Source organism: Thalassophryne amazonica, chromosome 22 (assembly GCF_902500255.1).
Source record: "Thalassophryne amazonica chromosome 22, fThaAma1.1, whole genome shotgun sequence".
Classification (NCBI taxonomy): Eukaryota; Metazoa; Chordata; class Actinopteri; order Batrachoidiformes; family Batrachoididae; genus Thalassophryne; species Thalassophryne amazonica.
The window spans coordinates 15,414,085-15,486,173 of NC_047124.1; the positions used below are offsets into that span (position 1 = coordinate 15,414,085).

At 40.4% G+C, this 72,089-nt stretch overlaps 1 protein-coding gene across 1 annotated transcript; it reads right to left on the bottom strand.

Annotated features, from left to right (window-relative positions):
- Positions 1–13,402: 13,402 nt before the first annotated feature.
- On the bottom strand, positions 13,403–45,567 carry ntf3 (neurotrophin 3). The gene is made up of 2 exons (XM_034163676.1): positions 45,428–45,567; positions 13,403–14,532 (listed from the first exon to the last, which is right to left on the bottom strand). Exons 1-2 carry the CDS (start codon positions 45,443–45,445, stop codon positions 13,648–13,650), a joined length of 903 nt encoding a protein of 300 aa, XP_034019567.1. The 5' UTR covers positions 45,446–45,567; the 3' UTR covers positions 13,403–13,647.
- Positions 45,568–72,089: the final 26,522 nt, after the last annotated feature.

Consider the following 72,089-nt stretch of genomic DNA (forward strand, 5'->3'; position numbering starts at 1 on the left):
AATATAACCAACAAGCACTACATTTTCTATGTAAATATTTCATGGTTTAATGGTGTTCTATGCAGAGAATGAAGCAACACTCCCTCTGTGCTCTGAGCTTTTCTGTCCCGTTTACATTCTCATATTTAATGGAAGAGATGCACAAAAATCTTTCATAGCACCTTGAAAAAGAAAATAAAGCTATATTTTAGTTAAACATAGTTAAATTTTCATTTTAAACACCCACAAAGTCTCACATTTCTGTCTTTGCAAATTACATTGCTACAAAACAGATTTAGGCCTGAAGCACCTTCACGTAGATTTCAGTGATGTATGTCATGGAGGTCCATTTCTGAGCTTGCATACACTCTATACAACACCCCTAAAAAGTCTGTTGGACAGAGACGGACAGTTTGGTTATTATAATCACCTCTGCTGCCCCCTTCTTTGGCCTTTTTATGCTTTTTAGGGTGCTTCTCAATGGGGAAGGTTTAGCAACAAATTTTAATAATTGTATTAATCACACCTGGTTCAAATCTACTCCTTTCGGCTGCTCCCGTTAGAGGTTACCACAGCATATCAATCGTTTTCATCTCTGTCCTCTGAACTTCTTCTGTCACACCAACCACCTGCTTGTCCTCCCTCGCCACGTCCATAAATCACCTCTTTGGCCTTCCTATTTTATTAAACAATCTGGTTAGAAACTCCACGACATTTCCATGCCGCCACTGGAATCCCATCTAGACCAACTGCATTTCCACTCTTCATCCTTTTCATAGCAGCCCTCACTTCATCCTTAGTTATGCCTTGTACTGTCTCCACATCACCCAGCCTTTTCTCTCTCTCTCGTTTTCTTCATTCATCAGCTCCTCAAAATATTCCCTCCAACTTCTCAACACACTCTCTCTGCTTGTCAGCACATTCCCATCTGCATCTTTTACCACCCTAACCTGCTGCACATCCTTTGCAGCTCTGTCCCTTTGTCTGGCTAATCAGTACAAGTCTTTTTCTCCTTCCTTACTATTCAACTTCTTGAGCAGCTCGCTAAATGGCTTTTCCTTAGCTTTTGCCACTTCTTTCATCTCACGCCGCTTCTCCTTGTACTCCTGTCTTTCTTCATCTCTCTGACTATCCCATTTTTTTTTTTGCCAACCTTTCTTCTTATGCTTTCCTGGATATCTCCTTGTCTTCCTTTTGCTGTCCAGATGTCACACCCAGTACCTTCCTAGCTGTTTCCCTCACCACATCTGCAGGACTTTTCCAGTTGTCCAAACTTGCTTCCCCTCCATCCAGTGCCTCTCTCACCTGCTCACTGAATTTCACACAACAGTCTTCCTCCTTCAGCTTCCACCAACTGATCCTTTGGTGAGCTCTCACTCTTCTTCTACTTTTTCACCTCTAAAGTCAACCTAAAAACTACCATCCTATGCTGTCTAGCTACACTCTCTCCGCCCAACACCTTAGTCTTTATTTTAGCTTGTATTGCCTACACAGAATGTAGTCCACCTAGGTGTAACTTCTTCCACTCATATATCACCCTGGGCTCCTCCCTTTTCTTAAAGTACGTATTCACCACAGTCATTTCAATCCTTTTTGCAAAATCAGCTATCTTCTGTCCTTCCACATTCCTTCCGTGATACCATATCGACCCATTACTTCCTCATCACCTCTGTTTCCTTCACCAGCATGCCCATTGAAGTCCGCTCCTCTCACCAGTCTTTCATGTTTGGGCACACTCTCCACCACCTCATCTAACTCACTCCAGGAATCTTCTTTCTCCTTCATCTCGCAACCTGTCTGTGGGGCATATGCACTGATGATATTCCAACACACTCTTAACATGCTCTTCCTTTTTTAAAATGACCCCAACACCATTTCTGGTTCAAATGACACATTGTATTTAATCTGCAGCAGAAATTTCAGATGGACAGATATTTTAAAATAAATACAACCAAAACTATCAATTTGATATATTTGTTCATCCAGTCATTACAAATGAGCAGCAGCTCTCTGATTAAAAAAAAAAAAAAAAAGTGCCAATGAATCCTTCCTAAATTAGTGTTGGTTTGAGCAAACATTTTGTGCAACATCTCTCCTAAATCCTTTATATTCATCTTTATATTCATTCATTCAGTTTCCTTCGAAACAACACGGTAGAATTTGAAAACAGGAGTGATAATTATTGATAATTACAGACTGGCTCCCACGTTATGGCGTCTCAGAACATGCATTTATGCCACATCAGCAGTCATCACTTTCACATTACCTTTTCACGGGGGTGTTATCAGGGTGTTATCAAAGTGTTCAGCTGAAGCTGCTTCTTACTGTTTGACACACGGAATACCCCTGTGCTCTGCAGTAACCTCTCAGGAATTTCTGTTTAAAGGCCTCTGGTCTCTTTCCGAGTCATTACACCTTTTGATATGATTTATTTGATGTTTCACTTTCTATGGCTGCATTAATGTTGTTTTCTCCATTGGTATTCTGCTCCAGGCTTCAGATATCAGCTTTGTGTATGCCAGGATAGTAGGAAAAATACTTTTTTTTTTTTTTTTTTTTTTTTTTTGTGGCTGTGGGTGCCAGAATAATTATGTTAAGAAAAAAAAAAAACAGTACGAATGTTTCAATACTTTTTTAAAGCATGTTCTTTGGTTGAAGGAGGAAACCCACATAGATATGTGAAAATATGCACACTTCAGAGAAAGGAGGTGATCCTAGGACATTTTTGTTGTGAGGAAACAGTGTTAAGCCACCATGCTGCCAATATGTAAATACCTTCACAGGAAATACTGTACATTTTACAGTATAAACCCAATGTAACAAAAAAAATACCCCTAAAAATGTATAAAATAAAAGGAGAATGGGGTATGTGTACCATTGGACCAGGGATATTCTGTTCTGTTTAGAAAAGCAGATAATAGAAGAATCATGTAAATGGTGATACAAGCGTGAAACTTGGCTTGTTCATTTTCCAAGAGTACTTTTCAAATATTTCCAATTAGCCATTTGAAAATCCAAGATGGCGGCCATTTTTTTCAAGCTGGCCAACAAAGGGCCGTAAAAAGTAGTAAAAACAAACAAACAAAAAAACATAAAATTCTGTTTAGTTTGCTTTATAGGACTGCTATTGCCATTGTGTTAATGTTGTAGAGCAGTGTTTGGGGAAACCTATAGTTCAATCAGTGCACTTCTGTTAAATAGTAAGCGTGTACAATTCACCAATACAAATCCATCCATCCGTCCGTTTTCTATACCCGCTTACTCCAATTAGGGGTCACTAGGAGCTGAATCCTATCCCAGCAGTCACAGGACGTGAGGCGGGGTACACCCTGGACAGGACATCAGTCTGTCACAGCACCATATATAGACAAATAGGGCTCGAAATAGTACGTGCATGTGCTAGTTTGTGCACATATTATTCGGGCGGTGCACATAATTTTATACTGCACTTGCACTGGTGCAAGTAACTTTATCCAAGTTTAATCAACTATAAGTACCAGTAAAATGAACCAATAAAGGAATAAATAAGGAAAAAAACAATTTCCAGTGTGTTGTCCATCTTCCCTGCGTTTTATGACTCAGACACACGGAGTGAGTTGCTGTGCTCTATTTGTTGTGTTCGCGCGCGCACATGTAAACAAAGAAAAGAAAAAAATCTGGCTGGCTGTGATTCCTCTCTCTCTCTCTCTCTCTCTGCCCTCAAACTCTGTTGTCATTGTGTTATAAACCAGTCACCATTTGTTTTATTATACATCTGTGTAGTTAATAAAATTATCTTCACGGATGATTAGTTAGCGCGCGCGCGCACGTGAAAAAAAAAACAAACTGGCGGCCTCTGTGGTTCCTTTACGGAACCGGGAGAGGTTACTTAAAGTGATTTTTTTTTTTTTTTTCTGGCCATGATCATTTGTGCGCACATTTTCCTTTAATTGAGCACACAAATTAATAAAACATGCGCACAATATCATAAAACGAGCGCACATTCTCTCCACATGCAAAACATTTTGTGATGGCACGTCCAGGGCTCTGTAGTTCCTCTCTCTCTCTCCCCCCTGAAACTCTGTCATAATTGTGTTATAAACCAGTCACCATTTGTTTTATTACACATCTGTGTAGTTAATACATAAAATAATCTTCACGGACGATTCGCTCGCGCGTGCAATAAAAAAAAACTGTCCTGCCGCTGCTGCTGCTCTCCCCTCAAACTCTGATTGAGGGGAGTCTGACACATCAGAGGAGGAGTTTTAAGGTTGATATAAGACTGACTTTTGGTTGTGCAAGTAAGTTTTTTTTTTTTTTTTTTTTTTTTTGGTGCAAGTAATTTTTTTGTTACTAGTACCAGTGCAAGTAGGTTAAAAAATGTATTTTGACCCCTGACAAACAAACACATTCGCACTTGCACACCCGATACAAATCGAAAACCAATTTTATAGATATGATTTCATCGATACACAGACCACTGAATCAATGTAAATACACTATGAGCCAGTCAATGGCAACTTTATAAATTGGTTGAATTAAGCTTGTTTTGCTGCTACTTCCACATCTTCCAACTCCCGTAAAGGCTCAAAGGTCGAGACTGGTCAAAGAAGCTCAAAATAAAATCATAGTGGTAGGCGTTTTAATTGATAAATGTACCTGTTTGAACTTTACATTCAGTTCACAGTTTGTTCATGTTGTCGTAACTGTGTGTTTTGTATATGGTGCTGCCCCCAGTAGTGAAGAAAAGGCGAGCAGTGTTCTGCAGCACAGTAGCAAAATGCCACTTTTGGCTCATTCAAATTTATCATGGAAAATGAATGTCGACAACAAACACAGAATTGCTTCAGATCACACTGAATCTCATTACTTCTAGACATTGAAACTCCACTTTGTTTGATTTTTAAATTTGAACGTGAGCTTGAAAGAGTTTACGCTTCTATGTCAGCTTTAAAAAAATGTCTGAGGTTTCGTTGAGGTTTTCGTTGAAAAACCATCAGGTCCACATGTGATAACATAACTGACATGGTAATGTTGTGTTTTCTAAAGACTCTGTCTCAGTCGGTCTGCTTCCGCTGTGTGCACACAGTGTCCCACGTGGTCCTAACTTATCTCCAACATGATTCAAAGTGCACATGTACAAATAGTAATTTCCATGCTGACTTGTAATCTTCTGAGTGGGATGGATATTTATTTTTGATTTCAAAATATCACAAAATACACTTTGGAAGGTGACTAATTTACCTTAAAGAAATGTAATATACGGTCAAAAACAAACATCTATGTAACAGTCTTTGTCAGCGAATCATAGGGCTTATTTTCACTGGCTAGTCCATTAATTAAATGAGTCCTACGTTAGAAATTTAAAGAACAAACCATTATTTGTGTTGGCAATATAACAGTCAAGGTGGTCTGGAAAAAACCAGTGAGGCTTTAATCTGTGTTTGGTATAATCTCCCATCTTTGGATTCGTAGGTGTGTTGTGGTCCTAGAACTAGTTCTGCATCTTCTGTCTGTCTCTAAGTGTTAATATCAACATTCTAGGCCCAAAAATTGGAGTGAATGGCCCCTGCAACTTGTACATTTTTGGTTCTCTTTGGTCTTGCAAAAAGACACCTAACAAAGAACCTTTTCGGCAGCTGTTACCTGTTAAGTTATCATGTCCAGTCTGTAGTCTATCCAACTACACTGGTCAAGGCACATGTAAAGTCTTATGGTGTGTTCATATTACAGCGGAAAATATACTTTCTTGTGATCTATGTGCCTTATTGATGGAGCTTGATTACCATTTTTAAACTAGCATAAACTTTACATAACACAGACATAGAAGTTAAATATTGTTACAATTGGTTCAGGCATTTTTCTTCCAGGATTAACTCGGTCATCTTATAAATCTAAACCATTGCTAATATTTTCTTTGTTTCCACAATGTCGTGATAAAATTTTACATAGATTGCTTGCATCCAGGAGACTCACCTCAGTTGTTTTGCTGCATTTGACAACTGGCAACTCATAATTTCCAATGTTCAACTACATATAATCAAAGAAAATGCTTCCAGCGCTTTGATTTCCTTAATGGTAATGAGGGAATGTCTTCTCATCTCTGTCTTCTACAACTTATTTTATTTATTTATTTTTTTGTCATGCTTGAGGGCAGTTTTTTTTTTTTTTTTATTTTTTTTTGTATCAAATGCCTTGATATAAAATTATGTAATTTCAAGATACAACTCACTTATGAGGTATATCGAACACAGCATGAAGCCTACAAAGCGAAGCACTCACATCAGATGTTTTTGTAACCAGGTGAAATACAACCGCCAGTGAGGGGGAAAAAATGGGACCATGTGGAAAAAGGTAAAAAAAATATATATATTCTTACATTTTCTTTGACAGATTGTATGAAGCAAGGAATTTCATTTTTTGCATGGTCAACTTCATTTCATTCATTAATATACATCCATTTGTGCATTTCTGCACCACATTCCAAAAAGGTTGGGATAGGAGCAATTTAGTGCTAGCACTGAGGGTTAAAAAAGGTATTAAAATTAAATAAAGATGATATTTAAAACAGGTGATTGTAATCACAATTTAGTACAAAAGCAGGATCCAAAAAAGGGTGTTTTTGAGGAATAAAAATGGGTAGATGATCTCCAGTTTGTCGACAGATGCATGACAAAATTATTGAAATTGTTTAAAAAATAATCTTCGTCAAAGCAAGATTGGAAGGGATTTGCATATTCCTACTTCTACATTCTGTAATATTGTTAAACAAGCCCAGGAATCTGGAGGCATTTTACATCAAGGAATATTTTTAGATCAACATATTCTGCCTTTTCCAGAGATGTCCATGCATTTTTCAACATTACAATGCAAAACCACATTCTGCACACATTACAAAGGCATGGCTGTGGAAGTGGGTATACTGGACTAGCCTGCCTGCAGTCCTGAACTGTCCCTAATAGAGAATGTGTGGCATAAAAATGCAAGAACTGCATACTGTTACACACTTTAAAACGTGTTTGCAAGATGAATTTGACAATATAACACCTGAAACACTTCATCGCTTGGTATCCTCAGTGCCAAATTGTCTTTTGTATGTTGTGAGAAGAAATGGGAACATTACAAAGTGGTAAATGCTGTAGCGTCCCAACTTTTTTTTTTTTTCTTTTTTGAATGTGTTGCAGGCCTGAAATGATGAAAAACCCCTTATTGCCCCTTGGCTTGCCTCTACTGGTGGTTGGCTCTCACTGCGGTATTGTATCACTTCCTGTTCCGGAGCACAGCGGTGTTTTGCTGTATTTGTTAGCTGTTTAATCTGCGCAGTTAGATTGATCTAGTTACCTAGATAATGATTTGTTTCACAGTGTAATCTTCACGTGCCTTAACTAAAGCACTCCCTCTGCTGAATCACCTCTAAATTATTTACACATTATTCACTTTTGTTTTTAGGAATCCGCTAGCTTAGCGCAGCTACTAGCTCTTAGCTGGTTTAGCATGGTGGCTTCTCCTGTCTCTCCTGCACTTTTCTGCTCTGGGTGTGAAATGTTTAGTTATTCCTCAGCCTCCTTTAGCAGTAATGGTACTTGTAATAAGTGTAGCTTATTCGTAGCTTTGGAGGCCAGGCTGGGCAAATTGGAGACTCGACTCCGCACCGTGGAAAATTCTACAGCTAGCCAGGCCCCTGTAGTCGGTGCGGACCAAGGTAGCTTAGCCGCCGTTAGTTTCCCTCTGGCAGATCCCGAGCAGCCGGGAAAGCAGGCCGACTGGGTGACTGTGAGGAGGAAGCGTAGTCCTAAACAGAAGCCCCCTGTACACCACCAACCCGTTCACATTTCTAACCATTTTTCCCCACTCGAAGACACACCCGCCGAGGATCAAACTCTGGTTACTGGCGACTCTGTTTTGAGAAATGTGAAGTTAGCGACACCAGCAACCATGGTCAATTGTCTTCCGGGGGCCAGAGCAGGCGACATTGAAGGAAATTTGAAACTGCTGGCTAAGGCTAAGCATAAATTTGGTAAGATTGTAATTCACGTCGGCAGTAATGACACCCGGTTACGCCAATCGGAGGTCACTAAAATTAACATTGAATCGGTGTGTAACTTTGCAAAAACAATGTCGGACTCTGTAGTTTTCTCTGGGCCCCTCCCCAATCGGACCGGGAGTGACATGTTTAGCCGCATGTTCTCCTTGAATTGCTGGCTGTCTGAGTGGTGTCCAAAAAATGAGATGGGCTTCATAGATAATTGGCAAAGCTTCTGGGGAAAACCTGGTCTTGTTAGGAGAGACGGCATCCATCCCACTTTGGATGGAGCAGCTCTCATTTCTAGAAATCTGGCCAATTTTCTTAAATCCTCCAAACCGTGACTATCCAGGGTTGGGACCAGGAAGCAGAGTTGTAGTAGTCTTACACACCTCTCTGCAGCTTCTCTCCCCCTGCCATCCCCTCATTACCCCATCCCCGTAGAGACGGTGCCTGCTCCCAGACCACCAATAACCAGCAAAAATCTATTTAAGCATAAAAATTCAAAAAGAAAAAATAATATAGCACCTTCAACTGCACCACAGACTAAAACAGTTAAATGTGGTCTATTAAACATTAGGTCTCTCTCTTCTAAGTCCCTGTTAGTAAATGATATAATAATTGATCAACATATTGATTTATTCTGCCTTACAGAAACCTGGTTACAGCAGGATGAATATGTTAGTTTAAATGAGTCAACACCCCCGAGTCACACTAACTGCCAGAATGCTCGTAGCACGGGCAGAGGCGGAGGATTAGCAGCAATCTTCCATTCCAGCTTATTAATTAATCAAAAACCCAGACAGAGCTTTAATTCATTTGAAAGCTTGACTCTTAGTCTTGTCCATCCAAATTGGAAGTCCCAAAAAACAGTTTTATTTGTTATTATCTATCGTCCACCTGGTCGTTACTGTGAGTTTCTCTGTGAATTTTCAGACCTTTTGTCTGACTTAGTGCTTAGCTCAGATAAGATAATTATAGTGGGCGATTTTAACATCCACACAGATGCTGAGAATGACAGCCTCAACACTGCATTTAATCTATTATTAGACTCAATTGGCTTTGCTCAAAATGTAAATGAGTCCACCCACCACTTTAATCATATCTTAGATCTTGTTCTGACTTATGGTATGGAAATCGAAGACTTAACAGTATTCCCTGAAAACTCCCTTCTGTCTGATCATTTCTTAATAACATTTACATTTACTCTGATGGACTACCCAGCAGTGGGGAATAAGTTTCATTACACTAGAAGTCTTTCAGAAAGCGCTGTAACTAGGTTTAAGGATATGATTCCTTCTTTATGTTCTCTAATGCCATATACCAACACAGTGCAGAGTAGCTACCTAAACTCTGTAAGTGAGATAGAGTATCTCATCAATAGTTTTACATCCTCATTGAAGACAACTTTGGATGCGGTAGCTCCTCTGAAAAAGAGAGCTTTAAATCAGAAGTGCCTGACTCCGTGGTATAACTCACAAACTCGCAGCTTAAAGCAGATAACCCGTAACTTGGAGAGGAAATGGCGTCTCACTAATTTAGAAGATCTTCACTTAGCCTGGAAAAAGAGTCTGTTGCTCTATAAAAAAGCCCTCCGTAAAGCTAGGACATCTTACTACTCATCACTAATTGAAGAAAATAAGAACAACCCCAGGTTTCTTTTCAGCACTGTAGCCAGGCTGACAAAGAGTCAGAGCTCTATTGAGCCGAGTATTCCTTTAACTTTAACTAGTAATGACTTCATGACTTTCTTTGCTAATAAAATTTTAACTATTAGAGAAAAAATTACTCATAACCATCCTAAAGACGTATCGTTATCTTTGGCTGCTTTCAGTGATGCCGGTATTTGGTTAGACTCTTTCTCTCCGATTGTTCTGTCTGAGTTATTTTCATTAGTTACTTCATCCAAACCATCAACATGTCTGTTAGACCCCATTCCTACCAGGCTGCTCAAGGAAGCCCTACCATTATTTAATGCTTCGATCTTAAATATGATCAATCTATCTTTATTAGTTGGCTATGTACCACAGGCTTTTAAGGTGGCAGTAATTAAACCATTACTTAAAAAGCCATCACTTGACCCAGCTATCTTAGCTAATTATAGGCCAATCGCCAACCTTCCTTTTCTCTCAAATTCTTGAAAGGGTAGTTGTAAAACAGCTAACTGATCATCTGCAGAGGAATGGTCTATTTGAAGAGTTTCAGTCAGGTTTTAGAATTCATCATAGTACAGAAACAGCATTAGTGAAGGTTACAAATGATCTTCTTATGGCCTCAGACAGTGGACTCATCTCTGTGCTTGTTCTGTTAGACCTCAGTGCTGCTTTTGATACTGTTGACCATAAAATTTTATTACAGAGATTAGAGCATGCCATAGGTATTAAAGGCACTGCGCTGCGGTGGTTTGAATCATATTTATCTAATAGATTAGTATTTGTTCATGTAAATGGGGAATCTTCTTCACAGACTAAAGTTAATTATGGAGTTCCACAAGGTTCTGTGCTAGGACCAATTTTATTCACTTTATACATGCTTCCCTTAGGCAGTATTATTAGACGGCATTGCTTAAATTTTCATTGTTACGCAGATGATACCCAGCTTTATCTATCCATGAAGCCAGAGGACACACACCAATTAGCCAAACTGCAGGATTGTCTTACAGACATAAAGACATGGATGACCTCTAATTTCCTGCTTTTAAACTCAGATAAAACTGAAGTTATTGTACTTGGCCCCACAAATCTTAGAAACATGGTGTCTAACCAGATCCTTACTCTGGATGGCATTACCCTGACCTCTAGTAATACTGTGAGAAATCTTGGAGTCATTTTTGATCAGGATATGTCATTCAAAGCGCATACTAAACAAATATGTAGGACTGCTTTTTTGCATTCACGCAATATCTCTAAAATTAGAAAGGTCTTGTCTCAGAGTGATGCTGAAAAACTAATTCATGCATTTATTTCCTCTAGGCTGGACTATTGTAATTCATTATTATCAGGTTGTCCTAAAAGTTCCCTGAAAAGCCTTCAGTTAATTCAAAATGCTGCAGCTAGAGTACTGACGGGGACTAGAAGGAGAGAGCATATCTCACCCATATTGGCCTCTCTTCATTGGCTTCCTGTTAATTCTAGAATAGAATTTAAAATTCTTCTTCTTACTTATAAGGTTTTGAATAATCAGGTCCCATCTTATCTTAGGGACCTCATAGTACCATATCACCCCAATAGAGCGCTTTGCTCTCAGACTGCAGGCTTACTTGTAGTTCCTAGGGTTTGTAAGAGTAGAATGGGAGGCAGAGCCTTCAGCTTTCAGGCTCCTCTCCTGTGGAACCAGCTCCCATTTCAGATCAGGGAGACAGACACCCTCTCTACTTTTAAGATTAGGCTTAAAACTTTCCTTTTTGCTAAAGCTTATAGTTAGGGCTGGATCAGGTGACCCTGAACCATCCCTTAGTTATGCTGCTATAGACTTAGACTGCTGGGGGGTTCCCATGATGCACTGAGCGTTTCTTTCTCTTTTTGCTCTGTATGCACCACTCTGCATTTAATCATTAGTGATTGATCTCTGCTCCCCTCCACAGCATGTCTTTTTCCTGGTTCTCTCCCTCAGCCCCAACCAGTCCCAGCAGAAGACTGCCCCTCCCTGAGCCTGGTTCTGCTGGAGGTTTCTTCCTGTTAAAAGGGAGTTTTTCCTTCCCACTGTCGCCAAGTGCTTGCTCACAGGGGGTCGTTTTGACCGTTGGGGTTTTTACGTAATTATTGTATGGCCTTGCCTTACAATATAAAGCGCCTTGGGGCAACTGTTTGTTGTGATTTGGCGCTATATAAATAAAATTGATTGATTGATTGATATACACATAAAATTAAGTTGACCATGTAAAACATGAAATTTCTTGAGTTCTGGGTCTTCCCCGGGGTCTCCTCAAGGCTGGATGTGCCTGGAAACCCCTCCCTAAGAAGGTGCCCAGGGGGCATCCTTCAGATGCCAGAACTGGATTGTACTGTTGTCTATAAATCTGTCGAATTGAAAATCAGCAAATAATGGCAACTCATCATAATTAAATGGGTTTTTTAATTTTCACACTTTTCTAACATTACTTAACCTACTTCAGTGCAACATATAGCCTACCATAAATGTAAAAATAACTTCAATATGCTCTCCTTAGGACTATGACTAGTGGACCTTAGGACTAATGAGAAGTTCTCTTGCTACCATAAGCTGCAATCAAGATGTTTTTGTAAACAGATGAATTAATCCTACAAAACTAAACATTGTCACCTGAAGCTACACTGACCTTGGATGTTTTGTAACTAGGTCAACTTAAACCTACAAAACTAAATTTTGGTAGCATTACACTAAAGGTGATGAAGCAAAACGTTGCTAGCATTAGCTGCACTCGCCTCATATGTTTTATAACCAGGTGAATGTAACCCTGCAAAGCTAAATTTTGGTAGCATTACACTAAAGGTGATGAAGCAAAACGTTGCTAGCATTAGCTGCACTCGCCTCATATGTTTTATAACCAGGTGAACGTAACCCTGCAAAGCTAAATTTTGGTAGCATTACACTAGAGGTGATGAAGCAAAATGTTGCTAGCATTAGCTACACTTGCCTCATATGTTTTATAACCAGGTGAACGTAACCCTGCAAAGCTAAATTTTGGTAGCATTACACTAAAGGTGATGAAGCAAAACATTGCTAGCATTAGCTGCACTCGCCTCATGTGTTTTATAACCAGGTGAACATAACCCTGCAAAGCTAAATTTTGGTAGCATTACACTAGAGGTGACAAAGCAAAATGTTGCTAGCATTAGCTGCACTCGCCTCATGTGTTTTATAACCAGGTGAACATAACCCTGCAAAGCTAAATTTTGGTAGCATTACACTAAAGGTGATGAAGCAAAACGTTGCTAGCATTAGCTACACTCGCCTCATGTTTTGTAACCAGCTGAGATAAATGCTAAACATGATTATTTACATACACTAGCCTAAGCTTTAGCTGCAGTCACATGAGATGTTTTTGTGTTAATCACTGAGCTTTTCCCAAAAGCTGACATTTGTATTTTCTGAAAATTTGACCTCAAAAATAACTGCTTGGCATCCTTCACACTGATCATATTAGCCAGTTCAAGAAATTACTTTTTGAGTGCACATAAGTATGTCAGACCAAAAAAATGTATTTTTCCGCAATAATATGAACACCCCTTTACAGTGAAGCACCATTGCAGCCCAACTCTTTGTTACGATCTCAAAATGAATTCATAGCTTGTTTCATTTCTTTATATAGACATGTTTTTTTCCTTTTGAAGAAGTCTTCTTTAAATAAATAACACAAATATAGTCATACACCATATATAGATAGACATATATAAACTGCATTTCATATAACTTAAATAATTTATATGTACACTCCCTCCCTCCCTCCCCATCCCTGTTCTTCCAATACAGCAGCCCTGCACCTGCTTGTGGATTTACAGAACAACAATGTGAAATACCATTTTAATGGACCCATAATATCTTCAGTAGAAATATAAATGTTTCGGTTCATTGCCATGACATGTAATCCTGGTGTGGGGAGTGCTGAGAGCAAGAGATAAAATCCTAGAGAGGCAGAATAATTCCAAACGGGATGGAAGTCCCCAGCAGGTCTTGTATGGGTTTATTTACGTCCTCCGATTTTTCCTCGATAAAGCGCAAACGCAGGAAGAGTTTATCCGTATCCACCGCCAGCCCACTGCATTTCGAAGTTCTGTCAATGCTCTGACGTACGTCTGTGATGTCTTGCACTGCGAGTTCCAGTTCTTTTCATCGATACCCCTGCAGCCGCCCCTGAAGGGCCTGGCGGTTTGACAGCGCGTCTCATAAAAGTACTGTTTAACATCCTGCGTTGCGGTAGTTTTAATTTTATCCAGAACAGTGACAGGTCGGCCCCTTATGTCCACTGCCTGGGTTTTATCCGTCACCCACCGGCTTTCGCTGTCGCACACAGAGTACTCCCCGCGATAACTCTTGTGCTCAGCGTAACGCTTTTTTCGTGTCTTATTTCCTACCGCCACATCTGGTTCACCACTCATGTAGTCATCTGCGAGGTACAGTGGTGGCGGCTGAAGTGGCGGGCGGTCGCTGAGCAGCACCCGAGGTGAGTGGTATCGTTTGTGTTGCCTGAGTAAGTCTGAGTTCAGCAGGAAGATCGGCTGCTCCAACGCGCCCTCACTGCTCTCGCCGACGTGACCTCCTGTCCCTCGTTGCTCTACATCGTGCTGCTCCTCTGAGGGGAAGTTTGCGCTAGGTGAGCCCAGAGGAGGTAGCATATCGCTGGACTCAGCATCCCTGGATTTTCCCTGTTGACCCTGGCTGACCCTCGTTTTTCCCCTTGTCAGGTCAGCTTGAAGGAGCTGGATAATAAGAGAGTTAATTGGGTCTGGACTCGGTTGTGGCTGCTGCTGCTGGTAATGACTGCTGTCCATGTTGGTTACCTGGATACCATAGAGGTACACTAGGACCATCACATACAGCAGGATGGACATCACTAGATTCACCTGTAAGATCTGCAAAGACAGGCAAGAGAAAGAAATTAGTACGGACATACTAACTTTCATGGCATTCAGGCAGTGATTGGATGTCTTTGGTACTAGGTCTCTTCGGCGGATCCTTGGGTACCACTGGAATGACTTTGTACCGGACGGGGTGGTTACTAAGAGAGACTAGGATGAAAAGTATCACTTGCATTGTGAGGGGGCATCAGGTATGACATTTTGGCCATTTGGTTCGGTGCTCTGTGCATGATCCAGCATGCAGGTGCTTGAGTGTTTAGGACCCCAGTAGCTGAAGAAAGCCAATGGGGACGCCCACGTTTCACCTGGCTGTGGCAGATAGATGTGGGAATGGACTGTGGGAATGGTCTACCTGTGTGGCTGACATCCAGGACCCAAGGCAGTTCCATGGTGTTGTGGATGTAGCAAAGCACAACATCCAGACTTGATTCAAATATTCATTTACACAATAACTAACACAACTATGAACAAACATGTTGTTGAATGTATGTGGGTCTCTTACGAATGCATTTCTGAATGTATATGTGGCATTGTGGGAATCTTGACATAATGTGGGTACATATCACAATCGATGCTTGGACAATTAACTACACAGTAAGCCATATTATCACAGATATTTGTAATAAAATGCACAGAAAGGAAGTCCGTCCTCCACAAAAGCTAGCGGCGTCTGCGACTGGAGCTCTGAGCTCAGGTCCTCAGCACACACCTGTCACTCAGCGTGACCACGCCCTTAATTACTCATAACTCTGGTCTCTGTACCAGGTTCCAAACGTGTTTATTTCTGCTCTAAAACTGGACATTTTAACATGGGTTTCCCATAGAAGGCCATGTTAAAATGTTTAGTTCATGCAAAGACCCTGCATTCTCTGCTGTTCATGCACTTTCCTGTGGCAGTGTGCACCTGATCCCTCGAGTCAATTAAACATACGCAGAACTGGGACCTACAACAACAGAACAGGCAGAAACTAATTCCTGACTAAACGGACAGATATTTGAGGCCGATCTGTCTCGGGTCTAATCTTGGATTGTCAGACCCAGGGGAGCTGTGAAGTTGTCTAGTATTAGCACAGTATTTAACTAATATAACCAACTAATATTTACATTGCATTTTGTAAAAGCCAGTTAATTTGATTTTTAACAATAGCAATCAGATACTTCTGACGCCCACCAATCTGGATACAGATAATCTCCAAAATTTAATGGAGTCTTCATGCCCTAATATCTGTCTGTGGTGGAAATGTGGTGAGAATCCATGAAGTAGTTCTGACATAATCTTTCAAAGCATATATAAAGTGAAATCTTAAGTCAGACCTGGATCATCTCCAAACTTTAATGGAGTTTTTCATGGCCTAATATGTATCTGTGGTGAAAATTTGGTGAGGATCCATGAAGTAGTTTTGACGTAATCCTTCAAAGCCTATATAAAATGAAACTAGATCCAGATCACCTCCAAAATTTAATGGAATCTTCCATGGCCTAATATGTATCTGTTTTGCAAATATCATCAAAATCCATGCAGTAGTTTTGACGTAATCCTGCTAAAAGACATACTGACAAATAAATAAACAGGTGATTTTATTGCATCCTTGGTGGATGTGAATCCTGCAAACAAATTTAGAAACGCCAACAAAACAAACGTTGATCTTTACAGTCCTAGTCAGAACTGTTTGTCAGTGTAAACAGTTAGTAACATGCTGATGCATGTACAGTAAGCTGCAAATCGACCATAATTGCATTCAAAGTGATTATAATTGTTGATTAAGTTGTCAACGGTTCAATGCGAACTTCACTTTGTTAATCCTGCATATCTGTCACTTGATAACAGCAGCAATTCCTCCCTGATTTAACCATTAGAAAAAGAACAGACCGGAAAATTACAATTAATACATTCACAGTAATTGATGGGAAGATTGCCGGTTTGAATCTGTGGACCCACACAATGCGTCTGAGTAGAGAATGTTGACGTTTAACAGTATGTCATCATGTAACTGCCACATAGTATTGACCAGTTAACAGCAGGTTAAAGGGTCACATTGCTCTGTCATACACTTATTTTATGTTTGATGGGTAATGCTTACAATTAGGCAAATCCTTCTTCCCCCTCACTCGAGGAGTAACAGGAAGACGGGACAGGAAGGAGAGGAACAGTAGTAGCCAGTAAACCAGTAGTGAGCAGTATTTCTGGTATTTATATTTTGCAACTTGTTTTTTACTTCTACTTTTGATACTCTGTGTGCTTCTTACCCTGTGTGCTGCTATGCAATGCTGCTGGAACTTTAATTTTCTTGAGTCTTCCCAAGGGATTAATAAAATTCTATCTAATCTAACAAATGGTTAACACGAAACTGGATTGCCATCGTTAACTTGAGAGCTCCTTTTTTCATGTCAAAATATCGCACATTTGAGTCCATGTTTCCCATTTTTGTGTGGTCCTTGTAACTTTGCTGTCTGTACCATTATACTTTCCAAAATGGATGAACTGCATTTATAGTATAAAATCAATCAAATCAACCTTTATTGTCATTGAGTTGTACATAAAGCTGTAGTGCAGGTAAAATGAAAGGGTGTTTCTCACAGGGATCCAAAGGAAAAAAATTTAATAAAACACACATCTATCACACCAATCCCCCCCCCCCCCCCCCCACCCCAACCCTTCATACTCATACATACACACACATATCCCTGACTGATCCACATATATCAGACTGAAAATGGAATTGTCTGAAGTATCCAAGTAGCGCCTTGTTAAAGTCTAAAGTACAGTGGTGACAAAATCCCGGGCGGCAGTTCAACAGTCTAACAGCTTGAGGGAGGAAGCTGTTGAACAATCTAGTAGTCCTGGTTTGGATGCTACAGAAGTGTGTTTTTCATCTGAATCAGAAGCTCAAAGCACTTTACAATGATGCCTCACATTCCCCCATTCACACAGACACACTCATACACCAATGTCAGGGTGCTCACTACACACCGGGAGCAACTAGGGGATTAAGGACCTTGCCCAAGGGTCCTTAGCGATATTCAAGTCAGGCTGGGATTTGAGTACCTCCTCAGAAAATATTTGGCTTTCCAAGTACCGCCATCACAGTTGGAATTGAAATAATTCAACTCAATATATTTATATAGCGCCAAATCACAACATAGTCACCCCAAGGCACTGCTTAAAATAGCAGAAAGCACTGTGGATTAATATGATTTAGAGCCGTTTAAACTAAAGTTGACCACCTGTGTGGGCCACCTGTGACTTCCAGGTCTGTGTCCGGCAGTAAAGAAGAACTAATTGCTCTTACATGCACAGTATCGTTCCAGAATCTGCAGTGCGTTTAGACAGAGGAGAAGGATGGAGAAGTTTTCAAAATAACTACATATCCTTGCAAATTACAGTGCGGATACCCCGGTCCAGGCTGATGGGTCGGGTTTGTAAAAATATTTCAAAGTGATACTTGGGTTGGGTCGGGTTTGGTTACGTCAGCACAAAGACACTGAACTTAGAGTCTTCATGAAACTGTCATAGCCCTGCCTTAGTCACCTCAGATGCTCAGAATTAACGACATACTGTTGTTAGTGTAATTTAATAACACACTTTTTTCCTTGTCATGGTGGATCACCAATGGGACTCAGTTTTGTCATGAGCAGAATGCTGAAGAGACGACAGCATTACGTTTGCATCATGTGAAGCACACCTGTTGGCCTCAGCGCACACAGTAAATTAAGTCTTTTTTTCTGACCTGGTACATCCTTTCAGACAGATTCATCATCACAGCCTGATGAAAACTGTTGTCCACATGACGCCCTTGTTTTGGAAGATGACTAGACGTCTAGCAATACTTTAATTCCTTATCATGGAAATTGCTTGTGAATAAACAAAGAAGTCCCTCTGTGTTTATAAAACGCTGCTCCAGGTGCGGTTATCAGCCTGAGCCGCAGCAAGCCACCGCTTTGCCCCACAAACAAGAAGAAAAAAAAAAATCACTTACTTTAAAAGCTGAAAGTCCTTTCTGAAATTATTTTATTAGAGTCACAGCGCTCCATTTATTCATGAACAGTGGTCACCACAGCCTTCTGTCGTCTCTTCAGCGTTCCGCTCACTACTAAAACAAATCCCACTGATGATCCAGCAAGGCAAAAAAAAAAAGTGTGAAATTATACTGGTAATGATGAGAACATCTGTAAACACCCTGAGGAAAATAAAACTGTTGGGCACGTCTGTCACAGACTGCATCAAACCGCTGTGGTTATGACAACGGAGTGTTTGACATTTTTACTTCCTGTTGCACAAATATGTGCCAAAGACCGGCTGCAACTGGAGTAGTCTCTTTACTTCTTTTATAGTATGTCATCCTTTGGCTCGGGTTCTGCCTCATGGTGACCTTTAATTCTTATATATTTACAGATTTCTTGGGCACACCCAATTTTCTGCTCAAGACTGAACAGGTTCCAACCTGGCAGCCAGTTTTAGTATTTAAATGGTTTGTTGCTATCATAACATTGCTTGCATTTTATTATGGTAAACATTAGGAGATGTGTAAATCACTCCGTATATCACCACGTCTGGGCCACCGCTGATTAATAAATCAGCAGTGAGAACAACTGCTAAACACCCTTCAGGACCTCCGTCTGTGGGTTTGCTTGTTAATTTGGAGCCCCATTAGCTGTTAGCAGTCTAACAACCACTCTTTCATTAATCAACAAAAGGTCCACTGTGTGCTAATTAGCTTAAGGTAATTTACAAATGTTTTTCTTGCGATTTGCACCATTAAAACTGTTAATTTTATTTGTGCATATCAAACGGCACCGTGTTTGTTCCCATTTGTCTATTGAATGTCAAGACACAGTTAAGTGACAGATGATATATATGCTGGCAGTGTAAACCTTAGAAATGAGTTAGTTCCATTTTCTAGATGTTGCTCATAAAGTTCATTCATACATTTTCTACACCGTCTTACTCCAATCAAGGGTGGCATTGGAGCTGGAGACTATCCCAGCAGTCATAAGGCAGGCATGAGGCGGGGTACACCCTGGACATCCTCATATTATCAGAATCGAATTTATTGCCAAGTAAGGTTGCACATACAAGGAATTTGATCTGGTGTTATTGGTACATGAACAACAGGAAAAGAAAAATACTTCTGTAAGAAGTAAAAAGAGTCAAATAGACAAAATATTCACTGTTAAATAAATAAAATGGAATGGGACAGTGCAAAAACAGGTATTTGGAGTACAGATGTACAGTAAGTACCTTTCAGTGCAGGGATGATCAATCTATACTTTATGGTAGCAGGGAAGGAGACAGAGTAAGCAGGGGTGTCTGACATTATTTGAGTCCCTCTGCGGTTGGAAAGAAGCGGCTTTGTGTCTTGAGGGTTTGGTCCTGATGGACCTCAGCCTCATGTCAAAGGGTAGGTCTTGAGGGTTTGGTCCTGATGGACCTCAGCCTCATGTCAAAGGGTAGGGTAACAAAAAGTTTATGTCCTGGGTGGGAGGGATCAGCCACAATGTTCCTTGTTTGCTTTAGGTCCCTGGAGGCATATAGGTCGTGTAGGGATGGCAGAATGCAGTCGATTTCCTTCTCTGCCACGTGGATGATACAGTCTGCTCCTGTCCTTAGTAGTGGCAGCAGCAGTGTACCAGACAGTGATGGAAGACGAGAGGATGGACTCGATGATAGCAGTGTAGAAGGTCGTCATCATCATTGTTTTTGGCAGCTATCATAGGAGCTCACATAGGAGCATCCTACTGCAAACTCTGTTTTGCACTTTTAGCCAAAAGACAGCTTTACTGGAACAGCTCAGTGGGAAGGGAAACATGTTTGGATGGGGTTTGTTTTAATTTTAAATGTCCTAACTCAAGACATGAACAGCCTTGTCCCATTTGCTAAATATACCTCAAATAGGAGTACCTCAAGGCTTAAGGTTCAGACCTCGTTAGTTCCTGTCACAGCAATGCAGGAGCTACAGAAATTGTTCAATCTATGTGTCTGAGCTTGATCTACTTTAGTAGATCAAATCAGGGAGGATTCCTGTGTTAAAGAGAGGCCAGGTATGTGTCCCTCTACTGTACAGTCTCAATTTGACAGGAGTCATTGGTCCTTCTGGACAAATCTCTTATACATAAAAATCATCATGACTCTGTAGTATAATGGGCAAATGGGGCAGCAACACTTCCAAATTAAGACAACCCTAGAAATTCTACAACACGTAGCGGCATCAAGAACACTTCCAAACATGGTGAACACAAATGAACGTTACATGCAACAGTTTAATTTGATAGCGTGTCTACTATCAGTTCAGACAGTGCATCCATCACAAATGTTTTGCAATGCTCCACAATAAAACGGAAGTACTAACAACACAGAGGTTTCTGCCCAGAGGCCTTTAGGTAATGGACCATTCAGTGCATCAAGGTGCTCTGTACTTTAGTGATACCTGGTCAGCACAGCCGGTGAGTTTATTTATTACTTTATTGATGACATTACTCTTAAGATAGCTTTATTTTATTTTTTTATTATTTTACTTGCAGTGTATTGAACAGTAGAAGTCAGTTAAAGTCCTCTGAGCAGAAGGAGCTGGTTTGTGATGACTTCAACTCCCATTAAGTCCAGTCCATCTTAAAAACTTTTAAAAAATTCTGTTGACATTTGTTATCATTTAAGATGTTTTATTGGTTTAAAACACTTCAATTTAATTCACATTATCCCTTTAATCGATACCATAGCTTTTAAAGGCCCAAATCTGTCTTTTATACACATCGTTAAACCGTGTTTTTTTTAGGCAACATGTAAAATAACACATAAAATTACCTTTATTTCAGTGGTGACGGTCATGTCTAAAGATCCACAGACTTTGAGATTAAGATACAACTTAATTTTTAACTTAATGTTCTGGTTTTATCACTGTCTGGCCCACAGCACTACCTGATTTGTTAGATGTCACAAATTCAACTTGCAGTGCAGGCTGGAGCTGTGTATTTATTTATTTGTTTGTTCATTTGTTCAACTTCATAATCATGCTGCTTCTGTGAATTAAACATACACTGCAAGAAATTTCAAGAAAGTTTTTAGTTAATTTGTTACTCTATGTTTTGACACTGCAGGCAAATATCGGATACAAATATCAGTTATCGGTCTCCAGTATTACTAATAATTAGTATCGACCCGATAAAATTGTGATATAAAATCAACTCCGCTAAACAAAGAATGAAATAAATATTTATGAAGATGTACAAACAGGAAATGACATGAATGAGGGAGACGGCATGAAAGTAAAACCCAAGACAGTTTGTCAAATAACTGTGACATTGAGACAACCTTTGAGTTTTACCTCAACTTCTTCAGCGCGGCGTATTAAATTTTAAATGCACGCATAATGAGCTTCGTGTAAAAGAGGCACCCTGCAAGTGAAACTGCACCTCGGTGCTCAGTCAAACAAATTGATGTTCCCTCCTGCTGCCGTGATCACGGCCATAACAGTTCCAGGTGTATATTACAATACTGACATTCAGGCTCTCGGAGGTTAACAAGGCGCAACGTTGTGAGTGATAACCTGCTCGGTGACAAGCGCCAGAATGAGTGTGTGTGTGTTCTGGGCTTATTTTAGAACCGGTTGACCTGACAAGAATGGAAATGAGAGGAAATGACCCCCCCAATCCACACACACTGCTCTGGCCGTCCTCATCAACGCAACTTCTTGCTTGTGGGTTTGCCTTAAAATGAGGTTGTGAGGGTTACGGTGAGAGTGTGTTCATTCAAAGTCATCTCAAGTACAGCAGTGCAAAAAATGTGCCAGCAATAAAGAAAAAAGAACAAGCGTGAGGTGGACAGATGTTAAAGCACCGCAAGAGATGAAACAGAACAAAATATATTGGTGTGCAGCCGCAGATTGTCAGGATATTACGAGACACCTGTTTCCATCTATGCACCCATTCTGCACTTTATAAATGTGGGACCACCGAAGTGTTACAAATGACAGTCCATCTGTCTATCTGCTTTCCCGTCCTTTGGCTTATGTGCTATTTTTATGACCTTGTGTCTAGTTGTCTTGATTTAAACTGAAGTTGGTCATGTTCAAATTTAGGTTTTTCTCCCCAAAAGCCGTGTTTTCTTGTATGCAAAGTTGAATCCCCATATTACTGGTTGAAGGGTATAATGCTGATATCATCAGAATATTTGAAGGTTGGCAATGGAGGTCAATGATGGAGAATGTGAGACCTTGAGCCTAGACATCTGGTCATCTGTCCTATATTGATTGATTGTGTAACAACTTGAACAAAACCCAACACTCTTCATCAACCAATCCCAGCAATGAACACTTTATAACCACCTGGTACTGGGTTACAAATCCTAGTACTCAATTAGCATTGGTAGCTTTGACTAGATGCAATTTCTCCACTACTGTTGCTTTTAGACCTCTAAGTAGACCTTTCAAAACCGGAACCTGAAGAACAAAACAAAAATCCAGGATAAAATAAAAGTACACTAAATTTAAGTAGTTCCTTAATGTATCAAAAGTTTGTTGTTGAGTACTAATCATGTACTTGATGCGCTAACAATACATATCATTAGTGCTGCATAAGAGTTAATTAAGTTATACAAAGTGTTCTAGACTGTATCTTGAGATAACTGACAAGATGTAGTTAAGTATATCATTTCCAGATACATTTTGATACACTATTAATGCATTCAAAAGATATTCTTTATTCAGTCAAAATGAATGGGTCATAAATTTTAAATACTTTTCAGTGCATCATCCTTTTATTTTGACTAAAGTATAAATTTATGTCCAATATATTATAAGCACATCAACAAGTATGTGAAAGATGTACTTAAATGTGCTCAGAGTGAATACAAAGTATATTTATGAAAGATGAATAATTAAATACATATATACTTGAATACATTTAAGTTCTGTAAATCACGCTTGTTTGTACTAGAGTGTATCTTTACGTACTTGCGCTAAAGATTATTACAATACTAAGTAAGTACCAATTATTGCCTGAAAATGGCACACTTTTAGTACAATATGTAAGTACTAGAGCACTTTGCAAAATTCTGTTGTACCCGCATTAATGATAAATGTCCACCAGGTGGAGATATTCTATTTCATGACTCTTCATCCTGTTCTGTTGCTTATAGTAGTAGATACGAAGTGTACTCAAGTGTATTTTATTGTACTTATTGTTTTTACTTGGGTCCTAGAACACGTCAGTTCTTATTCTCACTCGTATACAAATCTGGAAATGGATCAAGGCTGTAAAAATGTGAATTTGTGCTTTAATGACAGTTGAACAGAAGACATTTGGGTTCAACTCCAGAAAAATGTCTCAGGAGTTCACAGTAAAATGGAGTGCAAAACTGTCAGCACATTTAGAGTTTTTCACAGCTTGTAGCTACAAAAATTATTTTCTTGTAAATGCTCATACAAACAGCAGGCTTTGCTTTTAACTTGACGTCATGGTGCGTTTTGGTTTCTTGCGCTTCATCGCCAAAAGAGGCCACACGTGATGTTTTGGCAACTCGCAATGAAAAAATGTAATGGTGGAATTTTTAGCTACCAAAAATCTTAGACAGTGTTGGTTACCTCACGGCCTCTACTGGGGGAAAAAACTCTGAAATTTTACAATATTCGTAAAGTGCTGTATGGCATTCCAACAAAATGCGATTATTCCAAGGAGTGAGTGTGTTTACAAAAAATTTGCTATGTACCCTTCAGCACTGATCGTCACACGTAAGTGGATAGTTGCTCGAGGAAAATATATCTTTCATGTGATGTTCAGATGCTGCTGCAGTTCCAAAACAGCGACTGGTGCAGGTGAACCTTGAATGTAGCAGGCTGTTTCACCGTCCCACATGTCAGAATTCCCCATGTGACTCCTGTTTACTTAACGTGACTGCTGGCTAAATGTTTTCTTTGATTTCTGCTGCTGGTGAAAAAAACAACTGGTGTGAGAGTCGCTCTGCTGCTGCCAAAGATCTGCCAAACAGATGACTCGTGAATGGCAACACAAACCGAACATGCCCTTTAACGCCACAGGCAGCCGCACAGTCTCAGGATGCTTTAATTGCAGATGCACTGTTCGTAAAAAGGCCGCGCATACAAAGAAAATACTGCATATGTCTGATAAATACATGAAGTGTGTGACAAGAGATTTGAAGCTCAAGTTTTGCAATTTAAATGACAAAATTCAAAGTTCAGAAAGTTGTAGCCAAATATTTTGGGCCTCATTTCAAGGTTTGCATACATACAAATGTGCACAGACACCATTGCTCCTGAAAAAATAAAATGTGCATGTTGTTTCTAAATGTGCACATTTGGGGTCGCATGTTTCAAATTTCCAAAATACCACATATTGTTCATTTAACACATTTTCCTTCATGAATAAGAAATTTGGGGTGTGCCCACCCAAGTGTGCAATATTGTAGGTGTTGTGAGGTTTGCACATGCAACATGATTTATCAAAGCAAAAAGCAATTTCCAGGACTGAGAGTTCATCTGTAATTTAACACATTTGAAGCCTTGATGCAAACGATCAGACATGCATAAATCTGACTGTCATTCTCCGTATGCTGTTTAGGTATGCATTTCTTTGTTTTCACGCAGATTTTTTTCACACACAAAATCACTATTAAACATTAATTTATAGTAACCTATTTTTTTAACAATATGAAACAGCCACTGTCTAAAGTTAAATGGGACATTTATTCTATGTAACAGAAACATAAGTAGAAAGTCCTGTGTATGAATATGTACAGGGACTGTGCTGGACAGATGCACACAGGACAGATAGCAGTCAACATCAGTCTTTGGTCAGGACTGTGGACAGCCATTTATGTATGAAACCTATATAATATTGTCATTTTATATCAGTTTGTCCAGCGACAACAACAGAAGCCTGTAACTATTCTGTTCATGTTCATATTAACACCGGAGTCGGTTCGCATGCCATGGCCATCACCTTAAACCAACAGTTTGATAACAGTATTAATAATGATAATAATTAACATACTTATACCTTGGCACAGTATCCAGACATAAGAAATGGCTCTGAGGCTATTTACAGCAGGGCAAGCTTTAAAAAAAAAAAAAAAAAATTAAGATCATCTTTATTTGTGCGGGCAGTTGCTTATCATGTCAGCGGTGCTAAATCCAGGCTTGTGCCACACACCTTGCATCTCCCTTTCAAACAGCAGACAAATCACTTTAAAGTCACATTCATTTGTAATTTGGTAAATGTACAAAAATACATTTTCAGCTAAAACGTGTATGTTTGTCTTGTCGTGTGCATATAGCTGCCAGTGGAACTGCATCTTGTATCATCATGTACATATGACGTATTGCCACGTCACATGACGACTTGTAATCATCAGCGCTGTTGCTCTCTGCATCACATGCCCGAGCAAAGACCTGAAAAACGGCTTACTCCAAACATTTCAGCAATTTAAGCTTCGCGCAATGCAAACAACCTAGCTAAGCTGGGTGCTTACACAAAGTCAGCCTGCAAAAAAAAGACAAAAATCATGGAATCACCGACTTGGAAGATGGTCGCCTTGATTTGTTGTTGTTCTTCTTCTTCTTTGTCTTTCGGCTGTTCCCGTTAGGGGTCGCCACAGCAGATCAATCGTTTCCATCTCACCCTGTCCTCTGTATCTTCCTCTGTCACACCAACCACCTGCATGTCCTCTCTCAGCACATCCATAAACCTTCTCTTTGGCCTCCCTCTTCTCCTCCTGCCTGGTGGCTCCATCCTCAGCATCCTTCTCCCTATATACCTTGGGTCCCTCCTCTGCACATGTCCAAACCATCTCAATCACGCCTCTCTGACTTTGTCTCCAAACCGTCCCACCTGAGCTGTCCCTCTGATATGTTCATTCCTAATCTTGTCCATTCTTGTCACTCCCAAAGAGAATCTCAACATCTTCAGCTCTGCCTCCTATCTTTTTGTTAGTGCCACAGTCTCTAAACCATACAACATAGCTGGTCTCACTACTGTCTTGTAAAATTTCCCCTTCACTCTTGCTGATATTCTTCGGTCGCAAATCACTCCTGCCATTTTCTCCACCCACTCCACCCTGCCTGCACTCTCTTCTTCACCTCTTTACCACACTCTCCATTATTTTGAACAGTTGACCCCAAATATTTAAACTCATCTACTTTCACCACTTCTACTCCTTGTACGTGTGGACGGAATTGCGCGTCGGCACGCAGCCGCTCATCGCACAGCACCACAGAAAAACACCTCCGTGTTGATAACATTCGTAAGATTCAGGCGGTTTTCGATGGCTTTCAGTCGAGTGAGTATCCGAGAAATTGTTTAACAGCTGGGCATGTTCAAACTTGTCCTGTAAGGCTTCCAACGGAGGTGTTTTTCTGTGGCTCCGTGTGATGAGCGGCTGCATCCTGACGCGCGAATCCGTCCACATGTCTTTCATTACAAAATCTCCTTTAACAGTGGAATGTCCGGATAAACTGCTGATCCCGACCTCTTCTGAAACTTCTCTGTTCTCTCACGACGTCCTGGGTCAACAGAGGCTTAACTTTGGAAGTTTTCAGCTCGAAACAGGCTGACGACGGCGGGTCGGGGCGCGGCGCGCTGTCCGGCTCCGTGGGCAGTCCTTAAAGCGACAGTAACACTTCATAATCTCTCATCAGCCCTTAAAATTTTCACCGAAAACCATGTGAATTTCTCGAATGGTGTCCACTCAGATCTGCCTCACAGTTTCTGAAAAAATTTTGATAAAGCAAAGCGCCAGTCTCTCAACAAGTTGTCAAAGGAATTCCAACGGGAGGGGTGGACCAGTGCTCACTCAAAGCCTGCCCACAGGCGAATGACACAACCGACAGGCATGAAAAAACTCACGCATGCGCACGAGGGTTCAAGCTTGTCTGATGTAATCTCACGTGATTCAAATCCATATAGTTTTTGAAAAATAAAAGGTCCGTTTATTTCTCACAGACCTTGTATATTATGTAAAATCTATCGAGAAGTAAGCACTTCTAAAACTGAAAGCGCAGTTTTTGGAACCTATTAACACCTCTGAACTTATTTATAAGACATATTATGGAGGTTAGCATGGTGACGTCACTTCCTAGTTTAGCGACTTGCTAACTGCTTTGTTTCTGGTATATTATGTAAAATCAAGTGAGAAATAAACACTTCTAAAAATGAAAAGGCTGTTCTTGTAACCTGATAACACCACTGGTGTCATTTATAAGACATTTTGTAGATGTTAGCTTGCCTGCTAACTCAAAGATTTGCGTCGGGTCCATCACTGGTGTGAAACTCGCGGCTGTTGGCGCGTTTTACCATAGAGATACATTGTGTATGTGGGAGTGGTATTTGCTCTTGAATTCCAGGTATTTATTTGTTTGAATTTCATTATATTTCTGTTGTTGGGACCTTAGTGTCGCCTTCAGCTATTCAGAAGGTTTGGATAATATCGCCTGGGAGTGATATAAAACCAAATTGGCAGCAGCAGGATTGACATCTCGTCCGTACCAACTCGAAGCCAGATGTTCAGTGAATATTCTAATATTTATTTCTACCTCATAGACACACCAGGTATTTTTGTTTTTATATGATTTACATCGCGTATGCATTGTGAATTGCTGGTCTGCTCCAGGACGGGGCCAGTGCTGATTATTTTCCCCAAAGTAACGCATGAGGGTGATTCTTTAACTACGGGCACTATTGGCCTTGTAAATGTAATTTCCACCACACCATTGCCTTACAATATAAAGCGCCTCGGGGCAACTGTTTGTTGTGATTTGGCGCTATATACATGTGCTCTGATGTCACTGTTTATCTCCATAGAAACTACCCAAACAATCTTTCATACAAACTGTTTAAAGGGACATTACAGTGTTGTGGTGGAAATTACGGCAATAGTGTGGGACAACTACATTTTGTTTAAAAAAAATCACAACAGTTGTATGACATTGAATACCCCAATTATGTTTTGATTATTTTACTGATATTTTATTCAGAGATATTTTAAAACATTAGAAAAAACGTTTCTTTACCATTCATTTTTATCATTGAAGATCAAAAGTCTGGGTGTGGGACAAGCACAAAAAGGCAATATTTGCACATAATGATGCTGAAAAAAGGTGAAGAAGTCATCATAGACTACTAGAACAAATTTCTTAACACACTTTCATTGTACAGATAACTATAAAAGTGTGAAATTTCACCTTTTTTCTGTTTTTCATACAATATGATCAAAGGACATAATAAGTGCCCGTAGTCTAAGAATCACCCATGATTGATGTGACACATATTCCTTTTGATGTGTCGTGATCGATTTTAATTTTCTTTCTCGCTTTGTTGGTATAACCCACTGCCTCACATTGCTGTGGCATTAAATAAAACACAACAAAACGGTGATGAAACATCATTGTCCGCTATTCATTATTTGCACACCAGCTGGTATTGCTAAGCACGCTGCTAAGAGCTCACAGACAGAGTTCCCGTATGTGCGACCGAGTCAATATGTGCAATGCACAGAGAGTGAGCTACAAATATTCCTTGATTTGCACAACATGAACAAATAATGATTTGATTTGAACATGTACAAATTGTACGTAAGACGATACAATCGCGTAATAATTAATTAAACAACTGCAAATTATAAATAACACAATGCTCATACGGCCGAGGGTATTATAGCATTGCGTTATATTTAATAGATGCAAAGTCTAGGCATGACTTCATATCTCAATGTAAACAAGGAATGTATGAAGTTATTGATATGTATCTATATGTTCATATATAGGTTGTGTTAAGAGTTTGCTCTGTGACAGCCACAGAGGCCTGTAACTTCTGCGTTGTCTTGGTGGCTTCCCTCACTAGTCACCTTCTTGTACTCAGTTTTTTTTTTTTTGAGAACTGCCTACTAACAGACAGATGTACTATAAAATACTATGTTTGTATTTCTTAAAGAGGTAAATGAAGAAGAGAAGTGCTATATACACTGGGGCACCAGTGGGCCTCGGGAAGTCCAAAGGGACCGCCACGTTCCACCTGTCTATGGTAAATAGCTGTACTTTAGAAATTCATGCAAATTATTTTATATAATATTTAGTATTTATTCCATGTTTCCATAATGTATGGTTCTATGTGGCCCCAAATCAAACCACTTTATCCTTGACTAACAACCACCCCTTCCATCATCATCATCATCATGTAACTCCTACATCACTCACCTTGTTTGTATGTATGGCTTTGTCCAAATATTTTTGGTCTCACTGAGCTCTGCCGCTTGTAGAACTGGTTTGAATCCTGGATATCAGAGCTACTTTTTGTTAAATCTGTGAGCATCCGGATGACATTTCGTGCAGCCTGGAGCATTTGGATATGACGTATCAGGAAGTAATGGAGACTTTGATGGGATGTAACGTAACCGCGGCCTTTCCTGTGCTGCTGCACCTTTTCAGTCAGCATTAGTCTTTTAAAGTTTTTCTGAGATGTGTTAGCTGTGTTTCTGGGCTTGGGACATTATTCTTTTTGTGAAATTACACTTTGAGATTTAGCTTGATGAAGCAGGTGTCTTTTCTGACTCGCTGCCTTTTTTTTGCCTTTGGCGCGTTGCGTTAAGTGAAGGGAAGGGCAGAATTCCAATCATAACAGTGAATTACCCTCTGAATGTTATGCTGCCTCCAGCCAGGTGAGTCATCCGCGTTCACAGTCATTGTCCTCTGAGAAAACGACGCGGTTGCAACAGTGAGTGTGTTTTGGTGTGGCGCGCGCCTGGATGCGTGGTCAAGAAACAGAGTGTGAAAAGTGTGTCCGTCTGTGGGAAAAGAGGCTTGGTTAGGTTAGCACAAGCAGGTGTGTGTGTGTATGTACACATGTACGTTCTTCAAGACACGCTTTCCTTCATCTGACAAAATGTAGTCGCGTAGAACGCACGCCCCAATACAAGTCTGACTCCACAAAGCAGGAACACGCAACTTCTCTCAGCAGGCTAATTAAGGTTTATGATTCAGACCGGATTTGTGTAATTACACAAACTGGCATCAACTGCTCTGAACCAACCAGAAGAGTCTCTGCTGCTCCTGAAGGGAGCCACAGCCCCAGGATTGTTCTTGACTAGGTTCCGTGTTGAGGCGAACAAATGAGATAACAAGAGGATGGACAGTCAACAGGGTTCATGTCTCGTCAAGGGTAACTGGGGCAACTGCCTGGGTGGAACAAAGCTCTTTTTTTTTTTTTTTAACTCTGATGGTAATTCATTTAGCAGGAAACGAGTAGGGAGAGATGCACCAGACACCAGGGGCACAAGACTCGCACCATATGAACCAAACGGTGAGCAGACTCCACTGGAGTGAATTTGTGCTACAAGGAACAAAAGTATGCCAAAGCCCCACAGTTTTCTTTTAAGGTAAATTGATCACCAATCCAAATTTCAATTCTTCCTCCACTCTGGTGTCACAATTCATATCCCAAAACTCCTTTATTTCCACCTGATTGGATCAAAGTACGCCTATGGATGGGCAATCATGGGATCCAGATGACTAACCTCTCATCCTGATCACTGACCTTTGTTCCTGATTGCTGAGTTTTAATCCTGATCAAAGGTCAGCAAGGAAAAATATGCCACTTTATCTGAATTCCATACTTTTGGTCTAGGGCTGATCTTTATTCCTGATTGCTGACCTTTGATCATGCACTTTGGTCCTAATTGCTGACCTTTGATCTTCATGAAAGGTCTGCAGGAAGGATATGCCACTTGATCCAGACTCCTTACTTTTGGTCTTAAGACTGAACTTTGTTCCTGTTTTCTAATCTTTGATCATACCCTTTGATCCAAAATGATGAGTTTTGATGATTAAAGGTTGGCAAAAAGGACATTCCACTTCCAGATTGCTTACTTTTGGTCCTAAGGCTGTCTATTTGTGATCACTGACCTTCCTGAATGTTGACCTTTGATCCTGTTCTCTGATTCTGATTACTGGCCTCTCATCTTTGATCCTAATCACTCACATAAAAAATAAGAATAACAAATTATACTAAAAGAACAAATTTAAATAGGCTGGTAAATCAGACCGATTTTTTTTTTCACACTTTAAGCATTAGTCTGTCTGTCAGGCTAAAATTTAAATCTTCTAATATTCAGAATTTAAGTCCATACTTAATATAAAAACATTAACTTATTGCAGTGAGATAAGACACGTACTGCTTATATATGACAGTCTGGACTTAAAAGATTCAATAGATCAGAATTTCTAGTGTCAACAAAGAACTTGGAGCACCATCAGAAGAAACCTGCCAAATTTGAAGCCTGTTTCATGTGAAGCATCACATTTGAACCCGCGAAGCATGTGGCAGCAAAACAAACCTGCTAACAAATAAACATTCACCAGCAGAAACGTGTTCTCACTGATTATGTTTCCAGAGGGCGCGATGGAAGCGCATACATCTGCCAAACGTTAACAGTACTGGAATCTGGTTTTGGGATTATGTGACACTTCTAAAGATATATTTCACTTTAACTTCCTTTTTTCAGGTTTCAACAAGATCAGAAGATAGGTGTTGTAAAAACAAAGAAATGATCCAGTAGAACTAACATTTTTTTTTGTTCTACCCAGTTTATGGATCCTGAAAGCTGCAAACAGAGACAACCCCTAGTGGTAGCAAAGCAAATTCCTTACTGTAGGTCATAAACTGAGCTGGGATCCGTCTTTACAAATTTCAAGTTCATATAATTACATCATCCTTAAAAATCAACTCATCCATGTGACCGAAGGTTCACCTCTTCACCAAATTCCTTTTCAAATGCATCCGTCACGTGTTGAGATATCGCACGCAACGCACATTTACCATCATCTCATGACTTATGAACCAACTGTCTGTAATTTTATCAGGACATCGACAACAAAGTCCAACACGCAGTTTCTAAAGTTCCAGAATAAAAGGCATGATTAACATACGGAGGGGTTTGCACAAGGGAAGTGAGCAAGTCTGAGAAGAAAATGGAGAGCATGTAGCCACTTGAACAATGGCTACCATGAAGTAGTACTAAGTACTATGAAATATTGCTAATGAGGTCATATCTTAGGCCCCCCATAAAAAAAAATACATTAGTTTATCATCCCCACCCACATGCCAAAATCAGCCCGCATCAATTTATTAAAAATTTTTTATGTTGACAAATTTCATTGATGGCGGTACAGCTGGTGCCGGAACCGGCCCCCCCTCTAGGTGGTGCGTATGCTTTGGCCAACCACACACTCGGTTGGTCCGTGCCACTCGCACACAGTACACGTTTATCACGCTGCTAGCGTGCAGTACACTGACTGTATTCAACATGGAAACAAGATTTATTTTAAAAATATCTGATATTTTCAGTTCCTCACTTGGTATGCAGGTGCTGTATGTGTCATTTTTCATGTTTGAAATGATGTATGTACCTCTTTTTATGAAAAATAAACAAATCTGCCTTCCCTCACCACTTCTTTTCTGATGTCAAGGATGTTAAACTGTTTATTTTATTTTATTTTTAATGGAAAGGTACTAATGCTGGCCACACCCTTCTCTGAAAGGGGTGGGAGCAATAAAATAGAGTGCCTTAACTGAGAAAGTGGCTTGTTTAAGTGTCACCCTTGAACCGCCTATGCCCAGTTCATCATTGTTTTTGTTTTTGTTTTTTCCCAGTTTGTAAACAGGAATGGGGTATTTTCGCCCCCTTCCTCCTCCCTCTCACATAAATCAGTGCTTTGATCTCCATCCAAATCAGCACTCTAGCACTTCCACATTGCACACTTACAAATAGACTGACTTTTCATGCCAAGACAGTCTGGCTCCAGTTGCACGGGGATGAATGATGTCTACATCACGATGAGCGACAAACAAAAGAAACCGCACCAATTACTCTTTCAAACCCTTTTGATCAGAGTACAGGTGGTGCAGTTCTGGCTAAACTCAGGCATGTGTCCAAAAACACAATCAATGTGCCAAATGTCATTCTCTGTCTGTGCCAACATTACCCATGCAAGCTGAACCCATTTACTTTTCAGAAGTATCAAGTTTAGATTTGACTATATTTGTTTGTGTTCCTCAGCATTATATGGTTTTGTCACATACTGTACCTCTGTTGGTCTAACGAACAGAAATTAGTGATTGCATGCAACATTTTGATGGTTAAACCAGGATCAGAGTCCAATATTTGAAATGCACTCATATATTATTTTTCACAACTGTAAGCTGTGCTTGTCAAGAGGCAGTGCTGTCCCTCTGTCCGTCCATATGGCAAAACCTACCACGTCCAAAAAAATCAAGAACTGTAAAACTCTCAATTTCAATTTATTTTCATTTATATAGCGCCAAATCACAACAAGGTTGCCTCAAGGCACTACACACAAGTAAGGTCTGACCTTACCAACCCCCAGAGCAACAGTGGTAAGGAAAAGCTCCCTCGGAGGAAGAAACCTCAAGCAGACCAGACTCAAAGGGGTGACCATCTGCTTGAGCCATGCTACAGACACAAATTACAAAACAATTCACAAAACGAACATACAGGAAATGTTGCTGGTGCACAGGATGGTTTCCAGAACAGATACCACACTCATCTCTTAAAACAGAGAGGAAAAGAAAAAAGCAGAATCAAGCATCAGAATGTCAACAAATACAGTGTAACGTGTCAGCATTAAGCAACAAGAAAACAGAAGAAATACTAAGATTTTGTTCTCTCAAAATCTTAATTTTTATACATTAATACGGGAAGATCAAAGTAGGAAATATACTACAAGGCCAGAAATGCAGCTTTTTTTTTTTGTTTTGTTTTTGCCTACATGGCGACAAAAGCTGCTCAAATGTGCAGCAAAGTTTTTATTTATTCATTTGAGAAGTTTGTTTTGTGAAAATGCAGTGCAGGTGCAGAGCTGTGAACGTGTTTGTTGATATGTGGCCCTGCAATAGACTGCCCTCCTGTCTGGGGTGTACCCTGCCTAACACACCCTAGTGACTGCTGGGATAGGCTCCAGCTCCCCCACCCCCAATCCAGCAGGGGGCAGCATAAAGCCTATGCTGCAATGTATATAAACTTAAAATCATTTGCGTTCTTCATGACAAACTGAAATCAGTTGAGTCCACTCAGTTTGGGGAGAGAACATAGTTCTGGTTAGTTATAGTCACATTTATTGTTATTCAAGAGGCAATGAAATGTACACGCCTGCTGCCTCGCAATGTATAGCCGATTAAACAGCCACCAGGAAATCGAAAATATAATAGGAAATAGTATCCAGCAGAGGTGGACGAAGTCGCTCTCAAGTCATTAATCAGCAAGTTTCAAGTCATAATGACCACCAACTGTTTGCAAGCTGACTTGAGACTTGACTTGGGACTTGCAGATTGACTTGACAGTGACTTCATCCCACCTCTGGTATCCAGATCACAAAATATTTTTCACTTTCATTCAGCTTTTTGAGGGATTTTTGTGTATTTCTCATGAAATAATGAATGGGGCTCATTCCAAGAAAAATCAAATTGATTGACTCCCGATTGAGGACCTTGATGTTTACATTAAAACATAGAAAACCACAGCTGAGTGTCATCACACAGGAAGCTCAGGTTATAGTTTTCTTTTACAGTTGTACAAGTCATGAGTTACGAGCCACAGCTGACATCCAGAATGTCCAGCAGCTGTTATTAATGGATTTGATCATCCAGTGAAAATATGTCAGGATATCCATTTTATGCCAATAATATATGCACACTTTCAAGACCAGTTTTATTTTTTAAACTTTATTTTCTCCAGAACGATGACCGTGCTGTCCACCAGAAAAACACCAAAGGTATACACTAGAGAAAAACTGCTCTGATGTACTTGACATGCAAGAGAGAAACCACCAGGATGCACTTGGCATGACTGACGAAGGGCTGTTGACCAAAATGTTACATTTATCCTTTGTTAAATAAAAAATTTTGTATCGCAATTCGGTAATTTAACGTTTCCCATAATCCCCCTGCGCTTCCCAGAATGCACAGCGGCACCAGCAGAGTTCTGCTGTTTCAGAGCCATGTAAACAAACAATAGCTAGTGACGATGTGGATGGTGCCGATTCAGAAAGTTCATGAGCGATTATGATGACACGTTTCTTAAGTTGAGAGGGTTATCTAGAAGAAGTGTAGCACCTGTGATGAACTTCTGCTGTGCCCCGATGTTGTCCATACTTCAGGAGGTGTATTTACACTGTGCCCTAAACCGGTGTTGCAGACCAAGCGGTCCGCCTCTAAAAATTGGTCCGCCGTGAGATGGAGTCTCTTCACTCAAAGCGATCAAATGGATTAATGGGATTATTAACCATCAGATGACAAAGGTAAAGCCTCTTAAATCATCCTAAAGTCAGTTTTAAGCAGAAACAAGGCCGTTTTAAGCAGAAGCTTGACGAAATTCCGTGACTCTTTGAAATGACCGACGCACAGTGAACACATCAGCTAGCAGCTCATTTAACCGCGGTGCTCTGATCGCTTCCGCCGCCTTTTATGATGAAATAATGCTGAATTTATGTGGAAATTATTGTTGTACAAAAGCTTCGGATATCTGTTGCTGCAATTGGTGTGCAGTTTGAAGCAGAAATGAGATGTTAATCCGTGAACCGCGTCATCGGGGGGGACCGATTTTTAGAGGCACCGTTTGATAGGCGACACGGGAACTCTGCTTAAACCGGCCTCTCTCACGAGTGACGGACCGCGAGACGGCACGAGATTCACAACTGCGAAACAGCAAATAGCACTAACCAACAACGAATCGCATCATTACATTTTGTTAAACAAATTTCCACAAAATTAAATAATTCATTAAAATTTTTAAAAAGGAATCTTTACATTTGCAATTGTAGCTAATCTACCTCAAGCTAATTTAAAGTCTCTGCCATATACATTTGATGCTCTGGATAAATATGGCTGCATGTGAAGCCTTACAAATGCAAAGTGTATGCATATTGGTTGAACCATTGTGTGTCTCTGTCTCTCACACTCTGCTACTCCACTCAGGACACAAACTCACGGTCTTCAGGATGGGAGGCAGGTGCTCTAACCAGGAGGCTAAAATCCATTTGCTCTGGCGTCTAGAGCCACAGCGTCTGTTGTCATTGGGGAGTGAGGTTTACTGACTAACATATGCACAGCAACTCCTGCTGGCCTCCGCCACACGTGCACCTGTCCAGTTACACGGTCCAACCTAAAGTTGAAGTCTTCAAACACTTCCACATGAGGCTTCATATTTTAGGTTCTGGGCAAAAAAAACCAAACATTTGGATTGATTCTGACAGTGTGGTTAAGTTGAGGTACATGATGGTATTTATTCCGTTAGTGATCCTGTGAAGTCAAGGTTTGTGTGTCTACATGCTGGTGTGTCAGTTGGATAAGACGCTAAGTTGCAGGTTTCTCGCCCTTTGGCAAACTGAACATCTGTCAGCTCAAATATCAAAAGGTGACCACTGAGTTTGAAAGAGTCCATAAGGATGCCACCTATAGACATTCTATAAGGACAAAACGAGGGCAACCGCACCCAAACCAAAACACATCTGAGCTGCCACCTTCAGGAACATTGAGCAAATACGGATCCATTGGCTGCAAATATCCAATAATATTAACTTTGCGTACACATCTGGTCAGATATGTGACCAAGACAACCCAAGTGTTCACATCCCAGCTGATCAACATCTGCAGTTTAATGGAGATCCGTCACATCAATTTCAAACTCCTTCATGGGAAACTTGTAGAATAACACTCAAAGGGTGCAAATCTCCATCAACCTTGAACCCTCTGAGTTCTTACCCTCAAAAGTGATGTTCCTGTAATTTAAATGTAAAGACATTTCAGCTGATTGAACTTTAGGCTCACATTTGCAGCTGGAAAACAGAAATCCGCTAATGGCAAAGGTCCCAGATCTAAATTGGACAATTGATCTTAAACGTATTCAGCGTTTAGTTGGCTTGGACTGACTTGCCTATAAACTTTTAAAGAAGTATGTGAGTAACTTTGTCAGACTGCCGTAGTAAGAACTGATGATGGCGACCTTTTAGAGCTGTCAAATGAGAAATCATTTCTCATTTGATGTTTGCACGTCCCAGGAAAATGGATTTAACTAGTTCTGTTGATTCTGTAGGACTGATACAATTAAAACAGATGAAATGCAACAGCTAAAAAACTTCCATTGGTGAATAAAAACTATAGTGACAACAAAATTGCATGTGCAAATTTAACTTCAGTACAGTGTGATGGGTTTTATAGCAGTTTACAAAAATGTAGGCGTAGAGAAATAATGAAATCATGTGTCCATATGTTGAGGTGATCAAAGAAAAAAATGTATAAATATTTTGGAGATAGATCTCGCTGTAAGTTAATATAAAACAGATGACTGCTGCTTTTTGGGGCCTGGTTATTTAAACCATGTCTTTGAATTAGGAATATTTTCTTGAGGTTGATTGAAGGGTTGTGATCTAAAAAACTAATTAATCACATTTATCTGTATATACACATAATGAGTTATATTTATTTATTGATTTGTTTTAAAAAGCAGCACAGAACGAAGACCACCAGAGTGCGCCTGTCCTTTAAGGACGAATGCTGGAGTAAAGTCGCCTCAGTATCGATGAGGTCTGCTGGTTTTGTTAACAACACACATTTTTTTCTTATGTAGCCCACAATTTTTTGACTCTCATTGTGTCTGTTATTAAAGACACCGTTACTGTAATTCACAAACCTGGTCTGCATGTTGGTAGTCCAACAGAACTACATGTTGTATATTAACAGCAGTAACCAACTTGTATTTTGTTATTGACTTATAAGGTGTTCATGGACTGGCACCATCTATTTGGTGATCTGGTGGAACTTACGTGCCGGCTGGGCTTTGCGGTCACAGGATGCAGGACTTCTCTGTGTTCCTAGGGTGAAGAAGAAGTCAGCAGGTCAAAGAGCCATTTCGTATCGTGCACCCACCCTGTAGAATAGTCTTCCTGCGACCGTGAGGCAGTCGGAGTCCATGGACATTTTTAAGCCAAGACTGAAAACCTATTTTTTATTCTCTTTCTTATGAATAGTTTTTATTTTTTATCTGTTTTATTCTTTTACTTCTGTTTTTATTTATGTATTTGAATTTTTTTATTCGTTTTTAATTATTTATTTAAATTTTATGTTGAATTGTTTTATGTAAGGCGCCTTGAGAGGGCTTTTGCTGTGATTTGGCGCATTATAAGCTAATTAAATTGAAATTGAATTATTTATACAGCAACTTCAGGAAGTCAATTAACAGTGATGAACAAATTCAAACAAAGATAATAACATTCACAAAAGATTAAAGCACCAACATTACAATGGTGTCAAGAAATCATGTAAATATGACAAATAAAGAATTTGAAAATCAAAGATTGTATATAAACCTATAACTTCAAAAATAGATGACGTACAGACATCAACTGCAGCCAAACAAGTGTCCAGCTTTCCCAATAAACAGATGTAAAGTGGTGTATCATCTACGTAACAGCGGGCAGTGGAGCAGACGTCAGTGGGACAGTTCAGATGTATTATGGGGATAGGACTACAATTGACCTGATAAGTCTGATCATAACCCACAAGAGGACAGATAAAATGCCAAAGTAATATCGAGCTAACCACAGTGACAAATGCCACACTCATACAAGAAAAACTACAGCAACGCACTCATAGAGTGAAAAACTCCCCCAACACTAGTTTCCAATTACACAAATTTTTACCTTGGAAAAAATTTTCAAGGTCAAAGTCCTGTTAGAAGTGGCTTTTGATCAGCTAAAATATAATACAAAAAATATAGATCAAAAGGGCTATATATATATATATATATATATATATATATGTATGTGTGTGTGTGCGTGAGAGACACTTTACTGTAAAGCTTCTCCAGATAAAGCATCTGCATAAATACAACCCATTTAAAATTAATAGGTGCATTAAAATTAAAGACAAGCATCCTTACATGGAATTTGTCCCAGATGACCGTCAGTCAGTGATCAGGATCTCTTTAAGGATAATGCTTTTATCGGGCATGTTCCTTTTAATCAGTGAAAGCAGGCAGAGAGATAGTGAGGAAATTAAAGAAGTTAGAGAAGAATGTCACAAAAGGAGGAAAAGAAACAAAGGTCCAGAAAACTGATGTGAGGGAGATAACTGTTGAGCTGGGGAGGCAGGAGAGGGTGATCCATCATGTGGCTGACCTGCTGTGAAAGCTTGAGCATCACCTTCAACTGCATGATTCTATCTGCACCATCCATCCCTCTTGACACGAACACTTAACATTTTTAGGTTCCACTTCTACACTTATGGGATGAAATGTCCTCACCGTGACACAGACTGGAGACTAAAGATGCTGCATGATTGTATTATAACTCAGTGTTTGCCAACTGCTGGGTCCACAGTTTCTGGATGCTGTTTGAGCCTGTCACACATTTTACTCACTGTGACCTCACTTCTCTGCATCTGCAAGTCCTGCCACCTCAGTAGAAATTAGGGGTGTGGCGGGTCGATCCTAATATCAATAATATCGATACCAACGATGGTATGATATTGAACGATCCTCGTGTAAAAAGATCCATACTCAAGCTTTTTTTTCTCTCCCGCACGCCACTGACTACTGCGCACGCAGATTCATCAAAGTCTACTCTCTGTCTGTAAGAGCAGCGCTGCGCTGGTTCCACACAACAGCAGCGCACCCCTCTGTCTTTGTTGTTGCGCCATCATGTGCTTCAGCGGCACCAGCCAACAGCCTTGCAGGTAGGCTCAGCCTGGCCCGCCCACTCAGCGCTCTCCTCTACCTCAGGAGATTTTGTTTAAAGTTGTGTTGAGTGATATTTTTTAAACAAAATGTTGTTGTGATAATAAAGTATTTTGTTGTCACGTACAAGTTGGCGAAATTCTATCTTAGGTCTTTTGGCTCCTTTGGATCTATGAAGCTTAAATATGAAAAAGTATTGGAATCAGTATCGATATCGGCAATACTGGGCTTGCATTTACTGGTATCGGATCAATACCAAGTTCCCAGTATCGCCCACCTCTAGTAGAAATGGCACAATCACGGATAGATGTATATAGCACTCAAAAACATCTTTCATGCACTAGAACACAGTACAAATTATGCGTGATTTTAAAAAGAAATGTCAGTTGAATTTGAAATAATTGTTTGTGTTTTTGCAAAAACTGAAAAAAAGGGTGAGGGGGTCGGTGCCTCACATGCTATAAGTACGAGGTCTATTAGAAAACTAACCGACAGTTTTATAAAAAAAAAAAACTATATAGATTTGAATCACATGCGATTACACCAGACATGCTTGAACCTCGTGCGCACTGCGTGAGTTTTTTTCTCGTGTGTCGGTGACATCACTCGCCTGTGGGCAGGCTTTGATGTGAGCACTGGTCCAGCCTCTCGGCTGAAATCCTTGTCGAGACGCTGCTGGAGACGGCGTGCGTTGCTTTATCAAAATTTTTTCAGGACCTGTGGGGATATCCGAGTGGACACTATTCGAGAAATTCAGCTGGTTTTCGGTGAAAGTTTAACGGCTGATGAGAGATTGTGGAGTTTCTTTCGCTTTAAGGACAGCTCACAAAGCGGATCGGCGCGGCGCGGTCAGACGGGTGGCGTCCGTTCTGGCTGTTTCGAGCTTAAAACTTCCTAATTTAAGGCTCTGTTCACCCAGGATGTCGTCAGAGAACAGAGAAGTTTCAGAAGAAGTTGGCATGAGGAATTTATGCGGACATTCCACTGTTAAAGGAGATTTTGTAATGAAAGAACATGCAGGCAGATTCGCCGAGTCGGTTCCGTGACAACGACGCAAATCTGTCTGCGCCGTGACAGGAAAAACACTTCCGTGTTGAAAACCATTTGTAAAATTCAGGTGGCTTTTGATGGCTTTCAACAAGTGAGTATCTGAGAAATTGTTTAACAGCTGGGCATGTTCCAACTTGTCCGTTAAGGTTTCCAACGGAGGTGTTTTTCCTATCGCGACCCCCCGCAGTCGGGTCTGGAATGACATGCAAATCTGCCCGCACGTTCTTTCATTACAAAATCTCCTTTAACAGTGGAAAGTCCGCATCTACTCCTCATGCCGACCTCTTCTGAAAGTTCTCTGTTCTCTGATGACGACCTGGGTGAACAGAGCCTGAAATGTGTTTTCAGCTTGAAACAGCGAGACGACGACGCCACGGAGTGCAGATCGCCGTCAGGCGCCATGGGCCGTCCTTAAAGCGACACTAACAAACCAAAATCTCTCATCAGCTGTTAAAATTTTCACCGAAAACCAGCTGAATTTATCGAATGGTGTCCAGTCAGTTGTGCCTTACTTTTTTGAAAAAATTTTTATCAAACAAAGCAGCAGTCTCTGAGCCATTCCTAAACAATGAAAAAATCGACGAGCGGGTGGGCGACTCCTCACTCAAAGACTGCCCACAGGCGAATGACGTCACCGACAGGCGTGAAATAACTCTCGCATGCCCACGAGGGTTCAAGCATGTCTGATGTAATCACACGTGATTCAAATCCATATGGTTTTTGAAAAAAATTATAAGGTCAGTTACTTTTCTAACAGACCTCGTATACAATAAATTTCTCAATTCTTTCCCAGCTCTGCTCTCTGTTCCAGCCTGCATTTTTTTTTTTTTTTTGTCACAGAATCTGGATAGAGCAAGAGGTTTATTCTTGGAAAGGTTTTTAAAAGACATGAAAAATAAAGTAATTTTAATGAAGTATCACAATTTATGCTCTGGTCTTTTTTACTGACAGAAGTGTTCTGTACATGTTTACACCCTGTCAGAAATTTGTAAACCAGATGATAATTTCTGTTGTTACCATTTCTGGGTCTGATAAATGTGTAATTAAAAAAAAAAAAAAAACCTTTTGATTTGAAAGGGTTAAATTTTAAGTGTCTGATACATGTACGATTATTCACACATACATCACACAACTAGTTAAACTAACCACAGCAACTGTTTGTTAAAAAACACAGCAATCACCCTTCTGACAAGCAAATTTAAATTTGGGAAAAATTTGAAAAAAAATGGCAAAGCATTTTTTTTCCCAAACAAATTGCAAACACTTCCTCCAGTTTAATTATTATTATTATTATTATTATTATTTAGAAGTAAACAAAATGACAAGAAAACCTAGATGTGCTTTGGACACTAGGGGCGCTATGGGACTGCCACAGACAGAGAATGCGCGAAACTGAGGCTGAACACAAGATTTTGAATGACAGTCACACTCTTGGGGGGGCTGCAGCCCTAACCCCTTCCAAGCTAGAGCCGCCTGTGTGCTTACCTGACAGTAAGGGTTAAGGCTAAAGGAGAGTGCGGCCTGATGTGCACGTTTCTGTTCTGCAGAGCACAGAAAGCCGTCTGTGTTCAATCCAAATCCTTACACCATGTTTTGCTCAAACTAGCCGTGAGAATGTGCAACGTATAAACACTCGGCTAAATGTGTAAACGTTCTCGAGCCAGGCAGGACTGTGAACCTACAAACTTATAGAGTGATTGGACCGCCTCAAGCCATCCCGGGGAGTTAGGAACTAATTTCTCCTAAATAGTTTGTGGATTTGCCCGTGTCACCCATCAGTTTCTTTAAATCACACAGCAGAGCTGAATAATTCCATTTGTCTGACGCGTCTGACCATTTTGAGCCGGCGTTAGGGGAAGAAGCAGCGTGCACGACTATACAAACCGGATGGACGCTTGTTCAAAAAAGACACCGAGTGGTTGTACTGTGCAGTCCAACACCCTACATAACAGAAAATGATTACAAATGTGCTCAAGTTGTACTTGACTTTAATTGCAAGACACTTGAACATCTTGAACAGCGACATGAATTTATTTGGCTTTGTGGGTGGAATGTACCTCTGTCTTTTGTTTGCCATGAGTAATTACATTGGCTGTATTGTTAAAAAATATGTACCGTGCAGTTAGATATGATTTGGGTTTCACATGAAATATCCTGAAAGTACCACAACTGTCTCTGCATAGAAACCCAACTGTTGCCACATTACCAGGGCACAGTCAGTCCTCAAAGGCCATTACAATTGCACATGGGCACCTGCCAGATGGGTGAGACAGTTCACTGGAAGCACTGTCTGTACACTGACAGTGTACCTTCTGCCAAGCAGCTCATCCCACACTTCCCTATCCTATCCTGCCAAGTCCACTAGCTCTTATTGGGGGATCCTGTTCCCAAGCCAGCTGGGAAATATAATTCCTCCAGTGTGTCCTGGGTCTTCCCTGGGGCCCAGAACTCCCCAGGAGATGACCAGAGGACATCCTCACCATTTGTTACATACTTTCATAATGGCTTCTTAAGATCGAGATAACTCGCAGCTTCTTGTGTTGCTTTGTAGGTCAGCTGAAGTGAAAAAGGTACAAGAAGGATCACAGTAACTTTCCATTAAAACATCCGGCCCTTTTCTGCATTCATCAACTTTATCATCTTCCCACGAGCCAAGCTGTTAATCTATTCACACCCTTCAGTCCTCATTTTTCACTTTCCACTGGCAGTAAAACACAAAACGAACGCTGTTAAATTGAGCTTTTGCAGCTGCTTTTTTTCTGAGCGCTCAGGCGCAAACGGCCCAGGATGCCAGTGAGGAGAATAGATGGAGTTCTTACACACATACAAAAAAAAGAAGGCAGAGGCTCTGCGTCGAAGCCGCCGCTGCTACAGCTGATCCACAGGCCAGCACAACCAAAGCAGCGGAATCCCAGCACAAAATGCGCGCACCAAGAGTCAAAACGCCCACTGTGGTGCGCCATGACGCACAGCAGCCTTGACTAAATGCCACATCAAATATGCAGAAGCAAGATACAAGAATTATTCAAAGCTTCACACAGGAGGGCACGCCCAAATTTGAGCTCACAAGGAGGGGAGTGCATGTGCGCGCTTGTACAAACAATAACAGAGTCGGTTCCACGGGAACATTATTCAAATCTGTGTGGAAAATCAATATATTTGCTTAAATGTTTTCAAACGCCGATCATGGTGTTCCAAGCGGTCAGTGTCACGAAAAGGCGCAAAAACCCGTATGAATGCAATCGCGCACATTTGGCAAAGTTTGATTTGAAGAGGCGCTGCAGCGTGCGTCTGTGCGCCAAGGTCGTTTTCTCTCTACGGCTCGCAAACACGCACACGTTAAAAGATCCTACATATGCATGCAAACGCATAAACACGGGCCGATGAGCGCGCGCATGGAGGAGAAGAACCCGATTCCACGCATAGTGCGCCTTTGTTTAGGAGCCAACTGTGACATATCGACTTTCACTCCCACTTGGCACAATTCGCGCGTCGGTCATCCCCAACGTTCCAGCTGCACCGTTCCCGTGCGTCCTGGGCCAGTTGCGCTCGCCAGTGGAAACAAAAAAGGACTTTCCAGGTGTATTTGAAAGAGTCTCTGCTGTGCGTCTATAGCTGGACAGGACACAACCCTCCTGTCTACCTGTGCACAAAGAGAGAGGCGCATAAAAAAGTGAGTTTGTCCGCAATGGTTCGCCTCGAGACAGCGCACGGTGCGTCGCACGTTGCCTCATTTTTACCTGCCAAAATGAGAAACAAAAGAAACAATTCCTTCAAAAAAATATCCCAACTCCTCCATCACAAGCTGCAAGTCATTTTCAGAAACTTCCAAAAATCATTTGACTCCTTTTTTTTAAAACTTACAATGCAAAAACACCAGCAGCTCCACAACTCTTTAACGCGTAATTAATCCACTTTATGACTTTGAATCAAGTTTTCAATACTGTTGGCACAAGTGAAACACTCGGGCCCATCATTTGATACTTTTATGAAGTCGGGTTCACCAAAGAGAACCAGAGTTTTTTGGGCTAAAAACAAAACCTCTCCACGGAGATCAAACGAAACGCGCAATAATAAATCAAAAGTTTCTCCTACCGTAATAAAGGTAACCATAGCATCGGTGGGTGAGTATCCAACAGAGCCGACATGAAGGTAATAATCTGTAGACGGAATCCTTTGGCGAAAACTTCCCACTTTGTGAGGACTGTCTGCCGCCTGTCTGTGCGCCACTCTGGTTCTGTGCGGCGAAGGATCAGGGTGTGCGTAATTCTTTCTCTCTCTCTTTCTCTCTTCCTCTCCCTCTCTCTCTCTCTCTCTCTGCGCAGCAGCCCTGCTGACATGAATTAGGACACCGCAGGCGTGTGTGTGATAAGTGCAAGTTTTTTCATCTTTATGCATTTGGCAGGTTCCCCGACATTGAACATTACAAGTTTGGCCTGTTGTTGGGTTGGGTTTTGGACAGATCTTCTGAAATTATTCTATAGGTTACAGCATTAATAGTAATCTGCAGCCGTCTTCACGTTTTTGTAATAAAACATATTTTGCATGACCTTGTTCATTATTGTTTGTTATTGTGCAGAGGAATGCACACATCAAAAGTTTAAATTATATTGAACTTTGACCGTGTGTGTGTATACAAACAGGGCAATGACTGTGCTCTCAGTGAAGGAGAAGCCAGTGCTGCTATCATGTTGAAATTTGAAGAAATATGTTCAAATTATTCCAAAATAAAGGCAGTTACTGTGATTAATGTAATTACTATTTTTACAAAGTGTAAGTCACATTGGAGTATAAGCACTGTGGACCAAATTTTTTTAACATAACCTTTCCCCGGGGGCAAGTTTAACACAATCTAATCTCACACCATTTTGTGATGACATCAGGAAAGGGGCTATTGGTTGTGGGTAAGGTCACGAAAAGCAGCACATTTTTGTGACAAGAGCACAATTTCATTTTGTGATGGTATCACAAAATGCGGGGTGATGTTGGGGGCCGGGGTGGTATGTGGAGGTTATGGTTATTGATAATGGAAGGGGCAGGGTTAGAAATAGTAAAATAATAAAAACTCACAAAAATGTAATGCATTTCATGACTGAGCATGAAAAAAAAGCATGCGACTGGGCTGGTTTAACAACAGACAGAAGCTCAGTGTAGCACTTGTGCACACCACAGCATGTGCTGATAATTAACATAAGGACTTCAAATTACAAAAATAAACTAGATGGACAAATAAAGATGCAGTGGACAACATATTTGATATTATTTGATGCATATGAACGCAGACTACTGACCCACAAAGTTGGAAATGCATATATATATATATATATATATTAATCAGCTCTTTCATTTGGGATTTTTGTGCATTGTTGTGGTATACTTTGTCCTTGGAGTTTCTTTTGTTTGGTTTATTGATTCTTGGGGAAACTCTATATTATTATTATCATTACTACTACTACAAGTAAATGGCCCATAAGGTCAAGGGACACAACTCTACGTTGTTTTTGGCTGTCAGCCCATCTTATTTTCCCCAAAGCTAACTTCTGAAATGACTAAATGGTGGAGACTTTGCAGCACATTTAAGCAGCTTTTGTCACCATCTAGTGGGCAATGTCAGAATTACAGCGCTTCTGTACATTTCCTCCTTGAAACCCAAAATTCAGTAAAAGGCATGTATAATCAATCAGAAATGGATTACTTTCTTTGCAGGCAGATCTTTGACCTCTCAGTATTGATGTATAAAAATTTAAATTTTGAAAGTTTTACCATTCCTATAAGGTTCCACATAGAATTGTCACACCCAGGAAAATTGGTGTCTGCAGCTGTTTGCTGATGCGGTTCCACTGTGTTGAAATCTCTGTGGCACACTTGATCATAAGCATCAAACATGATGCTCAAATATATGTTGGATGTATGACTGAATGGATTTCCCTGTAATTTTGACAATGCCTGCAAGTATACGAGCCCTTTGACAGAGCAGAATGTGCAGGTCAACAACACTCTACAATCTGAGGCAATTCTGTGTCAAGCACTTTCATGCCTGACCACTTGCGTAATACCTAGTGCCAGCTGATATCTACCCGTACTTTATAGTTGCCTCACCCTACTTATCAGGGATTCCCCTTCTCTGTAGTCAGAGACACATCAAGAGTGGATTTAGCTTTGAGTGGTGAATGTTAATGCATAGAGGACTTAGGCTATCCATTATCTCCCCCAAAATATCAAAGATATCCCCTTGGATTTTTTTGTTCTTCAACATCATGCAGAAAGTTGATTTGAAGTGCAGCCCCTGTGACTCACCCCAACACTATCAGCCATTTCCTTCCAAGTGTGTTGCTGTAGCTCTGTGAATGTTCACCAACCGTATATATACTGATGTCAAAGGCTCTGACAAGTATTAGTATTTGGCACCTCAAAAATGAGAGAATGTCCCTTTACGGAGGATGGAGTTTAGTTTGGCACAGCTGCCAGGGTTTATCACAGGGTAAGATTGATTGTCGGCACAAAAGCACTCATTTATCAGCCATGACATAAGATACACACAACTGTTATGGCAATGATTCAGAACGAAACACAACTGGGGCATGTGGTGTCTATAAAGTGGTATGAGAGTGACATTGCACAGTTTAGGAGACAGAGCGGGAGGTCAGCGGGATTCTTTATAAAACTGTACATATTGCTTTTTCTTTTCTCTGTTGCTTTGGGACCTCAAACTTTGTGTTACCCAAAATAAATCCCAGACAAGGACACTTCTAAATGTGCAGTACGCAGGCTTGAGAGGGCACATGACCTGTCCAGGTATCAAGCCTCATCATGGGTCAGTCATGTGCAAGACACTTCTTAAGTCTTTACTGTAGTGTTGTGATTGGTTGAGCAGTGATGTTGAAATGATCACAAAGATGACTACACAATTAACACGTTTTCTTCATATAGCTAGGGCTGGGCTCTGTGTTACGTTCATAGTTGTGACATAGGTATTGCAACCACTTAATTTTTCTTCATTTGTTATACAGGAAGTGAAAGGCGTCGGAGGTCTGATGTGTACCGTATGCACTTTACATACCATAATATAAATCTGTAATGGTGTTTTTGACTATGGATGACTTCATCGTGTGACATTATGAAGTCATTCACACCAACCAATCACAAATATTTTACTGACCAATATATGCTTCTTATCAGCCTTTCTCAAAGATCGGTTTGCAGACCACTGGTGGTGTCTTAGTGACCTCTGGTGGTCCCTGAGTATATTGGTAAAATATCACATTTGAAATGAATATATTCTATCTTAAGTTTCTCAAAAAATGTTGGAGTGGTAAGCAGGTCTACTGTATTATTTCTGGATCTTTTGGAAGTTAGGTAGTCCACAGTAGTGTTGTCATAGTAGTAGTGCAATAGTGTGAAAGCGAGGGCCTAGTACGTATGTCTCTCCTTACCAATACATAGCCTCTCCAGCAGCAAGCCCTATGTACCGCCTTCACCAAAAACCTTACGGGCCTGGCAACATGTCAACGGAGTGTCTAGTGATCTAGTGACAAGGGACTTAGAGGAGGTTTGGCCCGCAGATATGTGGCACAGGCCCATCAATGTGTGAATAGGTCCTGGTGCACATGAACCAGATCCCAAGCTATAGGTCAACAGCCCCACTGGTTTGTGGGACAATCTTGGGAGCGATAAAGGATAGGGGAGTAAACCCCAACAGATAATTAGGAGTGGAGCCCCTGAGGTGAATCCTTCTGCAGCTGAGCTGTTACCAAACGTATTGGATTTTCCTTTCCTTTGAACCCTACTAGCAAGGCCTAGAGGGGGTCCTGCCATTTGGGCAGCCCAGACCTTCATTAATCTAGCCCAGGCTCTTAGCATCCTCAAGAGTATAGAGTCATTAGAACCCTGAAATCTGCAAACACCCCCATTGTCTCATGAGACGGACCGATGCCGACCAGGTGGTTCGCAAGACTTTTTAAAATTGTTTTTTAAGTGTTCCTTGTTTAAGAAACAATGTTTTACATCATCCATCTGAGCTTCTTGCTTTGTGAGATATACAGAAAAAGTGTTTTTGGACCATGTTCTCCTTAACCTTGAACTTTGACCAAATGACCACAAAATCTAACCACCTCTAAATATCTATCAAAGTAACATTCCCACCAAGTTTGATCCAATTAGGCTTTTTGAGACATACAAAAAGATGTTTTTCAAACCCATGTTTTCCTTGACCAAACCACTCCAATATCGAATCACCTCTAGATACCTGCCCAAGTAATATTCCCACTTAGTTTGAAGGAAATCCATCCAGGCATTTTTGAGTTATCTTGTCTACTGTGTCTCACACACACGCCATTGAAAAGAATGCCCTGCTTTCACCGCTAGGCCAACGTGCAGTGTCACAAAGTATTGTTCTGAAGAGGAAGGGGCTTTCATCTATGGTTTTTGGAGATAATATCCTAAGATTTTGCTGTGTAAGTCTTGAAGTATAATATCAGAGGTCTTGAATTCTTCACAAAGCTGATGAAACTATACAATTTGTAGTGATCTGCTTATATGTATCAAATTAAAATGTCTTTCTTCTCACTGCTAATGAACGTTTGTACAATCAGCCCATTTACACAAATCACCTCCTCTGTCTGGAACGTCCAAGCAACAACATCCGAACAGAGTTGGCAGCAGTCAGTTAGCTGCACATCTGGTCTCTGCTCTCCACCTCTTGTCAAACTCAACAGCACATCTGGTAATGCTATGAATGTTTTCTCTGCAGCTGCTGTACTCGTGACACTTAAGATAACAGAACATTTGACTTATTTGGAGGCTGGTTTTATAGTGCTGCAGCAAAAGTACGGTGTATCTGTAAAGTATTCACAGCGCTTCAATTTTTCCATATTTTGTTATTCCAAAATGGATGAAATAAATTTTTTCCTTCAAAATTCTCCTCACAACACCCCATAATGACAACATGAAAGTTTTTTGTTTTTTTTTGCAAATTTATTAAAACTAGATTGTATGCATGAAAAGGATTCCAGATGATGCCATGCATGGAACAAACACCCACATCTCACCATCTCCTCATAAGTGTTGATGAAAATTGCAAACACAGTAGCGATGGAAAATTATTATAGATGATTCCAAAAAATCACAACAAAAATAAAGTGAGTGCACTTTTTTGTCCATAGCACTCATGACATCAAGATTCACACACGTGTCCAGTTCTGTGGTAAAAAAAAAAAAAATTCTGAAAAAATAAATAAATACAAAACACTTCGATATTTTGTTGTAAAGGCCCCAGGGCTGCCCAAAGGGTCAAAATGACTTTTTGCACTCTTCTCAATTTATTGCTGAAAAATTTCTCAGATTTTTCTGTAATTCTGCATATAGATTCTTTGAATTGTCAGAATTGCCTTTATTGTCATTGTAATTTACATTGCAATGAGATTTAAGTGCAACTCCAAAAGGTACTTTTCCAAGGTACAGGAATTATTAACCAAATTAACAGATAATAAGAATTAACAAAATAAGAATTTAAATATATGTACAACTAAAAGTAAAATGTAGACAAAATATAAATGTAAAACAAGAATTATGTACAGCTGTGGAATGATATCAGCCTACACATTCAATGATTGATTGACCTTCAATCATTCAAAAGGAACCCCATGGCCCTCAGAACGGTTAAAAAATTGGCTTCCACTGAATTACTCAAAAATGATTCAGTGGATTTTTCAGAAATTTTGTACAGATGATCCCTGGTTTGACTATCTGGCCATGGTAAGTTGGACTGTCTGATTGATTGTCCACGCACCCCACAGGGTGCTGCAGAAGGGTAAACAGTTTCAGGCAAATACATACAAATGACTTCCTAATGCCACTTTCCCCATATTTGGTCAAGGTGGCTCTTTCTTCAGGTAAAGGACCTCAGGGTATCATTTTATTTTTACTCGTAATAGCTGGTAGCCACCAGAAATTGAAATTTATGTATCAAGCCACCACATGACATCATGTGACATTAAATTATCAAGTTCTTGCACCTTCTTCTCACTCAACACTTACATGAACATACCACTGTTCAAGGCTTGGAGACCTGTTGATGCTTTGCCTGATACTGTGAAGGCCGGTTGCTTATGTCCACCTATAGGCTGGAGGAAGCTTGTATTTGACCAATCAGTGAGTTCTGAACCAGTAAGGTAGAGATGCACAAAAAGGACCATAATAATGGAGCGTATAGCTCAGAGTTCATTGGTTTGAAAGACCACCCTTTACAACCTGACAGCATCCATTAGCATGTGGTGACAGCATGTGGTGTTCAGTCCTGCTGTTTCATTCATCTTTGCTGCAACACGGTTGGATTAAATAATGAACGAAGACAAGGATTTAGCATTTGCCTGCATTCTTTTAAAGCCAAATAGGAGACAATACTGTTACTCGGCAAACACCAGGTGAGGGGAAACACATGAATCGCATTAGTAAACACTAACCGTTTGCAGGCAAGGGTGCAATGAAGACTATGCCAAAAAAATCAGCACATTCTAACCAGAGGTGGTCAAAGCGATCTGCGAACCTCTTTTAAAAGCACCGTCTTGCACTGTAAGGTGTATTGCCGTCTTAACAGTTGCCGGGGGGAAAAGGCCCTCATGAATTTTACATCCCCACTTTGTCTGGAATTAACAAGAGAAGACATGTGTTAACGTGAGTGAGAACAAAAGTCGGACTTCTGCTGATGCATATTCGGAGTGATCCATCAAGACAGTTAGGCAACACTGAAAAGATGACAAAGTCTGACAACATTCAAGATGTTAGTGACCGTTAATAAGCCTCACAAACGTCAACCTTTTCCCGTGTGAAGGCAGCGATACTGGTTTAAAAATGAATAGATGATTTTCACAAGGTACTGGTTCTTAAATATAACCAAAGATTCCTGAATTATGTCCGTTAGTCATTCAGATGCATTTTTTGACTCCTCCACACTGTTTAAAGAGGCAGCTATCTTGGTGTAGGTTGACCTTTGATCTGCAGATGATCTGACATAATGATAATAACTGAAACAAATTTTTTCGCACAATTTTCATATTTAAATGGCTGTACTTGGAAATAGACATTCAGTGTTTGTCCAACGCAGAAAATTGAGTTAGAATGTTTTTATTCAAGGTGTATGTAAACATATCCTCAGTTCTATATTCTGCTTTTGTGCAAAAAGTGATGACAGAACAGCTGATGGGTTTTTTTCCCCCTGTATGACTAAGTACAAGTTGTACAGCCTTTTGCACTGTAAAGCGCAAGTTAAATTTTTAACAAGCATGGTGGTAAGGCACCTCTGCAGCAGATCCCTCAGGCCACCCACGTGACGTGACAACTGTAGCATAGTTATTACCCAGGACCGCAGAAATTCATTAAATATGTAAGGAGCAAGGCAGAGAGAGAAAGTTGTGGAGGAGAAGAAGTGTGTATAAGGAAGAGAAGTTGAAGGAGAGCTGATGATGGATGTGAGGAAGTGTTTCAAGAAGATGGTCGTGCAGAAGACAACAATAGGCATTGAAAATCTGGACATCACAGGTGACCTCTCCAGCCAAGGCTGGTACCCTGATCTACATCCTAGGTGTTCCATCTCCTGCCCCACTGGTCTCTGCACAGCAAAGACGATTTATCTTGTAGTTTAAGTTCTGTGCTGATGCCTGGTCTAGACTTTGAGGATGGTTGACCATTTAAAAGCCTCACTGGCAATTTGTCATCCCTGTAGTTGTGTAGGAGAATTTTCAGGCGGCATATTGAAGCAGTTAGGTATAGGCCTGTGTTACTGAGAAATCCTGGAGGGTAGAAAAGCCAGCTCATTTCCTGGCCAGTAAAAATTCCAGAATCTTGCTGTGTGGGTGTGTTTGGTTTATGAATTTCTTTGTATTGCGTCTTTTCATGCTGGACACCTGTAGCTGGGTCGAGAGGTGTGAAACGACGGTCTGCTGGTGGCCAGTCATTGGTGGGCAGTTTGTTTGATAAAGAAGTGGTCTTTTGATAGTCTTTATGCTGTGGGTTTTTACACAGATTGCATCTCAGGAATCGTCACAGAAAAATTGTATGACCCACATACTGAACCCAACTATACCAACTTCAGCAAACCATGTAATTCTAAATTAAGCTGACATGATTTGGATTAATAAATACTCCTAGTGCACTGTATTCTATTGTACAAACCTAAAGTACTACCGGTCGGTTTCATCTTTATGCCAAATTATTTGCAAGTAGTGCAGCAGCTAAGAGAATATTTAGAGCAAAATCCTGCAAATGGTGATACAAGCATCAAATTCGGATACTACTTTTTTGAAAAACCGACTAGCCACTTGAATTTTCAGTAGGCGCCCAGGTAGGGGTAATTGAAGAATTACACAGGAGTCAAAATTAAAAATGTTCCAATAAAATTGAAAACTACGCTACATTATTTCTCTGATCATAACAATTCCAAAAAGGTATAGTTTGGACTATGTATGACTGAATGTTCAGGAGTTATGGGGTAAAAACATGTTTGGGCTAAACATGACATGTTTAGCCGCATGTTCTCCTTGAATTGCTGGCTGTCTGAGTGGTGTCCAAAAAATGAGGTGGGCTTCATAGATAATTGGCAAAGCTTCTGGGGAAAACCTGGTCTTGTTAGGAGAGACGGCATCCATCCCACTTTGGATGGAGCAGCTCTCATTTCTAGAAATCTGACCAGTTTTCTTAAATCCTCCAAACTGTGACTATCCAGGGTTGGGACCAGGAAGCAGAGTTGTAGTCTTACACACCTCTCTGCAGTGTCTCTCCCCATGCCATCCCCTCATTACCCCATCCCCGTAGAGACGGTGCCTGCTCCCAGACCACCAACAACCAGTAAAAATCTAAGCATAAAAATTCAAAAAGAAAAAATAATATAGCACCTTCAACTGCACCACAGACTAAAACAGTTAAATGTGGTCTATTAAACATTAGGTCTCTCTCTTCTAAGTCCCTGTTAGTAAATGATATAATAATTGATCAACATATTGATTTATTCTGCCTTACAGAAACCTGGTTACAGCAGGATGAATGTTAGTTTAAATGAGTCAACACCCCCGAGTCACACTAACTGCCAGAACGCTCGTAGCACGGGCCGAGGTGGAGGATTAGCAGCAATCTTCCACTCCAGCTTATTAATTAATCAAAAACCCAGACAGAGCTTTAATTAATTTGAAAGCTTGTCTCTTAGTCTTGTCCATCCAAATTGGAAGTCCCAAAAACCAGTTTTATTTGTTGTTATCTATCGTCCACCTGGTCGTTACTGTGAGTTTCTCTGTGAATTTTCGGACCTTTTGTCTGACTTAGTGCTTAGCTCAGATAAGATAATTATAGTGGGCGATTTTAACATCCACACAGATGCTGAGAATGACAGCCTCAACACTGCATTTAATCTATTGTTAGACTCGATTGGCTTTGCTCAAAATGTAAATGAGTCCACCCACCACTTTAATCATACCTTAGATCTTGTTCTGACTTATGGTATGGAAATTGAAGAGTTAACAGTATTCCCTGAAAACTCCCTTCTGTCTGATCATTTCTTAATAACATTTACATTTACTCTGATGGACTACCCAGTAGTGGGGAATAAGTTTCATTACAGTAGAAGTCTTTCAGAAAGCGCTGTAACTAGGTTTAAGGATATGATTCCTTCTTTATGTTCTCCAGTGCCATATACCAACACAGGGCAGAGTAGCTACCTAAACTCTGTGAGTGAGATATTAGTGAGAGATTAGTGAGAGATTATCTCGTCAATAGTTTTATATCCTCATTGAGGACAACTTTGGATGCTGTAGCTCCTCTGAAAAAGAGAGCCTTAAATCAGAAGTGCCTGACTCCGTGGTATAACTCACAAACTCCCAGCTTAAAGCAGATAACCCGTAAGTTGGAGAGGAAATGGCGTCTCACTAATTTAGAAGATCTTCACTTAGCCTGGAAAAAGAGTCTGTTGCTCTATAAAAAAAAAGCCCTCCGTAAAGCTAGGACATCTTACTACTCATCACTAATTGAAGAAAATAAGAACAACCCCAGGTTTCTTTTCAGCACTGTAGCCAGGCTGACAATGAGTCAGAGCTCTATTGAGCCGAGTATTCCTTTAACTTTTAACTAGTAATGACTTCATGACTTTCTTTGCTAATAAAATTTTAACTATTAGAGAAAAAATTACTCATAACCATCCCAAAGACATATCGTTCTCTTTGGCTGCTTTCAGTGATGCCGGTATTTGGTTAGACTCTTTCTCTCCGATTGTTCTGTCTGAGTTATTTCATTAGTTACTTCCTCCAAACCATCAACATGTCTATTAGACCCCATTCCTACCAGGCTGCTCAAGGAAGCCCTACCATTAATTAATGCTTCGATCTTAAATATGATCAATCTGTCTTTATTAGTTGGCTATGTACCACAGGCTTTTAAGGTGGCAGTAATTAAACCATTACTTTAAAAGCCATCACTTGACCCAGCTATCTTAGCTAATTATAGGCCAATCTCCAATCTTCCTTTTCTCTCAAAAATTCTTGAAAGGGTAGTTGTAAAACAGCTAACTGATCATCTGCAGAGGAATGGTCTATTTGAAGAGTTTCAGTCAGGGTTTAGAATTCATCATAGTACAGAAACAGCATTAGTGAAGGTTACAAATGATCTTCTTATGGCCTCAGACAGTGGACTCATCTCTGTGCTTGTTCTGTTAGACCTCAGTGCTGCTTTTGATACTGTTGACCATAAAATTTTATTACAGAGATTAGAGCATGCCATAGGTATTAAAGGCACTGCACTGTTGTGGTTTGAATCATATTTATCTAATAGATTACAATTTGTTCATGTAAATGGGGAATCTTCTTCACAGACTAAAGTTAATTATGGAGTTCCACAAGGTTCTGTGCTAGGACCAATTTTATTCACTTTATACATGCTTCCCTTAGGCAGTATTATTAGACAGCATTGCTTAAATTTTCATTGTTACGCAGATGATACTCAGCTTTATCTATCCATGAAGCCAGAGGGGACACACCAATTAGCTAAACTGCAGGATTGTCTTACAGACATAAAGACATGGATGACCTCTAATTTCCTGCTTTTAAACTCAGATAAAACTGAAGTTATTGTACTTGGCCCCACAAATCTTAGAAACATGGTGTCTAACCAGTTCCTTACTCTGGATGGCATTACCCTGACCTCTAGTAATACTGTGAGAAATCTTGGAGTCATTTTTGATCAGGATATGTCATTCAATGCGCATATTAAACAAATATGTAGGACTGCTTTTTTGCATATGCGCAATATCTCTAAAATGAGAAAGGTCTTGTCTCAGAGTGATGCTGAAAAACTAATTCATGCATTTATTTCCTCTAGGCTGGACTATTGTAATTCATTATTATCAGGTTGTCCTAAAAGTTCCCTGAAAAGCCTTCAGTTAATTCAAAATGCTGCAGCTAGAGTACTGACAGGGACTAGAAGGAGAGAGCATATCTCACCCATATTGGCCTCTCTTCATTGGCTTCCTGTTAATTCTAGAATAGAATTTAAAATTCTTCTTCTTACTTATAAGGTTTTGAATAATCAGGTCCCATCTTATCTTAGGGACCTCATAGTACCATATCACCCCAATAGAGTGCTTCGCTCTGACTGCAGGCTTACTTGTAGTTCCTAGGGTTTGTAAGAGTAGAATGGGAGGCAGAGCCTTCAGCTTTCAGGCTCCTCTCCTGTGGAACCAGCTCCCAATTCAGATCAGGGAGACAGACACCCTCTGTACTTTTAAGATTAGGCTTAAAACTTTCCTTTTTGCTAAAGCTTATAGTTAGGGCTGGATCAGGTGACCCTGAACCATCCCTTAGTTATGCTGCTATAGACTTAGACTGCTGGGGGGTTCCCATGATGCACTGAGTGTTTCTTTCTCTTTTTGCTCTGTATGCACCACTCTGCATTTAATCATTAGTGATCGATCTCTGCTCCCCTCCACAGCATGTCTTTTTCCTGGTTTTCTCCCTCAGCCCCAACCAGTCCCAGCAGAAGACTGCCCCTCCCTGAGCCTTGTTCTGCTGGAGGTTTCTTCCTGTTAAAAGGGAGTTTTTCCTTCCCACTGTCGCCAAGTGCTTGCTCACAGGGGGTCGTTTTGACAGTTGGGGTTTTTACGTAATTATTGTATGGCTTTGCCTTACAATATGAAGCGCCTTGGGGCAACTGTTTGTTGTGATTTGGCGCTATATAAATGAAATTGATTTGATTTAAAAACAGCAAAAATGAGAGTGATAATGACAAAGATCGGTTTCAGTTTGTACAGGGTTCAAAAGTTAAAGTTGCCCCAATTTTGGTGTCAAAAAATGATGCAAATTATTAGTTAACAGGGTTTTAAAAAGGAATAGTTTGGATCATGTGTCATGCTTAGTTATCATGTTACGGGGTAACATATGTCACATGTCATAGAATCCAATAGACGTTGACCTTGTTTGACCTTGACTTTGGAGACCAAACATTCAACACAATCAAAACTATTCCATTTATTATCCACTTATTCAAGAATAAGTAAGAATAGAGAGCAGATTTTGGTATTAAGTTAGTAAGACCTCATCCCGACTGGGGTTGGCAATCCACCTCAAGCCAGACAGGTTTTTCCTGACTGTGAACAGCACAAATCGGATTTAAGTTGGAGTCGCCAAGGTCTGAACACAAATGTGGCTATAGTCCACCTAGGTTGAGGATCATGACATCAAACTTGTTCAGTACCTTCGTGCGCCCACAGCATCCTCTCCAATGTCGCAGTGTTCAGTGCAGCTGCAACTGCGAGGATGATAAACAACCTTCTTTCTGTCAGGGGCCTTCTCGCCAAGACAATCCACCAGGTGCGTTCCTTTCGATATCATACACATCCGCGCGCCTACGTCCAGATCCACACGCACACATTTCCACGTCCAGATCCACACGCTCCCACTCATTTCCAGATACATCTCTTTCGGCTTGAGCCAGTTTGAGTTTGGATGCGTATGTAGGATGAGCCAGATTTGACAAACAGGTCTGAACACTATTCCGCTAGAAAGCAATCTAGATTCAATGCAGCTAAAACCGAATTGCCAACCCCTTTCTGAACAGGGCCTAAGATTCCCCAAGTGCAAAAGCATTTTAATTGGCTCCTCAATAAGCCCATCAAAAACACTGTGTGAATGAATGTGCAAACAGCAAATCTCATGAGAAACCGTTTTCTCACAGGGACTTGATTTTCCGTCGTGTGACAGAATAAAGTATCGACTCTGCTCTTTCTTCTCCTTACTTTGGCTTCCATCCTTATGACTTTATCTTTTCTTCTATTTGTTCAGATCTCCAGCAGGAAACGTGTTGCGACATCACAGACAACTTTAAACAAGGCAAACGAGTCTGACAGACTAAATCCTAAATCCAGCAACATCCTAATTTACCTTCACTGGATTAGGATTGTTTGCACAGTAAATTCCACATGCTTTATTCTAAAATACAAATGTGTGACTTCAAAGGCGTTGCGCGTGACTCCAGTGTTTGCACTGCGATAGGCATCAACCAACAAATAACCAGCATCAGCAAACAGTGGCCCTGCTGAAAATATCAACGGCGTGTAATCGTAGGAACAGTGTTATTGTCACGGCACTCTGTGGCGCACGCCACGGTCCGCTCCGTTAAAAATTAAACGCCAACGAATGCGGTGCGCAAACAGGAAGACAAAAGCCACCACACAAATAATTAATAAAGACAGATGTGGACAAGACAAACACACTGAAGGATGAGGAGGCAATGAAGGGAGCTGTAGTGGAGAGGGAAGAAGGAGAGGAAGGAAGAAAAGGAAAACACACGGAAAGGAGAGGGTGAGGTGGTTAACCGCTCTGCTCCGCTGTCTAACAGATTTAGGAAAATAAACAGAAGAAATAGAATTACATGAAATCTGTAAAAATATGGAACTCCAAGTGGTAACCAGATTATCATGCAAACACTGAGTCCTATCTTTCACCTATGGATAAAGAGCAGGAAAGGTCTTATTGGTTTCCATGCGATGTGATTCAGTAGATCAGTTGACATCCACGTTCATGTGGGCCTGTCGATCTAAGAAGTGGTCAGGTGCAAAGCTGGTGCATTGATATTGTCCATTGTCGTTATTCACCAAAAAACTGGTCTGAAGTCCATCTGGCCAACGCTGTACATTCATTCCACAAAGTCACAGTTGGTACAACTTTTCCATCAACAAAAGCACCTACATTTCTGGATTCCTTGACCCTAAATAATACACAGTGCATGTGAGCAATAAACAGAGGAGTAGCCAGAACACATCCCTGAGGAATGCCAGAATTCGCTGAGAAGTTTCAGCTGTAAGATTTATTATTTTAAAAAAATTCCTAAGGAAGTGCAGCTAATGTAGTCAAGTTAATGACGGGGCTATTGCATGCAATATTTAGCAATGTAAGCAAAAACGCAAAATAAATTGTGTAGCACCAGTGAAGGTTCAGCGACTGCACCGACTAATACAGTCCAGTCTATGCAAATTAGCTTTTAAGAACTGCAGGATTGTGGCTGAAGCAAAAAAGTGATGGAAGCCTCCAAAACTGCGAAGGTGTTGCAACATTCAATGGAGGAGAAAGGGAAAAAAATCAAAGGGAAAGAAGCAGCGGCAACATCAACAATGATGATGATGGTGATTATCAGAGCAGAACACTGCATTATTCATCCGGCTCGACGGAAAGAGAGAGCGGAGTGACAGAAGATAGAAAGCAGGTGAAGGATAAAAGGAGGAAAGTAGACAAGATGAGGAGAGAGAGAGATGGAGAGGAGGGAAACTGTGTCAGAAGGTGGACCAATGGAAAAAGATGCAGAATCTTTAGATTGGATACTTTGTTGCAAAGCAGTGGGTAGTTAGCTGGTTGCTAAAGACCGACATTCGGTACCACTTTTTGTGAGTGATTGTTTTTCCACCATGTTTAGTTGAACTAAACCACGAAACATGCTGAAAAATCTGTGTTTTCTAAGACAATGTTGTTGGCTAATATTAAGCAGTTTCACATTAAAGGCCTATCAGTGCTGTGGAAATGAAATGCTTTTATTTTGAAGCCCTATGACTGTCGAGTTTATATAAGGAATCGCCTTGGGTTCTACATGGCAACCATGCAGGAAATGGGTCCACCCTGACCTCTGTATCTGCTGCAGCCAGGTGAAACATGGGCACCCACCCACTTGGCCTTCTTCAAGCCACTGAGGTCTTCAACACTGAGGCACCTACGTGCTGGATCAATCGTAGGGAAACGCACCACATGGCCAATCTAAATCATCTAAATTGTTCCATTTTCCGGTATTACTGCATTTCTCATGCATCTCCTTAATCACTGCTGTCAACCAAACACGCTGGTTAAAAGGTTTGCATTTCCTGGCATTCACTACATGTTCGCTGACTTGGCCTAAAGTTGTGCTGTTAGTTTTATCCACGTGACTCATTCATACAAATCACTGTCATTATAAAACATGACAGTTTGTCAGATTTTAATTTACGATTTCATAACTATTTTGATCTGATTGACCCAAAGTGGTAACTATTACAGACTAATTTTATACCACGTTTTTGGAAAAATTGTTTAAATATGTACTGGGTAATCTTACAATCAAAGTGACAACCAGTGCAGTTAACCATCAAACAGATCGGATTAATAAAAAAAGCAAGTCTTTATTGTGACAACACTTAGAAACATCTGAAAAGCAGTGATGGAATTACAAGAGTTAAAAAGAGTGTTTTCCACTTATTTTAAAGCTTTGTTATCTGATCTTGATCTACGGTGTTAAGAGGGGAATGCAGCTCATTTGAAGAATGTTCCACACTATCACACCACCTCAGGCAGAACAATTAAGTTTCTCTAAAATCCATCAGTGATCCATTTAAATACATTTGGTAAATGTGTGGTAATTCCTTTTTGGAACATTTAATAATCTAACTTTGTCTTGATCTTAAAGACAAGTTATTAGTGTTACTTGTCCTGAAGGATGATGTCGCTTGCATTTTGACAGCATATTATATCCTTGGCTTGTTTTCACTCCATATATGATAATTTGCAGATGATACTTCATTCTATATTGGAGATTTGAACTGGTGACACATTCGTGGTAGTTCGAGGGTCCGCTGCTGTATTTTAGCTGCTCCTGGGACTGCACTCCTCTAGACAGACCTCAGGTATTGTTCCTGGAATGTGGTTTTGGTGGGGGGCACAGCCCTGAGATCTTCTGTTACCACTGAGATCTTCTCTTACCACTGGGAACACTGCAGCCTTTACTTTCCATATCCATTCTCGTGTTTTCTTCCTTCCATCTTGATCTGCTCATGCTCATTCTTTCTGATGTTGCTGTCACTTGGAATTGCCACATCTACCACATCTGCCCTTTTCTGCTCCTTCTCAACCACCACTATGTCTAGTTGGTTGGACACCACCTGTTGGTCTTTCTGGAACTTGAAGTCCTACAGCACTCTGTCTCTGCTGTACTCAACCACATTTGGTAGTGTTCCCAACTTGGACTTTGGCACTTCCACAAAAAAGCGTATCAATGCGAGAAGCCACACAAACCTGACTGACTGACACCGATACTGTCAAGCGGAATGGGACTTGGAGTGGAATGGAACTTTTGGCCTCAACTGTATTCTTTAAATTCCACCCCTCGCCTCCCTTCTCTCCTTACTCCTCTCCTGTGTGTGTGTTTTGTGAGTGACAGCGATCCTTGGCCTGAAGCTGAATGGAACAGGAGTAACAAGGGAGGAGGAGACGTGCAGGGGGAAGAAGAAAGACAAGAGGAGGAAGCACCAGTGCTGTAAATAAAGGATGCATGGAAGGAAGATAGATGGGGGGGGTGAAGGTAAAGAAAGGTGGGGGGGGGGGGGGATGAAGGTAAAGAAAGGTGAGACGGGGGGTCGAATACAGAAAAGGTGGAGAACGGCTTTTACTCCTGTCTGGATCAGATTGCTACCCATTTTCATGGATTGTAAATTTTTAACCTTCATTTTTACCTCCTGATTCACACACAAAAACACACATGCGTACACATTCATATGTTCACCTTTGGGAAGTGTTTCAAACGCTGCTCCAGAGTCAGCATGAAAGGGAAGACATCACAATAGGAACTAAAACGCACAACAGAATGGGAATGTAAAACCATAATTAAAGATTAGATAGAATGTGTGACTGGAGATGCTGCCAAAACCTTTCATCAGCACTGCATATTAAATCAAATCAATTTCATTTATATAGCGCCAAATCACAACAAACAGTTGCCCCAAGGCGCTTCATATTGCAAGGCAAAGCCATACAATAATTACAGTGCAGCTGCACTGAACACTGCGACATTGGAGAGGATGCTGTGGGCGCACGAAGGTACTGAGCAAGTTTGATGTCATGATCCTCAAGCTAGGTGGACTATAGCCACATTTGTGTTCAGACCTTGGCGACTCCAACTTAAATCCGATTTGTGCTGTTCACAGTCAGGAAAAACCTGTCTGGCTTGAGGTGGATTGCCAACCCCAGTCGGGATGAGGTCTTACTAACTTAATACCAAAATCTGCTCTCTATTCTTACTTATTCTTGAAATTTTCAGTATTGGTTGGATTTTGAGTTTTTGGCCATTACCACAGTCAGTTTCTGAGAGAAACTTGCATCTTTAATGCAGCAGATAACTGAAACAATCCTGCAAATGGTGATACAAGCACCAAAGTGAGCACAAATACTCCTTAGACGTTCCTCTTTTGAAAAGAAAAAAAAAAAAAAAAACACTAGCCAATCATATTGAAAACTACACTACATTATTTGTCTGATCATAATGATTCCAAAAAGGTATAGTTTGGACTATCTATGACTGAATGATCAGGAATTATGGGTAAAAACAGCAAAAATGGTGACAAAGGTCAGTTTCAGTTTGTACAGGGGTCAAAAGTTAATGTTTCTTCAGTTTTGGTAAAAAGTGATGCAAATTATTGGTTGAGCTAATAGGATTAATAAATGGAATAGTTTTGATTGTGTTGAATGTTTGGTCTCCAAAGTAAAGGTCAAACAAGGTCAACGTCTGTTGGATTCTATGACATGTGACATATGTTACCCCGTAACATGATAACTAAGCATGACACATGGTCCAAACTATTCCTTTTTAAAACCCTGTTGACTAATAATTTGCATCATTTTTTGACACCAAAATTGGGGCAACTTTAACTTTTGAACCCTGTACAAACTGAAACTGATCTTTGTCACTATCACTCTCATTTTTGCTGTTTTTAAATCAAATCAAATCAATTTCATTTATATAGCGCCAAATCACAACAAACAGTTGCCCCAAGGCGCTTTATATTGTAAGGCAAAAGCCATACAATAATTACAGAAAAACCCCAACGGTCAAAACGACCCCCTGTGAGCAAGCACTTGGCGACAGTGGGAAGGAAAAACTCCCTTTTAACAAGAAGAAACCTCCAGCAGAACCAGGCTCAGGGAGGGGCAGTCTTCTGCTGGGACTGGTTGGGGCTGAGGGAGAGAACCAGGAAAAAGACATGCTGTGGAGGGGAGCAGAGATCAATCACTAATGATTAAATGCAGAGTGGTGCATACAGAGCAAAAAGAGAAAGAAACGCTCAGTGCATCATGGGAACCCCCCAGCAGTCTAAGTCTATAGCAGCATAACTAAGGGATGGTTGAGGGTCACCTGATCCAGCCCTAACTATAAGCTTTAGCAAAAAGGAAAGTTTTAAGCCTAATCTTAAAAGTAGAGAGGGTGTCTGTCTCCCTGATCTGAATTGGGAGCTGGTTCCACAGGAGAGGAGCCTGAAAGCTGAAGGCTCTGCCTCCCATTCTACTCTTACAAACCCTAGGAACTACAAGTAAGCCTGCAGTCTGAGAGCGAAGCACTCTATTGGGGTGATATGGTACTATGAGGTCCCTAAGATAAGATGGGACCTGATTATTCAAAACCTTATAAGTAAGAAGAATTTTAAATTCTATTCTAGAATTAACAGGAAGCCAATGAAGAGAGGCCAATATGGGTGAGATATGCTCTCTCCTTCTAGTCCCCGTCAGTACTCTAGCTGCAGCATTTTGAATTAACTGAAGGCTTTTCAGGGAACTTTTAGGACAACCTGATAATAATGAATTACAATAGTCCAGCCTAGAGGAAATAAATGCATGAATTAGTTTTTCAGCATCACTCTGAGACAAGACCTTTCTAATTTTAGAGATATTGCGCATATGCAAAAAAGCAGTCCTACATATTTGTTTAATATGCGCATTGAATGACATATCCTGATCAAAAATGACTCCAAGATTTCTCACAGTATTACTAGAGGTCAGGGTAATGCCATCCAGAGTAAGGATCTGGTTAGACATCATGTTTCTAAGATTTGTGGGGCCAAGTACAATAACTTCAGTTTTATCTGAGTTTAAAAGCAGGAAATTAGAGGTCATCCATGTCTTTATGTCTGTAAGACAATCCTGCAGTTTAGCTAATTGGTGTGTGTCCTCTGGATTCATGGATAGATAAAGCTGGGTATCATCTGCGTAACAATGAAAATTTAAGCAATACCGTCTAATAATACTGCCTAAGGGAAACATGTATAAAGTGAATAAAATTGGTCCTAGCACAGAACCTTGTGGAACTCCATAATTAACCTTAGTCTGTGAAGAAGACTCCCCATTTACATGAACAAATTGTAATCTATTAGATAAATATGATTCAAACCACCGCAGCGCAGTGCCTTTAATACCTATGGCATGCTCTAATCTCTGTAATAAAATTTTATGGTCAACAGTATCAAAAGCAGCATTAAGTATTAGTGATGTCTAACACAAAACGCAACTTTGAATTGCTTTGAAATGTTTTGAATCCTTCAAAAAAGGAGTGGGCATGAAAAGGAAGGCATCATGCGCTATGCTGCCATCTGCTGGATATTAGCACTCGCTGGACGGTTCGGGAATATGCATCTGAAGGAAATTTTTTTTAAACTGCACAACATCTGGAGACAGACTCTGAAACAAACGCTTCAGAGCATTTATTTATTATCTACTAACCTGAAGCTGGTCACAGACAAACATTACCACTTGTTAATGTGAGTGGTAAAGACACACACACACACACACTTTGTGTTGTGGAAATTTTCCCAGCAAGACATTTATGACTTCTCCCTTGGGGCCTTTCAGTTCTTTGGCTCAGTTATTTGCCCAGTCTCGTATTTACACTCCTCCAGCACACACACACACACACACACACACACACACACACACACACACACACACACACACACACACACACACACACACACACACACACACACACACACTGTCTTTGTTCTTCACATACACACACGCCCGTACATTATAACATGGCATTTACAAGTAATCGCACAAAAACACAGAATCACAAACACTGTTACAATATAGCAGCTTTACTCTTTAAGTATCAAATAATCATGCAGTTATATAAATAAACAAAAAGGCATGCAAATTTTTTTTTGAGATCAGATTTTTTTTTTTTTTTTTAATTCAGGCTTCGTGATGTTAAAATTTGTAAATATTTTCCCCCTTAAACTCAGTGACAAACAAACCTGCAACATGATATAAATTAAATTAAAATGTCAAAAATTGAATAAAGGAATGCATAAGTATGGACACCACTTTAGAACACAAATCAAGTAGTTAGTAACTGAGTGATAATGCATTAAAAAGAGAGGAGACTGGTGAGGGAAGCCATCAAGAGACTCATGACATCATCACAAGGCCTCGGTGGAGTGGAACAGTCGTGAGTATCATAAGTGCACATCGACCACACGGACATACCATCTTTTCCAGAGAATGAGTCGAGGGTTTTTTAGTAGTTTGGGAGGATGTGACTTACATACCAAAGTTTGTTATTAATAATAGTAATTACAGTGATTATTTCTATAGACGTTTCCCAAGAATCAAAGCACTAAACAAAATAAACTCCAGTAATCAAAAATACACTACAACAATGCACAAAAATACCAATTTAAATAGCTCATAACAGAAAAAGGTACGACTTATAAATGGTAAATGGACTGCATTTATATAGCGCTTTTCCATCTGCATCAGATGCTCAAAGCGCTTTACAATTATGCCTCACATTCACCCTGATGTCAGGGTGCTGCCATACAAGGCGCTCACTACACACCGGGAGCAATAGGGGATTAAAGACCTTGCCCAAGGGCCCTTAGTGATTTTCCAGTCAGGCGGGGATTTGAACCCAGGATCTTCTGGTCTCAAGCCCATCACCTCCCCCTTATAGTCCTGTGTGACTTACAGTCTGGAAAATACAGTACATGTGCGTGCTCTGTTAAACTGGGGGGAGTTCTGTGGATAAATCTGCAGGCTAATGATGGTATAAATTTGTTAGGAACCACCATATCACAGGGGCATTGAATAGAGGGAAGTTGACATACACCCTGGGAACTTCACGTGGAGAAGATGTTGCTACATGATTGGTGCTATATTTGCTTCCTCATAATAGAAACATAATCCACAGGAGTACTGAATAGAGGCCGTTTACACCATGGGTACCTCATGTCGTGTGGAGAAGATATGCAACATGACTATTGCTATGATATCTGCATACATTTGCATACTAATAATGGCATATAGTCCTTGACCAGTATGTCACAGCAGTATTGAATAGAGGAAGTTTACACCATGGGTACCTCATGTAGAGAAGATGTTGCAACATGACTGTTGCTATCATATTTGCAGACTAATGAAGACAGGATTATGTTTTAGGAACCACAGTATCATAGGACTATTGTATACAAGGAAGTTGATTTACATCAGGAGTACCTCATGTGGAGAAGATGTGGCAAAATTACTGTTGCTATGCTCAAGGATCAAAGATCAAGGACGTTGTTAGGAAAAAAATAACTATAAACTCAACACAAACAACAAATGAGACAACAGAGGAAACAGGTTTCAGTTTCTAAGATCTTTTATTTAAAGTAGACTTGCATTGAAATAAATGTGGTCAGATCTCAGAAAGAAATAGTTGATATGTATTTATAAGACCCTTATGAATGCAGTAAAGTAAATCTGTAAGCCCAAATTTGTAATTCAGCGGAGAAATCTTCATTTAAAAATGACAAATTTGCAGCTAAAATTTAGCCCTCTGCGGAAACAGTTTGTACATCCGGGTCATTTCCATGACGTCGGGGAGAAGACGGAGCGCTCCCGCCTTCAGTCCGATCCCGCATTGAAATTGATTTTATCTGTTAGTAATGTTACTGTTATACACATCCTGGTTTCAACATCCAAAAGTAAGCTGCAATGAATGCAAGATACAGCTCTGCATGCTCAGATCAGCGGTGACATCTACAGCGGGCGACGTTCTTCTCCGATGCACTTACAGAAATAATTTTCTAGCAACAATAAAAGAAATGTGTACTCACCAAACGTACTGCAAAACAATACGAAGTTTTAAAAAAAGTCAATCCTTCTGTATAAGACAATAAAAAGGTGCTTTTGTAAGAGATGCAAACTGACGTAAATCCACAAATTACAGTTGGCGCGTGCAATGCATGCTGGGATAAGGTCTTCTCTCTGACGTCTCGGCAGCGTCCAGGATGTGCTGACAGTTTTGCGGAGGGCTAAATTTTAGCTGTAAATTTGTCATTTTTAAACTAAGATTTCGCTGTTGAATGACAGATCTGGACTTGCAGATTTACTTTACTACATTCAGAAGGATCTTATGTGTAAATATAAGTCATTTTTTGGTCCAAAGATCTGACTGCATTTATTTCAATGCAGGTCTACTTTAAAGCTTTAAAGGTAGATGTCATACAGAGTGTAGGTCTGAAGACAAATACAGGTACATTCAGTTTTAATGCCACTTACATACAGTCGCAAGGTGTTCCAAAGCCCGTTCAGTGAAATCATTTGATAATATAAGACGGTCAGTCTCAAAGTCTGTTCCCGGTCGATCGATCGTTCATCATACATTGATGAAATAATGTCTCATTTCATCACATAACATAAGACAATCGGTCTCATAGACCATTTCTGCTGCTTCCTTCATCATGCACTGATTAACAAATGTCTCGCCTCATCAGTCTTATCTATACTCTACTTCCCTCATCCATGGCATTGTTCTGCAATACAGCCTTTAACACATAACATGTCAATACACTGAGTGTTAATGCTATCACAGCAAACTTGTACAGCAGTAATAAAATGGAAATCTATTAGTCACAATCAATTATTAAGACAAATTATAATGGTAAATATAAATGATAGAGCATTAACAACGTTAACTTTTATAACAGACATGCTAAGAACGGGAGTCAGTCGAGCTGGACCTTGGAGTCCTCGCTTTGGAGGTTTTCTAGACCCTTCTGCAAGCTCGGACCATACTGGAAGGACCGCATATTTCATATTTCTTCGGAATACCTTGCAACCGATGATGGGAGCAGGAAGACATGGTGAGGGGGAGCGATGTCTGGAGCTCTTTTCTCAATGTGCTGCAACTGCCACTGGGATAAGAGGCAGAAAATGGACTGAAATGGAGGATGTGCTTGGTCTCAGTTACCATCATTCTGTTCTTTACTCATTTGCATTCTCTCTGTGTCGTGAGGGGGAAGTCCAACAGCATGCAACACTAACCTGGAGACCACGACACAACACAAAAAACCAGGACGGCACAGAAGGCAGGGAAGGTGAGGGAGAGGTGAGGATGTCAGTGAAGGAGGGATGGGGAGGGAAAGTCAGGGAGCAGGTAGAGGTAAAGAAGAGGAGGAGGGGGTAATTCAAGGCCACAGGTTTAGTTTCCCTTCTGTGGCAGCCAGACGGCAGGAGACCTGCTGCGTTAGATTATTCTGCCAGATAAAAGGTTTTTTCTTTTTCTTTCTCTTTTTTTTTTTTCTTTTTTTTGGTGAGTGTGTAAGAGTGTACAAGAGCACAACAGAGTTGCGGGGTTAGATTGCTCGGCCCGATAAGGCTGCAGTTCCCATATGGGAGTAGAAGGTAACACTAGAATAAGTGGTCCTCGTGGAATAAATAGACTTCTCTTCAGTGAAAAAGGAATGGGAATTGGAAAGGCAGCGGGAGCGTTTAAAGACTCGAGACAAGCTGCTGAGTGAGATCCAGTGTGTACAAAAAAGTATATTACAACAACTTCCCTGCACTTAAAAATGTGACGAAGATAAATTGCATCATCATCAGCGCAAAGTAGGGCGTTGGAGTTTACGGAAGACTAAATCACAACCTGGGTCGTAAGATGGAAACATAGTTAAGTTATATGGCAGGATGTGCACACAGAATGTCAGTGTCACACACGTGCGTGTGTGTAGACTGACGTAGACTGACGGAACAGTCTGTCTTCTGTCTTCACACCTTTTTCGTATTTGTCCGTCCAGATTTGGCACAATGGGAAAACTTTGGAAATCGTGCTCACTAATTAATGTTCATATATTTGTGACATTTTTCTTTTGTTGTTCACATTCAAAGTTAGCTTTTGTGTACTGCTTCCAATAAACACAAGCTCTTTGTATACAAACACTGTTGACGTTCACATGGACAATAATCTTGATGTAGAGACACCTGTGCATGGGTGTGTTTAATGTGGGAACGGTGTTGTACGCCGACAAAACACACAAACCTTGACAGATCCTTAGGCTGGTCTGACGCTGGGAATCCCAGACGATCCGGGTCTGAGGACCTGCTACAGCCTTCAATCACCTTCACAGCCATTGGGTTACAAGATATCACCTCCTCTGCCTGATCTACCGTTGAGGACTTCTTGTTTCACAAGAGCCCCATGTTCAGGTTTCCTGTTGGGCCTTCATTATTACCGTAGCAGCCACACAAGGTCCCCACCTTATTTCATCCCCTACTTCATCTGTTACCCAGGTGTCACGATGTGGATGAGGGGTTGGATTGCACTGCGCAATTCCAGAAGTTTGTTTCGTGTAATGCACCAGTAGCTTTCTACGGGACTGAACAAACAGGGGATCAGATGGTATTTCAGATAAGTTTGTGTGGGAAATGGTTGAGTGGCCCAAATAATTTGTGGTACGTTCAGTTGTTTCAGCTTTGAACTTTCAAAAGTAATTGTAGGAGCTTGTAATTTTGGCTTGGACTGCGCAGTGGCAACTCAGTGGAACAGAATTATTGTTCATACTGTATCTGTTATCTGATGCATTTACAGACCAGATGTTGGAAGAATTATGTAGGTGTGTCACTGTAATCCAGGGTTTTTTTTTAAGTCTAATATTTAAGAACAAAGTCTTGGCTGAACATAAAAATGTTTGCTCAGGTGTGTTTTGAATAAACCTCTGTTCACTTCCTGAATCAAAGCTGACAATGGCGCATGCGGAACCCTCTGCATTTTACATTTCAGTGATTCTTCCCCCCCAAAAAGACAAGTTGTGGTAAATTTTACACCTATGTTTACACATGTCAGATACATAAATGGATGTCAGTATTGCTTCTGTCAGTCTGCATCAGCCAGTAATGCTTTTCTTTTCCTCACCTACAGTCTTGTTCAGGAGCCTGACAACGAGAACCAAACCACAACATGTGATCCAGTAACTGTAGTTTCATTTTCTCTCTGGGTAAGTGTTGGCAGAAGTTTATGTTCTTACGTAATTCTGGGCCAAAGTGATAAAATACACCCTTGAGGACATTACACTTGAAAAAAAAATACTCAGTCACCCTACTTAAAAGAAAAATAATCTAGTAGCACAGTATTCCTTGACCTTAGGGCCAGAAGTGAAAAATAACCTGACCCACTGATCTACAAGCAGTTACCAGAATTACTGATATGTTTGGTGTGATGAGGACAATAATTTCAACCACCTGTCCACCAGTCTGTGTGTGTAGCGCTGTGTTCTTCTTCTGTCCAACCAGATAGTTTGAGATATTCAGAATGCACTAACTGTTTGAACTGGAAAAGGCTGTTTATTCAATACTGTTTATTAATGAACAAATTCATTTAATGCGGGCACAATATTTCAAAATGTTGCTCCTTAAGGGTCCTTTTCAGGTAAGACATTCAGTGAAAGATGACGGAAATAAAGGATTAGAAATAGCAGCAAAAACAGTAAAAGCACATACTATACAGAACACACTCGACTTATCAGGAAACGTGATGGTGCTTCGTCATGTAATTACTCATATTTAAATATAACATTCTTTATGTGCTCAGGACATCACGGAATGTAAATTATCATCATGAAAAGTGGCACATTTTCGTGGCAGTATTGCGAAATGTGAGGTGATGTGGTGGGGGGGGGGGGTCTGTGGGGCTTGTGGTTATGGTTAGGGAAAGAGGTAGGGTTAGAAATAGTAATTAGATCAGCTACCTAGCTGTTCTAATTAAACCCTACGTACCGTCCCAGGCTTTGCATTCGCAGGATGCAGGATTACTTTGTGTCCCTAGGGTGAATAAAAAGTCTGCAGGTCAGAGAGCTTTCTGTTATCGTCCCCCTGTTCTATGGAATCATCTCCCTGTGTCAATAAGCAGTCAGATTTTGTGGAGACTTTCAAGTCTAGACTCAAGACACACTTGTTTTCTCGTTCTTATGGCTAGCATATTGTGTTACTATGTTTTTTTCTTAGTTTTTTAACTCTTTTATTGTGCTTTTTAATCTTAAATGTGCTTTTTAATCTTTCAATTTTTAAAAAAAAATTTTTAATTTTAATTTTAATCTTGTTTTTTAATTGTTTTGTGTGAAGCGCCTTGAGGAGACACTGTTGTGAATTGACACTATATGAAATGAATAAATTGAATTGGGAAAAAAAAA